Raw genomic sequence first — 72,089 nt, forward strand, 5'->3', positions numbered from 1 at the left:
GGACAAACACCGGTGGCTGATGTGTGGGATCTTGCTAAGCGTGATACGCTGTCTCAGCTATGCGTACTGAAAACCTGCAAGACTCTCGAATGGATATGTGTCAATCTTTGTGGCGGAGTGTCCAAGGATAAAGGCAGGAACAAAATAAATACGTCCAGAAAACAGATTGGCTTGGAGATACGAATAAAAGAAGATCGAATCTTGTTTTTCTTTTAGCTCTGATACCACTTGATGTGACGGCGGCCCGATCTTTCGATGAGAGTGGGGATAACTATCGATTTGGTGGATTTTGACCTTGACGACCGGTTATACCGTACCCGACGATACGCCTCGACAATCGCTAAACCAATCTTCGATGGTTATTGACCTTGCCGTAGGCACGATCAACCTGAACAATAAGGTTCGAGTTCCTACAAGCAACCGAATAACCGGCAAGAACAAAGGTGAATTGCAACTAAAATTGCGGTTAATAAACTGATCACACGAACTAGATGAAAAAGTTAGGATTTCACTGTGGATCTGACAAGGCGGTAGTACTACACGTCTCGTAGATGCGAAATATAGCGATGGCTAGACAATACAATAAAACTCAAGTCTTAACCCTAACCTAAGCTAGCTATTTATTAAAGAACGATGTGCGCCTGAGTCGGTTCCCTGTGCCACGGTCGCCGTGCCGTACCAAGACGGGACACTTCAAGAATGCATCGGTTGACTTGATGACGTGTAAGCACGTTGTGGTGTAGCGCACCAAAAAGTACACGTTACTCCTCTTGCTCCATTGAACCAAAACAAAATTGTCCTGTAGCGTTTGCCTTCTTGCATGCATGCATGATGGATGGGACGGAAGGTTCGGTGGTTGAGGGCATGCATGTCTTTGATAATGAAGCATGCACACACAATAGTAGAAAAGGAGGCTTTTGTCTCGGTTGGTAAGGGCCTTTAGTCCCGGTTTTTGAACCGGGACTAAAGGGTTGTTACTAATGCCTCCCACGAACCGGGACTAAAGGCCGAGGCCGTCCACGTGGACGCAGCCTGAAGCTCCACCTTTAGTCCCGGTTGGTGTTACCAACCGAGATTAAAGGAAATTTTATGATTTTTTGTTGAAAATTTTTTTTGCGAATTTTTTTATATTTTTTATTTTCAAATTTCTGAATTATTTTAACCTCTAATCTCTAATCACCACCCCTCATCATTGCTCAATTTATCCTCTAATCTCTAATCATCCCTCATCATTTCAAATCATCTAACTTCCCGGACGGTCACCCATCCTCTCACTACTCCAGCCTGAGCACGCTTAACTTCCGAGTTCTATTCTCCCTCGTTTCCAAGTCTGCACTTGTTGTTTTCCTGACAATAGTAAGATGTCAATTCTATTAACCCTCAGGAATTTAGCTTGAGCATGAAGTGACACATTTCATTGTTTGAGTTTGAAACTATTGTTTTAAAAAACAATAATTATTTAGTAACACTAATATTTCTGGAATAATTAGTTTGACCATTGTTTGACCACTGTTTGACCACAGTTTGACTAGATTTGACCAAAATTCAAAAAAACTGAAATAATTATTTAGTAACACTAATATTCTAGAATAATTAGTTTGACCACAGTTTGAATTTTTTTGCCTCTCCAGATCTTAAAAGCCCCGTAACTTTTTTTTTGTTAGGTTTTTTGAGGATTTTGAAAATGTTTAACGGGGTTCCCCCCGTTAAATTCGGATGTAACTTTTCGAGTAGATGATTTTTCAGATAAAAACTTTTTCATCCGAGTTCGTATGCAAAAGTTATGCCCATTTTAAGAAATTTCAGAGAGATTTTGCAAATAAAGTCGAAATTCATATTTGTTAATTTTCCCAACAACTAGACCACATATCACATGGGAAACTTATTTTATTTTATTTTTTTTGACATTTCCATCATTTTCTTTTGTTTTTTCTAAAACTGAAAAGGCGGTCAGGGGGGTAGAGTTTGATGGGCCCTTTAGTACCGGTTCATGCCATGAACCGGTACTAATGCCTCAAAGCCCATTAGTATCGGTTGGTGGCACCAACCGGGACTAAAGGACTAACCTTTAGTCCCGATTGGTGCCACCAACCGGTACTAATGGGCATCGCACCCTTTAGTCCCGGTTCGTGGCACAAACCGGGACTAAAGGGCCCAGGTGAACCGGGACTAATGCCTTAGCCGCACGAACCGGGACCAATGCTCACATTAGTCCCGGTTCGTGACTGAACCGGGACTAATGTGAATATTGCCCTGTGACGAAAGCCCTGTTTTGTACTAGTGACATAAATGCTTGGAGCATGCATGGCTGCACCAAGTCATCTATAGAATATGGATGTGTGTACACACAAGCATGTATGTGTACATATACACTAACCGTATCTTGACACGTGGTTTGAATAAATCTCCAACAATTCTGCATGAAATAAATAGAGATGTAGTAATTTTTCCTTATTAACAAAATAATATATTTTATAATTACTACTAGAATTAACCTGTAAAATATGAATGCGTGTAATACTTTTGATCATATCTAAGGTAGCGATGTCCACATCAGGAAAGCAGGAGAGTCGCCTCCTGTATCGCCGCTCTGGAGCGGTTCCAGATGCGAACAGTTGGGAGGCACCCTGGCCCGGGGCATTGGGACGTAGGCCAATGCGGACAAAAAGGTCTGAACCGAGGGTTTCCAGAAGGGCTGGGACCGCTGCTTGGGCCTATACAGGAGGCGACTCTCCTGCTTTCCTCTACATCGCTGGCGACAATGGGTCCTCGTCCGTCTCCGTCTGCCGCTCCAGCGGCAGGAGCGGGCGGGGACCCTTGCTGTTTCTGTCCGGTAGGGATATAGGATAGGCATAGTTTGTTTTCAGAGGTGCTGCATCAATGGTGTGGACGGCGCCGCGTTGAAATAATTTGCTTCTGCTCTTCCTCCATCTCGGCGGCGCTCTAATGGGCGGCGCTAGGGAGCAGGTGGTTCGGTCTTCTTGCCGGTTTTCAGATCCGGTAAGATTTGTGTCTGATGATCGGCGCTTCACACTCTCTCGGGTGGCGTCGGTGCCGGATGTTGCGGTTGTGTTTGGTGTCTTGCAGTGGGGTACGTGGATGGCGGAATGCAACGGTGTTCCTCTTCTTCGACCTAGTCGAATGAAGTAGATGACGCTGGGATCTAGCGGACACGGGGAAGAACCCCGTCCGACGTGCCACAAAGTCTCGGTCTCGTCGCTTGCGGCGGTCTGGTTCATCGGCTCGAAAAGCATCGTTGTTTGCAAAGGTGCTCCTCTAGATCTTGGTATGAAGGCAGTTCCCCTCTTTGTTCGGCGTTGCCTCAGCGGCGGAGGAGGACGATGGTGCGTGATGTTTGGGCGTGGCACAAGATTCTGCCGAAGTGAAATTCATGTTTTACTTCTTGTGAAGTCTTTGTTGCAATATTGCAAGACATCTATGTATGTCTTCTGTAACGACCACATGTGTACTCTTTATAATAAGTTTGTCTAACGAAATATATGTGGTTATTAAAAACAGAAAACAAAAAAAAAGTGGAAATAAACGGTACTGTTAACCCAGAAAATGCCAGGATGGACAAAAAGGTCTGAACCCAGCACCTTCAGGCTAAAATAACTGTACTGTGTTCCATTTAGGCTGTGTTTGATAGCAAGATATTGCAAAAACCAAAGTATTAAATACTACAGTATTTTAGCCCGCAGGTGCAAGATATCGCAGTTTTGAAATATCAAAGTATTTTGAAGTATTGGGAATACTCTGACCTGTTTGGCTGGTGCTTTATGCAACAACGTAAATTAGCTAGCTAGCCAGTTGATAGCAGCTACAAACACGCATGTTAGCTAGTTGGATTCACTCAATGGTTTAGTTGATCGGAATTGATTAGTTGGGTATGGACACTCGTGTGTTGTGGCCGGCACTGGTAGACAAAGTTCGCACCAGCAAGAAGAGCGGCAACTCAGCTTGTGCATCCACACGCCTGAGTAGCAAGCTCGAACCCCAAAAAGAGAGAGAGAGAGTAACAAGCTCGAGTCCAGCAGGATTTGCTTGCCCCGTTCCTCTTCGGCTAGCATGGCGGGGCTAGAGTGGCTTCACTGAGGCAGGGATCAGCTGCCGGCGTGGAGAGTGTACGATGAGTCGTCCACCCGACGAGCAGCCAACATACACTGCACCGCTTCAGGGCAGCAGGTTGCAGGCGGACCAACAGGGGAATGAAGGAGGGGGCAGCAGCGGCTTGAGCAAGGAAGAAGATAACGACGACCCCTTTCTTTGGTGAGCTCTGTTTAAAAAAAAGAGGTCTCGGGTTCTTTTTTTAATGCAGAGATAATACCATGGTTTTGCAAATAATACAGTATTAAAAACACAGTTTCTAGTGGCAACCAAACACTTCATGGTAAATTAAACTGTGGTAATTAAAAAACTGCAGTATTTTTAGAATACTTTAAAAATATTAAGCTACCAAACGGGGCCTTAAGTGTATAACTTTGTTCAGATTGGTAAAAAGTTCTATGGAAAAATGTCTGTGTGGTCTAGTTCAGTTAGAAAATTGAGCATGTGCTAGTTGGTGTTAACTGTTTTTACCGCCAGAACTGCACTCGTTCCCCTTGTAGAATTGTTTGCAGTGTGCACAGTATACTGAACATGTTTGGTTAAGTTCAGGTTACCGCTGGGTAGTGCACCTCCAGACCGGACACCATGCCCGTCAAGGATGAGTGCTCTGGAAAGTCGATCCGGAAGTATGCGGAGGAACCTACAGAGAGTGTTGTACGCCTGGCACTTGGGTTGACTTTCGATTCGCTTGGTGAGGTATATGACTTGTACAATTTGTACTCTTGGGAAATCGGTTTCGTTATTAGATATGGTAAGAGCAGATGAACGTCGAGAGGGTAAATGCATGCAGGAGGTAGTCTTCGGTTGCTCGGTGAGTTATGTTTTTTTGGTTACCTCCTGATGTACGTATCAAGCAAAAATGCTAGGAGTGGCCTTTTGCTGTGCAATTCGTGTGCACGGTCGCTGATTTTCTTTTTGTTGGAACGCATGCAGGGGAAACCAGAGGCAGAAAATAGTAGATCATGCAGATGCGAATTCATAATTGTCTGTACACTTAATTGAGAATTTTGTTGCACTTCATTCCTAGTATGTATGGTTAATTTTTTATAATGTTTCGACTTGTGTTTTGTGGGATGATGAATCAGCTTGTCATTGGGGTGATGCCGTCGTCTCCGTGCTGACGACTCAGCCTATATGGAGTTCGATCAATTGGGTTGATGGTTAACTTGTATCCTCCATGTGTAACTGCTGACACGTGGCCTGCATGTGTGATACCATGCAATTAATGGCTGTTCTTGGGTGGAGATTCAAATTTCGCAGCACCGGCACCCGCTCTCGAGGCAGCGTGATCGCGACCGACTTGGCTTGATGATGGACGAGCTTTTGGCCTCGGCGCGTCGACTATCTTCCTCGTAGTGCCGCTTTGCGGCCGCCACTAGGTGGCTTTTTTCCTATTTCTTTCATGCTTTCTTGGGCTTGATTGTGCTGTGGCTCCAACCGTTATTTGTCGTGTGCTGTGGAACTGACGTTGTATGAACCGTTGCTTTATTTATAAAGCAGAAAGCCTATTTCAAAAGAGAGATTCAAATTTTGAAATGGTTGAAGGAGTAAATGCAAGGACTGAAAGACAAGGGAAGTGTGGCATACTAGTAGAAATTAGAACCAGTGTAAGAATGAAAGACCGGCTGCTGCCATTCTGCCTTCACCATTGTTTGGAATTCAGTCCTTATCAGTTCCGATACGTAGACCAAATAATACAATGCAAGGAAAAGTTTTTAGATTCATGGAGATATAGAACAACATATAAGTTATCATGCTTGCATATCCATCATTTGAGTCTCCAACAATTATTTCAATAATTACATATCTGATTTGCCCTATGGACGAATATGCAAGCATACGATTTCATGCTTGTTAAGTAATAGCAAGGAGATTCTCCAAAATCATGCTAAGAATAGCTAGGATTTCCAGAAGAAGATGCCATTCGTTTGATGAAAAATAAAAAGGAATATCGAGAATTCGCGTGGCTGAAGCTGAAGCAGCTACTTTCGAAGTAACAGAAAGAAAAGCAACGACTAGAGTGGGGGTCAGAGTCGAAAAAAGGATTCCTCGCTTCTTTCTCTCATGCAAAGCCGTGCATGAGACTTTCATCTTGCACGGCTCCTAAGTGATAAAAGAAAGAAAAACTCGTCTTCTCTCTTTTTTGATTACCTTCCTCGCGTATGTATAAGACCGAATCCATTCTTTTTCGAAATCGATTTCGAAAAAGAACTACTAATCCTTAACTTTTCGAGGAATCATTTATCAGTGGTTGTGAATGACTGACTTTTTCAATCCTTTCGACCTTGGTTCCGTAGGAGCAAGTTAGAAAGGTTGAGAAATAAAACCATCTGATTTGATTCTTTCGAATCGATATAAATTATATAATCTGTAGAAGTACAAGATTTGGAAAAGAGGGCTCAGACGCGGTCGCGAGAATTCTTCTTGTTCCCGGTCAATGAAATTCCTGAATTCATGTACCTCGACTTTCCAATATTGATAGTTCGCAAAAGAACTAAGTCTTCGAGGCTATACCAACTGAGCTATCCTGGCCATTTATGGAATCTGGATTCCCCGGTTTTCTTCCTGGCTCGGACTCCTTGTCTAGAATAGGTCGCGTAAAACCCCCCAGAGGGAGACTCGAGTTATTTACTTTCTTGTTAAAATAAATTATATAGCCATGATGGTTGGTAAGTGGACAAAAGTAGCGGGCGTAGCGAACGCTCAAAGATGGCACGACACTCTCCTGAATCGGCAAGGAGGGGCACAACAGGGAGGTCTGAAGTGGGTGACACCGGCGGTGGAGTGGAGATTCAGGTACGACTGCTAACTCTAATCATCTACAGGTTTTAGTTGTTCGAGAAGGCTTTCGTTTCTTATCAGTCTCCATTTACAGTAAGCTGCCTCTGCGTCCATGGAGCCTCGGACATGGCGCAAGATTTGCAAGCTATGTAAGCAGGAAGGAGATGGTGATATTTTCTGCGTGTGGTTGGATCGGATGTGGCTGCGAGATGCATTTAACATGGGCGCAGGCTGGTTGCCGTTTGTGAGTCTGGCCCTCGTGCACGGGTCAGGCCGGCTCAGATAAAAGGTTGAGCCGTGCGACCTCTGTCTGTTCCGCGTGCCCAGTTCGACGTGCCGTTGCATTAATTGCGCGCCCGAGGTCAGACTTAATATGGGCGGCTGCTACAAATCAGCCAAAATCATCCGCCTAAATAGCCGTCCGACATGGCCTGCTGCTGCTGCATGTACGCTCGCCGAGACGCGAGCCGGAGCATCTCCCTGAACTCCGGCGAACGCCACTGACGTGCTGCGTTGCAACATCGCCAGTGCTACGTGTGGACGGAGCCGCCAGCGACTGCTGCATCTAGCACCGGGAGCCACCGGGGGCTGCTCCATGGCAACACCGAGTGTGACGCCTCCGGTGAAGCTTCCTTGCAGCTCCGACGAAAGCTTCATTGCAGCCCCGACGGAGTCCGTTCCATCCCCATGGCAGCTTCAACGACCCGGCGGCGCTCCAATGTAGCCCGAGCGATGCTGCATAGCAACACTGGCAACCCCGGTGACGCTGAATAGAAACACCGGCGGCCCCGGTGCGCGCCGCATAGAAACATCGGCCGCCCCGGCGATGCGGCATAGCAACACCGGCGAGGCGGCGACCCCCGCGATGTTGTACCGCAGCACTGGTGGCCCCGACGACTCAGCACCGACGAGCCCCTCGCTGCAGCACCAGCAGCCCGCTTGAAGAACAGGCAGCGCATCGTTGCAGATCGGCGGCACACAACTTTTCCCCGCCTGCGGCAACATCGTCCGTCGTGCTTTGGCTTGCAGCAGCAGCTGGTGCTTGCGGCGGGATGTGCACCGGCCCCCATTGTTGGAAGCAACGATGGCGAGCTATTGGATCGATGCCCTCTCGTCAAGCCTGTGAAAAATGAGAGAGAGGGGATGGGGAGCGAACGAAGAAGACGAGAACGGGAGAGGATAAGGCTGGGATGGAGAGCGATGAGCGGCCCCCGCATTCTACGTGTGTAGTAGGAGAGGTGATGCACGCGCGTGAGACAAGCGCCGCACGATCGGCTTCGATCGCACGGCTCGCGACACGGTTTACGCGAGCCAAACATCAGTTGGTTTGAAACAAAGATTTTCCTTAATATGTGCATATACGGTTGGCAAATACAATGGGGAGCACGGATCTACATGCGGGCTAGTGGTGTAGATTTTGAGAGCATATGAGCCCGAGCTCAGAAATCAATATCCGGATTCTCTGTTCTTGTTTTCGCCTCAGGCTATTTGCTTCCTTATTAACAAATCTCGATTCCTTATTAGTTAGATTTGCTTCCATGAGTCCCGTGTGACTGCTTACAATTTCGTCCAATATAATGTGGAAAACATGCTTCCGTTTACCAATGAATTTGCTTCCACGGTGAATTAAACTTGCTACGGTGAATAGAAATTAGTTTTCTAGTACCTAATTGAACAAAATTCAATAGATCAGAGGATTTCTCTTACCTGATTAGGTCTTCTTTCTATTAAAAATAAGCAATATCATGCATACACGGTACACATAACACATTCTTCAAGCATATTAGGAGATGATTCCAAAAAAATAGAAATGTGCTGAATTTGCTTCCATCATATGAAAATCATGCTTCGAACACTACAAACCATGCTTCATAATACATAGTTCATTTTTCTCTCCAAGTAGTGTCGTGGAGTATGCTTGCTTTATTTTTCAGCTCGTAGGATCCATGTGTGATGATTACAGATTTTTGGCTTACTAGCAATTCAATTTCTTTGTACATAGCTTGTACACTTCCTGCCTACTATGTCGCACCACCGCTACAGTCCCATCCCAGTCCCTCCCTACTCCATCCACTGTGTCTGACTTGGACTCGATGACCTCCATTTGTCCCTTAATAAATCTGCAGGTGTTGACATGACGAGCCATAAGAGTTTGGTGAGGAGCAGCAAGGCTGGCGCCATCGAGGGGACAATGCCCTTAACCTTCGACAACTGAGTACGTGCCTTGCTAGTTTGCTTCCGAAACTATGTGAAAACATTGGGCACTGAGATGCTCGATCTGACGTCCCAGGCGATGCCGACCATCGATGGCCATGACAGGCTCATCATCGACAAATCATGATTTCCTGCTCTTGTTAGCCCTGAAGAAATGTACGAAGCATCAGTAGTTTGATTAGGATGCAAACATGACGCCTACAAAACGGTATGAAGCATGAAAATGAAGCAAGCTGAACACAAACTAGAAGCACAATTGTGAAGGGTTCGGCTCCTCTGCAGTATAGCTATTACTGTACGCGTGCTGTAGCATCTACCATCTGCCGTCTATTTTAATCGGATGGCTCCAACGAAGAATCGCTGGGCTCATATAAAAAAATAAAGAAAACTAAAGAGACCCACACGGGCAGACCATTCCCCACTCTCTCTGTCTTATCTCTTTCCTCTCGAGAAGCTCGGCCACTGTTTTCCCCAATCCACAACACTGCTCCGGCCGAGCGAAATCCAGGTACACTGCGCTGCTCCGGCCAAATACGCTCGCCCCGATCTACTCCGGCGATGCCCTCCCTCTATAGCCCTGCCTCTCTGCGCGCTGCTTCTTATCCATCCCCTTGCGGCCGTGCCCCATGGCTTCTACCGGCTGCTGCAAGGGATGGCCGAAGAGCGCACTGCTGTGGGAGCCGACCGAATACGCCGCTGCTGCACTGTCACATCCTAGCTAGTTCATGCATTAGAGTGTTGCATCATGTTTACTTTTCCAGAAATTTGAAATGGAGATGACAGAACCCCCAGCACCCCCCCCCCCGAAAACAACTAGGGTTTACTAAAAATATTTTCAATGAACCTGAAATGCCCTTCTAAAATGTTTATCACCTCTGCCTTGGTCTTAAACCACTCCCAAAAGTGATGCACAAATTTCTAGGTCATCTTAAGGTCACTGGATCAATTCATTAGCTATTTGAGTTTGCGCATTTAAATAATATAAAATATTTCAAATGCTCAAATAATCCCAACCTAAAATGTTCCATGCTGGATATATTCCAAACAGTGGCCATGTGCAGTTTGATGATTTTTGGAGATGTCTAAGTATTTTTAGATATGCAACAAACTTACAGAAATAAAATAAAACAGAAATAAATGGGAAAGGGACTTACCTGGCCAAACCCACGCCCCAGTCCACTGGCCGGCCCAGCACTGTGCTGGCCCGTGCCAGCCAGCTGCTTCCTCTCGCCAGTAGGCAGAGGAGGGACACCGCGACGCCGCCGAGATCGCCACGCACCTCCCTGCCTGCCTGCGTCGCCCGCGCCAGCGCGACGCCTCCAAGGGCCTCCTCGGCGCCGCCCCGAGCCCCTGGACACCTCATTCGCCCCCTGCTCCTCTCTCTCGCCCTCTCCTCGCCATGGCCGACGCTGTCGCGCTCGCGCCGACGTGAACACCGCAGCCACCGTGCTCCCCTCGTCTCCCCGTGCTGTCCACAAGCTCCGTCTCCATCCCCCGCGCCTCTCCGTCAACCCGCGCGACGTCGAACGCCCTGCATCAACCTCTGCACCGCCATCTTCGCCGCCTCTGCCCCGAGATCGCTGGCGACCCCCCGACGTCGTCAGCCCCTCCCCGAGCTCATCAAGACCATCGTCGACTTCGCCGTGAGTTTCTGCCCCTTCCCCTCCCTCTCGTTCTTGCTGCCGCCCTCTGCTTCGACCGCAATGAGCAGCACCGCACACGCCGCCGCCTGAGCTCGTCGCCGACGATGCTCCGGCCACCCAACGGACATACCACCAAGTCCACTGACTTCACCGCACCGCGTAGATCACGTAGGAGCTGGCCTTGAGCCTCCAAGATTACCACAGCGACGAGTTCGTCCTCACCCGTACTCCGGCAGCCGCACAGCTCGTCGCCGGCGTCATTTTCGGTGACCCCGAGCTCCACCACCACCACCACTCGACGCGGCTCACTCCCAGCTACGCGTAGATAGTCTCCGCCGTCCTTTTGGTTGCCGGAGGGCAAATCCCGCAGGCTCCGCCGCATCTGGACGTCGCCGGCGGCTAAACGCCGGCGAGTCAGCGTGGTTTGACCACGGGTTTGACTCCCCAGAGTCACTGACATGTGGGCCCTACCGTCTAGTCAAACCTGGGTTAGTTTTAAACTAATCCTAATTAATTTAATTAACTAACAGAGACACTGACAGATGGGACCCACAGGTCAGGGTTGACCTGGACCGTCTCCATTGACCGCTGATGTCACCATGACGCACTGCTGATGCAATAAGTATTTTCTGGATTTATTTTTATACAGGAAATTCCAAAAAATACTACAAACTTCAAAAAATCATAGAACTTAATCTGTAACTCCAAATGCAAAGATTTATATATCAATTTTGATCAGAAAAATTCAATCTTTCCATCTGTACTGGTTTCATGCATGTCAGAACACTTTAACCTTGCTGTTTAGGTGAAACAAGTAAATGCACTAATATGACCTCTCACTTTGGGTAGCATTTGAATCCTTGATTCAAATGAACTCATACCATTCTGTTCTAAGTTGCATTAGCAAAAACACACTCATTTTGCCAAGTCATTGCATGCATCATATTGTTGCATATTGCCATGTGGTGATTGTGTTTCGATGTGTTCTTCATGGTAGGTTCTGCCTCCGAGGATATTCACGAGTATCCAACTGAAGGGCAGTATTCCACTACCACTCCGTCAGGCAAGCAACCCATTGATCATTTCGATACAAACCCAACTTTTCGCGTCTGCTCTCGTTTGCTGCATTAAGACAATGCGTTTCAAACTGCTGTGTATTGCGGTAGTTGAACCCACTTCCTCTGCATGACCTGTCATTGCCACAGTAACTAGATGAAACCCACTAGCATGTGTAGGAGTTGATTGAGCCATGTTTGTGTTTCCTACCATGCTATGCTTGCTATGCTTAGAGTCGTGTCAGGTCTGGCTCATCGGGGTGATGAACTAGAGTGAATGGTTGTGTCGGTAATGAGAGTGAAGTGTTGAACATGATTTGGTAAAGGTATCGATGAGAGGCCATGTAGGAGTACATGGTGGGTTGTTTCATTGAGGCCGTCCTTAAGAACTGAGATCTGTATGCATGATTTAAGATTCAGCTACTACCACACATTGGGCCCTGAAATATGACCCCGCTCGACTTACTGGCCCCTCTCGCCTCCGTCCAGGAGTTGTAAGTAGTTTCTGGTGTTTGTAGTTGCTGGAGGCCGTGCGCAGCGCTGACCTTAGGTGTGGGCTGTGATGCGGTAGGCTCGTGGCACGGTGTACCTAGTCGCCCGTTTGGTGTCTCGGGAACCATGCACACATCGTTTGGGGCCGTTGAGGACACCCCGGCCGGATTTCCTTGCGGATGGAACCCGAATAGGCGATAAACCTGGACTAGAGACTTGTGTGGTTAGTCAGGTCATGGTCTACACCCACGTCGGCTTTCGCTTGAAGTCTGCCGAGCACATGTGGTGTGCAGACGCTAAGTGGTGGAAACATGTGTGACGAAGTACACCCCTGCAGGGTATAAAACTATTCGAATAGCCACGTCCGCGGTAAAGGACTACTTGGTCGCTTATGCAGTTCATAGACAAGTTAATGGTTACTACTAAAAGACTCAAGATAAGTGTGAGTACCGCGCATGGCCCTCTCGTGGGATGACGAGGGAGGATCCACGATGGAGTATTGAGATGGTGATTAGTGGACTCGTGTGCGGAAACTATTTCACAAGTGGTGTCTCGTAGGATAGCTTAGCCAAGAGTCAAAGCTGGCTTGCTGCAATAACTCCACTACCTTCTTGAGAATGTGCATGTATAGTAGGATTTGTTGTAAGACTTGCTGGGTACCTTTGTACTCATGTTGCTTTAATTACTGTTTTCAGACGACAACACCGCCCTTTCCGATGGGTTCTATGTAGATCTCGACGTTGACGAGTGACTTGCCACCCAGGTGGTGATCTGAGCTTGTGAAGGGCCTATGTAGATAGACAGGCTTCGTCAAGCGTTCTTTCTTTCTAGTTGTCTGTACTCAGACAAGTTTACTTCTGCATGTGCTTGTATGTTTGTATGACTTGAGTGCCGGGTCATGTGACCCCTATTTGTATGAACATGTTATGTATGGCTCTCCGGAGCCTTTAAATAAAATACTTGGAGTTGTAGAGTTTTGTTGTGATGCCATGTTATATTTGCACATATCGAGCATATTGTGTGTATGATTGAAATGCTTGGTATGTGTGGGATCCGACAATCTAGTTGTTTATCCTTGGCAGCCTCTCTTATGGGGAAATGTAGTCTAGTGCTTCCATGAGCCATAGTAGTCTGCTACAGCCCGGTTCACCGGAGTCCTGCTAGCCCAGCACTACTGCTCCAGACACTTGACTGGCCGGCATGTGATTCACTTCGTTCCTGTGTCTGTCCCTTCCGGGAAATGTCGCGCGGTGACATCCGGAGTCCTGCCTAGCCTGCTACAGCCCAGGTTCCCGGAGTCCTGTTAGCCCAGTGCTACAGCCCGGATTCACACGCTGCTGACCGACATGTTCGATGTTGATTCATGTATGCCTGTCCCCGTAAGTTAGTGCCGCTTTGGGTTCACGACTAGCCATGTCGGCCCGGGTTCTCTGTCATATGGATGCTAGCGACACTATCATATACGTGAGCCAAAAGGCGCAAACGGTCCCGGGCCATGGTAAGGCGACACCCGTGGGAATACCGCGCATGAGGCCGCGAAGTGATATGAGGTGTTACCGGCTAGGTCGATGTGACTTGGAATCGGGGTCCTGACAGCGTTGGCATCAGAGCCGGACTGCCTGTAGGTGCGTCAAGCCAAAGTGGTCGATGTCGAGTCTAGAAATGCTTTAGTTATATGTAGGGGAATTGATTGTGGGAGGGAACGTAAGGCTCTTTTTACTCCTTTACCTTATGCCCTCTGATCTAAGTCATTCTCTTCTCATTCTACGTGGGTTAAGGACTAGGCTCTCTTCTCTCTATCAGGTTCACGTGTTGCTAATTCGTAGTAACTTATAGGGTTGTTGGTTACAAGCCTCAGTTCAGTTTCTACTAGTTTTAGTATGTTGTCAGTTGAACCAGAACCTTGATATGATGTTGTTGAGTGGTTTTGCAAACTGTTGTGAATGTCTCAAATCTTTTTCTGAGCATTTACAGCCGTTATGCTATCCGATTTCTCCTAGAAGATTCTAATGCCTTTGCATTATTTCGTGCTTTCAGATGGCCACCCGTTCCCAGAATCAAGTGGTTCGTCTGACTCAGTGCCTCAATGTACCTGGTCACACGGCCATGCTGGTCCGAGTGATGGTCGAGACAGGCTATCGATGGTATCCCGAGTATACCGTCGAGGAGCAGTTTCGAGACTTTAATCAAAGCCAATATCTTTGTACAGTCAGGATATACCCTTCCTATCCTGGAGCTACTGAACCCCTCCATTGCTCTTATGGACTTGGGGTTAGCATCGAGATGGCCGTGCAGGACGCAGCTTACTCGATGATGACTATCATGCGAGCCAGAACTGCCTTGCTTCAGAACACTGATTTCCGCTATATGCCAGCATCACTCCCTGGGGCACAAGGGTACTATCAGGCTATTTACTGTGACTCTACCCATGAGGATTCACTACTCCGCACCACCACCGAGATGCTTGAGGACAAGGACCGTGAGAATTGTGCCTTGCGAATGGAGCTCTTCAATGCTCGTTCTGATCACTGGGCCACTCTGACACGGTTTGCACCTGTCGTGCAGGCTGGGTATATGGACATGAGGGACTTGTACCCCGTGTGGTCTGGTCTGCCAGATTGTATGGACTGGCGTGATGTAGGAGGCATCACCCCTCCTCGTGGACCCCGTCTGCCACCGTTTGTTGGACCAAGGCCACATCCGAGTCCTTATGGACCGCAAGCTCCACAGGACCGACTGTTTCCAGATGATCATGTTCAGCTCCCAAGACATGGTGGTAATCTTTATGAAAATTACTACGGAGACGTCTGAGTTGGTAGTAGCTTCACTAGTATTGTAGCAGTTGTATTCTCTACAGTCCTGCGTGACTCGTGGGATACGACTCGGTGTGTATCACGTTCTGGAGGTGTAGAAAAATAATGTATAGGAGCTTGGAATGCCTCTGATGAGATGTATCGTCTTTCATCGTAGTTGTACTCTAGCCTGGGCTTGTACTAAGCTATGTATGGTGTGTATGACCGTTGGTATATATATGGCAGTTTCTATATTACCATGTCATACAGATGAACATCTCTGCATTCCGTGTACCCATTACATTCCGCACTTCCTTGCCAAGATTTCGCCATCCTTGTCTAAACCGTTGTCTTGTTTTTTCTAGGATGGTCAACACCCGCAACAACCCTGCTGTCCAGGCGCAGGGTGAAGCCAGTGCAGCTAGGGATGAGAATATGCCTCAACCGCCTTCTCTGGCCGAAGTTATGCTGGAGGCGGAAAGAAACAAGCGTGAGACCAACCGCTTGCTAGAGCGAATTGAGCAGAATACTGCACGTCACCAGAGGAACGACTTGGTGTCCATCAATGACTTTATCAAGTTGTACCCACCGAAGTTTAACCATTCCGTCGAGCCCCTCGATGCGGATGATTGGCTTCACAGCATCACCCATAAGCTACGTTCTGCCAACGTAGCCAAAGCTGATAAGGTTACCTACGCTGCCTATCACCTTGAAGGCCCTGCTAGCCTTTGGTGGGAAAACTTTGAGGCTATGCGCCCGGCTGGCCAAATCACTACTTGGGCTGAATTCAGTGAGGCTTTCCGTGAGCATCACATTCCGGAGGGTCTCATGGATCGTAAGCGGGAAGAATTCTGCAATTTCACCCAAGGCAGACTAACCGTGGATGCATACAGCCGTGAGTTTGGAAACCTAGCACGCTATGCTCCTGAAGAGTTATCCACCGACGCCAAGAAGCAGGCAAGGTTCCGCAAGGGACTTATCCCCGAGCTTCGCCGTGATCTTCGTCTGCACGAGTGCACCTCCTTCCAGAAGCTGGTCAATAAGGCCATCAGTGCTGAGACAGGTCAGGCTGACTATGACGCTTCATGCAAGCACTCCCGTGATTTTGGTTCCTCATCCGGCTCTGGGTCTCAGAAGCGCCGGGTCTGGATTCCAAACACAGCTCTGCCACCCAGGTTCACTCCGAGGCCATCCTTTGAGGCGCCTCGCCCCAACTAGCAGTATGCACCGCCCAAGGCCTATGGTGGCCCCGCTGCTAATGCTGCTCCACGCCCCAATGTTGTGACATGCTTCAAGTGTGGAGAGACGGGTCACTATCTGCGCGAGTGCCCCCAGAACAACCCCAATCAGCCTGGAAAGTCCGTTAGCCGTGGTAAGCCAGCGGGAAAGACTTACTACGCCAAGCCAGCCACCACTTCACGTGGTCATGTCAACTATGTCTCAGCTGAAGAAACTCATGAGGACCCCAACGTCGTCCTTGGTACGCTCCTTGTTAATTGCCATCCGGCAACTGTTCTTTTCGATACTGGAGCATCTCATTCATTTATCTCTGAGACCTATGCTCGCTTGCACAACACCACATTTTGTGACATGCCCACCTCCATGGTAATTCAAACCCCTGGTTCTAAGTGGCAAACCTCTAGGATAAGCCATGGAAATGAAATTCTTGTCGACAGATTGGTCTTCCTTGCATCAGTAATAGCTCTCAAGTCCTCGGACATAAACATCATCTTGGGTATGGACTGGATGTTAGCCCATTATGCTAAGATTGATTGCTCTACTAGAACTGTTCAACTCACCCATCCATCGGGCAAGACAGTCAATGTTTTGACCTGAGTGTCTGAGCGTCAGCTCTACTCCCTAAATGCCAACCCTCTTCCAGACCTTGAAGATATTCCGGTAGTCCGTGACTTTCCAGATGTCTTTCCAGAAGAACTGCCAGGTGTTCCACCTGACAGGGATGTCGAGTTCGTGATAGACCTTGTTCCAGGAACCGTCCCAATCTCTAGAAGACCCTATAAGATGGCACCCCTAGAGCTAGCCGAGCTTAGGAAACAACTCGATGAGTCCTTGAAAAAAGGTTTCATCCGTCCTAGTTCTTCTCCATGGGCTTGCCCTGTCCTCTTCGTCAAGAAGAAGGATGGAACGGATCAGATGGTTGTAGATTACCGACCTGTCAACTTGGTCACTATCAAGAACAAGTATCCGCTTCCCAGGATCAACGATCTGTATGATTAGCTCGCTGGATCCTCAGTCTTTTCCAAAATGGATTTGAGGTTGGGCTACCATCAAATCAAAATCAAGAACGGGGACATTCCTAAAACGGCCTTTGTCACTCGTTATGGCCAATACGAGTACACCGTTATGTCCTTCGGTTTAACCAATGCTCCAGCCACCTTCTCTCGGTTAATGAACTCGATCGTCATGGAGTATTTGGATAAATTCGTCATGGTATACCTCGATGATATACTCATCTACTCCAAGAATGAGGAAGAACATGCCGAGCATCTAAGGCTAGTGTTGATGAAACTTTGAGAGCATCGCCTTTATGCTAAATTCGCTAAGTGTGAATTATGGTTGCCAGAAGTGACCTATCTAGGCCATGTATCTCTCGTAAGGGTATGGATGTCAATCCCGAGCGAGTTCAAGCCGTCCTTGATTGGACTCCACCTGAAACGGTCAAGCAAGTTCGGAATTTCCTTGGCTTAGCGAGCTACTGTCGCCGCTTCGTCGAGAATTTCTCCAAGGTTGCTAAACCTCTAACTGAACTCCTCAAGAAAGATAAAAAGTTCGAGTGGACCCCACAGTGCGAGTTCAGCTTTCAGGAACTGAAAAGACGCCTGACATCTGCTCCCGTACTTGTGCCACCAGATTTCTCTAAGGACTTTGTTATCTATTGCGACGCCTCGCGACAAGGACTAGGTTGCATACTCATGCAAGATCGTCATGTGATTGCCTACGCTTGTCGACAGTTGCGTCCACATGAGGATAACTATCCCACACATGATCTAGAGCTTGCAGCTGTAGTCCATGCACTCAAAACATGGCGACATTACCTTCTTGGTAATCGTTGCGAGATTTACACCGATCACCAAAGTCTGAAATACATCTTCACCCAACCGGATTTGAATCTCAGGCAAAGACGTTGGGTTGAGTTGATCACAGATTACGACTTAGGAATAACTTACACCCCGGGCAAAGCCAATGTCATGGCTGATGCGCTAAGTCGTAAATCTTATTGTAACAACTTGATGTTACAACAAAGTCAACCACTTCTCCACGAGGAATTCTGTAAGCTTAACCTTCACATTGTTCCTTGAGGATTCCTATCCACCCTGGTGGCGAGACCTACCCTTACGGATCAGATCATCAAAGCTCAGAAGGTAGATCCGGGAATCTCCCGTATTAAGAGAAACATCAAGAAAGGAGTCGCGGATTGTTTCTCCGTTGATGATCAAGGCGTTGTGTTCTTTGGAGACCGTCTAGTGGTTCCCAAGGTACGCAACCTGAGGCGGTTGATCCTTAAGGAAGCTCATGAATCTCCTCTCACCATTCATCCCGGTAGTACTAAAATGTATCAAGACCTACGCCAGAGGTTTTGGTGGACTAGGATGAAGAGAGAAATTGCTCAGTACATTGCTAATTGCGACGTCTGTCGTCGTGTTAAAGCAGAGCATCAACGGCCTGCTGGCACCCTTCAACCCTTGGCTATTCCTGAATGGAAATGGGATAAAATCGGTATGGATTTCATTACCGGGTTTCCCAGGACCAAGAGAGGGAATAATGCTATCTTCATCGTTGTCGATCGTCTTTCCAAAGTAGCCCACTTCCTACCTGTTCGTGAGAGTATAACCGCTAGCCAGCTAGCTGACTTGTACATCTCCCAAATAGTGTCTCTTCATGGTGTTCCATTGGAAATTAACTCAGACTGTGGAAGTCTCTTCACCTCTCGATTTTGGGAAAGTTTCCAAAATGCTATGGGAACTCGTCTCTCCTTTAGCACCGCCTTCCACCCCCAATCAAGTGGTCAAGTAGAATGAGTCAATCAAATTCTGGAGGATATGCTTCGAGGTTCTGTCATCCCTTTCGGTATGGATTGGGAGAAATGCCTTCCATTCGCCGAGTTTGCTTATAACAATAGTTATCAAGCTAGCTTAGGCAAAGCTCCTTTCGAAGTTCTCTATGGACGAAAATGCCGAACGCCTCTTAACTGGTCAGAAACCGGGGAGAGACAACTCTTTGGCCCGGATATGATTCAAGAAGCAGAAGAGCAGGTTCGCATTATTCGTGAGAAATTGAAAACAGCCCAATCTCGTCAAAAGAGCCAATATGACCGCAAACATAAGCTCATGACTTATGAAGTTGGCGAGAAGGCTTACCTTCGGGTTACTCCTTTGAAGGGAACCCATCGATTCGGTATCAAAGGCAAATTGGCTCCTCGTTACATTGGACCCTTTCACATTCTTGCCAAACGAGGAGAAGTTGCCTACCAATTGGAACTACCTCCACATCTTTCCAGAGTTTATGATGTCTTCCACGTTTCTCAACTCAGGCGTTGCTTCGCGTATCCTATCCGTGGAGTGGACCACGAAATGCTTGATCTCCAAGATAATCTCACATATCGGGAATATCCCGTTCGTATCCTTAATCAAGCCGAGCGTACCACTCGATGCCAGAATATCAAGTTTCTCAAAGTTCAATGGTCACACCATTCCGAGAAATAAGCTACTTGGGAAAGGGAGGATCGTCTTCGACTTGAGTACCCCACCTTCTTCCCGGAAGATCCTAAATCTCGGGACGAGATTCTTTTGAGTGGGGGTGAGTTGTCACATCCTAGCTAGTTCATGCATTAGAGTGTTGCATCATGTTTACTTTTCCAGAAACTTGAAATGGGGATGACAGAACCCCCAGCACCCCCCCGAAAACAACTAGGGTTTACTAAAAATATTTTCAATGAACCTGAAATGCCCTTCTAAAATGTTCATCCCTCTGCCTTGGTCTTAAACCACTGCCAAAAGTGATGCACACATTTCTAGGTCATCTTAAGGTCACTGGATTAATTCATTAGCTATTTGAGTTTGGGCATTTAAATAATATAAAATATTTCAAATGCTCAAATAATCCCAACCTAAAATGTTCCATACTGGATATATTCCAAAAAGTGGCCATGTGCAGTTTCATGATTTTTGGAGATGTCTAAGTATTTTTAGATATGCAACAAACTTACAGAAATAAATGGGAAAGGGACTTACCTGGCCAAACCCACGCCCCAGCCCACTGGCCGGCCCAGCAATGTGCTGGCCCGTGCCAGCCAGCTGCTTCCTCTCGCCAGTAGGCAGAGGAGGGACACTGCGACGCCGCCGAGCTCGCCACGCCACCTCCCTGCCTGCCTGCGTCGCCCGCGCCAGCGCGACGCCTCCAAGGGCCTCCTCAGCGCCGCCCCGAGCCCCTGGACACCTCATTCACCCCCTGCTCCTCTCTCTCGCCCTCTCCTCGCCATGGCCGACGCTGTCGCGCTCGCGCCGACGTGAACACCGCAGCCACCGTGCTCCCCTCGTCTCCCCGTGTTGTCCACGAGCTCCGTCTCCATCCCCCGCGCCTCTCCATCAACCAGCGCGATGCCGAACGCCCTGCATCAACCTCTGCACCGCCATCTTCGCCGCCTCTGCCCCGAGATCGCTGGCGACCCCCCGACGTCGTCAGCCCCTCCCCGGGCTCGCCAAGACCACCGTCGACTTCGCCGTGAGTTTATGTCCCTTCCCCTCCCTCTCGTTCTTGTTGCCGCCCTCTGCTTCGACCGCAACGAGCAGCACCGCACAGGCCGCCGCCTGAGCTCGTCGCCGACGATGCTCCGGCCACCCAACGGGCACACCACCATGTCGACTGACTTCACCGCACCGCGTAGATCACGTAGGAGCTGGCCTTGAGCCTCCAAGATTACCACAGCGATGAGTTCGTCCTCACCCGTACTCCGGCAGTCGCACAGCTCATCGCCGGCGTCGTTTCCGGCGACCCCGAGCTCCACCACCACCACCACTCGACGCGGCTCACTCCCAGCTAGGCGTAGATAGTCTCCGCCGTCCTTTTGGTCGCTGGAGGGAAAATCCCGCAGCCTCCGCCGCGTCTAGACGTCGCCGGCGGCTAAACGCCGGCGAGTCAGTGTGGTTTGACCACGGGTTTGACTCCCCAGAGTCACTGACATGTGGGCCCTACCGTCTAGTCAAACCTGGGTTAGTTTTAAACTAATCCTAATTAATTTAATTAACTAACAGAGACACTGACAGATGGGACCCACAGGTCACGGTTGACCTGGATCGTCTCCGTTGACCGCTGATGTCACCATGACGCACTGCTGACGCAATAAGTATTTTCTGGATTTATTTTTATACATGAAATTCCAGAAAATACTACAAACTTCAAAAAATCATAGAACTTAATCTGTAACTCCAAATGCAAAGATTTATATATCAATTTTGATCAGAAAAATTCAATCTTTCCATCTGTACTGGTTTCATGCATGTCAGAACACTTTAACCTTGCTGTTTAGGTGAAACAAGTAAATGCACTAATATGACCTCTCACTTTGGGTAGCATTTGAATCCTTGATTCAAATGAACTCAAACTATTCTGTTCTAAGTTGCATTAGCCAAAACACACTCATTTTGCCAAGTCATTGCATGCATCATATTGTTGCATATTGCCATGTGGTGATTGTGTTTCGATGTGTTCTTCGTGGTAGGTTCTGCCTCCGAGGATATTCACGAGTATCCAACTGAAGGGAAGTATTCCACTACCACTCCGTCAGGCAAGCAACCCATTGATCATTTCGATACAAACCCAACTTCTCGCTTCTGCTCTCGTTTACTGCATTAAGACAACGCGTTTCAAACTGCTGTGTGTTGCGGTAGTTGAACCCACTTCCTCTGCATGACCTGTCATTGCCACAGTAACTAGATGAAACCCACTAGCATGTGTAGGAGTTGATTGAGCCATGTTTGTGTTTACTACCATGCTATGCTTGCTATGCTTAGAGTCGTGTCAGGTCTGGCTCATCGGGGTGATGAACTAGAGTGAATGGTTGTGTACGTAATGAGAGTGAAGTGTTGAACATGATTTGGTAAAGGTATCGATGAGAGGCCATGTAGGAGTACATGGTGGGTTGTTTCATTGAGGCCGTCCTTAAGAACTGAGATCTGTATGCGTGATTTAAGATTCAGCTACTACCACACATTGGGCCCTGAAATATGACCCCGCTCGACTTACAGACCCCTCTCGCCTCCGTCCAGGAGTTGCAAGTAGTTTCTGGTGTTTGTAGTTGCTGGAGGCCGTGCGCAGCGCTGACCTTAGGGGTGGGCTGTGATGCGGTAGGCTCGTGGCACGGTGTACCTAGTCGCCCGTTTGGTGTCTCGGGAACCCTGCACACATCGTTTGGGGCCGTTGAGGACACCCCGGCCGGATTTCCTTGCGGATGGAACCCGAATAGGCGATAAACCTGGACTAGAGACTTGTGTGGTTAGTCAGGTCGTGGTCTACATCCACGTCGGCTTTCGCTTGAAATCTGTCGAGCACATGTCGTGTGCAGACGCTAAGTGGTGGAAACATGTGTGACGAAGTACACCCCTGTAGGGTATAAAACTATTCGAATAGCCGCGTCCGCGGTAAAGGACTACTTGGTCGCTTATGCAGTTCATAGACAAGTTAATGGTTACTACTAAAAGACTCAAGATAAGTGTGAGTACCGCGGATGGCCCTCTCGTGGGATGACGAGGGAGGATCCATGGTGGAGTATTGAGATGGTGATTAGTGGACTCGTGTGCGAAAACTATTTCACAAGTGGTGTCTCGTAGGATAGCTTAGCCAAGAGTCAAAGCTGGCTTGCTGCAATAACTCCACTACCCTCTTGAGAATGTGCATGTATAGTAGGATCTGTTGTAAGACTTGCTGAGTACCTTTGTACTCATGTTGCTTTAATTACTGTTTTCAGACGACAACACCGCCCTTTCCGATGGGTTCTATGTAGATCTCGACGTTGACGAGTGACTTGCCACCCAGGTGGTGATCTGAGCTTGTGAAGGGCCTATGTAGATAGACAGGCTTCGTCAAGCGTTCTTTCTTTCTAGTTGTCTGTAGTCAGACAAGTTTACTTCCGCATGTGCTTGTATGTTTGTATGACTTGAGTGTCGGGTCATGTGACCCCTATCTGTATGAACATGTTATGTATGGCTCTCCGGAGCCTTTAAATAAAATACTTGGAGTTGTAGAGTTTTGTTGTGATGCCATGTTGTATTTGCACATATCGAGCATATTGTGTGTATGATTGAAATGCTTGGTATGTGTGGGATCCGACAATCTAGTTGTTTATCCTTGGCAGCCTCTCTTATGGGGAAATGTAGTCTAGTGCTTCCATGAGCCATAGTCGTCCGCTACAGCCCGGTTCACCGGAGTCCTGCTAGCCCAGCACTACTGCTCCGGACACTTGACTGGCCGGCATGTGATTCACTTCGTTCCTCTGTCTGTCCCTTCGGGGAAATGTCGCGCGGTGACATCCGGAGTCCTGCCTAGCCTGCTACAGCCCAGGTTCCCGGAGTCCTGTTAGCCCAGTGCTACAGCCCGGATTCACACGCTGCTGACCGACATGTTCGATGTTGATTCATGTATGCCTGTCCCCGTAAGTTAGTGCCGCTTTGGGTTCACGAATAGCCATGTCGGCCCGGGTTCTCTGTCATATGGATGCTAGCGACACTATCATATATGTGAGCCAAAAGGTGCAAACGGTCCCGGGCCATGGTAAGGCGACACCCATGGGAATACCGTGCGTGAGGCCGCAAAGTGATATGAGGTGTTACCGGCTAGGTCGATGTGACTTGGAATCGGGGTCCTAACATGCACCACCACACGTCTCTGGCTGCTAGTAGCAGGGAGACGACGAACTACACAAGCAGCAGAGCAACGACGAGATCGACGAGCCTGACGACAACGGCAAGCCGGAGTCTCCCCCGACGAGCTCGACGAGGAATAGGATGACGGCGTTGTCTCGGAGCAGCACGGTCGACCTCGGCGCCCTCCTGCCCGGCGAAGCCCCACTAGCAAAACCCAAGGTGAATTACTTGGTGTTACTTAGAACTAATTTATTCATTTTTTCCATCATTAGTTCGAGAGCATGTGCTTGTTTGACCATCTATTAATCTTTCATGGCAATATGGTTAGTCAATAGCCAGTAGAGAGTACGTGCATGTGTGCTGAGTTTAATTACAATTATATTGTGACAGTGGTCACTTGCGTCTCGGTCCAATTATTCAGATCACTAGCTGAAGAATTAGTGCTTGTGCTGATGATCAAATAGTGCCACTAGCAGTCCATGTTGTATCTGATTGTACACCGTACATGGAGATAAAAAACCTAGTGTGGTACATAGTTGTAACCATCTCACAGAATATTTAAAAGTGATAAGTAATCAACAGATCATTGTTGTAGTAAACCGAAATTAAACTGATTGTTCTGTCTTCAGAAACTAGGAGTGAACTGAGACTAAACTAATTGCAGTGAAATAATGAGCACTCAACAGATTGGGTCCCATGTGTGCCGATTCAGATATTCCTTCTGCATAATCTGTCGATCTAGCAAGACAAAATAACACATATTCATCAACCTATCCCATGATAGTTTTGTAAGTTCCAAAGATCATCGGCTTCACTCTGCAAATTAAGGGATATATAATTGATTATATGAAGTATCATATTGCTTAACAATGAATTTTAGACATGGTAAGTGGAAATACCGTCAGTAAACGAGCATAGTACCCATATTCTTGCAAATCATTTGCATTTGTTCCAGCCATTTGCTCTATAGGTGCTTGGTATTGTGCTACTGAAATGTCATTCTTCCCCCCCTATGCAAAAATAAAAACAAAACAAAACGAATGTTAGTTGAGTTGTTACTATATTACTCTATTAATAAGTAGTCCGGTTAGACAGGTGCAAGAGATTTACACAATGATTTTGATTTTTGGGTACCGCTTTAGTTGTCTCCTTCTTCTTTTTATTTGGGTGCTGATTGTCAAGCCATGATTTCTTTCTTCTTGAATTTTTCTTTGGAATTTCCTTTTTCTTTAGGCAAGCATCCTTTAAACAATCGTCTGGTTCTTTAGATATATCTTCAGTTCTGCACGTAGTAGTACGAGCTTTCTCTTCAACTTGCTTCCTGAGATTCTTCAAAGCATCATCTACTAGTTTGATACACTCTTCTGATGTAACTGCTTGTGAAGCTATGCCAAGGAACTCGTGCATGAAAAACTTCAGCTGTTGTCTATCATCTGATCTAGGATCTTCCAAAACAATGTTTCCATGGCTGTTTTGTATAGTGCCGCTTCGCGCTTCTCTAGTCCATCGCTTCAGAATATAGTGGCCTGGAAGGTACTTAATATTCATGACATCAAGTGCTTTCAAAGCATGACTACACAATATACCAACTCTTTCAAATTTCCCACAATCGCAGAAAACTTTTTGCTCTTCATAATCAACTACAACTTTGCACTCTTCTTCATATGTGAATTCTGGGTCAAGACTTGCAATTGCAACAATATATGCATTGTGTTCTATCGATGTCTTGATGTATGCTGAGATAGATCTTTCATATTCATTCTGAAAATCTTCAAATATGCGTGGTGTGTAAACTTTGCTCGCTTGTATTACCATAGGAGTCCTCATTCTGACTCTAGGTAATTTTTTCCTAGACTCATATTCCTCATTTACCTCGTTATCTCTTTTCCCTTGCACAACCCTCTCTACGTGCTTGAAAAACCGAAGGATGTCAAGATCAGACTTTAGATGGTCTTTCAAGTCCCTGTTCAAGCTCTCACTTAATTGTGTGCTTCTCATGCCTATAGTGTAAGCATTCCACATGTAACATCTTGCCCATTTCTCTTTTACTTTGTAGATGCTGTCCAACCAAGTTTGTGTATCCACATTGCTTCTGATAGCATTGAAAGCTTCTACAAAGGCTTCCTCTTCCTCATACTTGTACATGCAAGCACTGAAATCAGCAAGTACATTTGGTCCCTCCTCGTCTTTTTTCTTATGAGGTAAGTGTCTGATGGCATTTTGCATTATGTGAAAAGTGCATAACCCATGCCATGCTTCGGTAAATACCGCCTGAACTGCATTACCCATTGCTACATCTTGATCATTAAAGATTGTTCTAGGTTGCTTCTGTTGGAGAACATAGTAATTTCAAAAATTTCCTACGCACACACAAGATCATGGTGATGCATAGCAACAAGAGGGGAGAGTGTTGTCCACGTACCCTCGTAGACCGAAAGCGGAAGCGTTAGCACAACGCGGTTGATGTAGTCGTACGTCTTCACGATCCGACCGATCAAGTACCAAACGCACGGCACCTTCGAGTTCAGCACACGTTCAGCCCGATGACGTCCCTCGAACTCTGATCCAGCCGAGTGTCGAGGGAGAGTTTCGTCAGCACGACGGCATGGCGACGATGATGATGTTCTACCGACGTAGGGCTTCGCCTAAGCACCGCTACGATATTATCGAGGTGGATTATGGTGGAGGGGGGCACCGCACACGGCTAAGAGATCAAGAGATCAATTGTTGTGTCTTTGGGGTGCCCCCTGCCCCCGTATATAAAGGAGCAAGGGGGAAGGCTGCCGGCCTAGGAGGAGGGCACGCCAAGGGGGGAGTCCTACTTCCACCGGGAGTAGGACTCCTCCTTTCCTTGTTGGAGTAGGAAAAGGGAAGGGAGAAGGAGAAGGAAGGAAGGGGGCGCCCCCCCTCCCTAGTCCAATTCGGACTAGTCCATGGGGAGGGGTGCGGCCACCCTTTGGGGCCTTTCTCTCCTTTCCCGTATGGCCCATTAAGGCCCAATACGAATTCCCGTAACTCTCCGGTACTCCGAAAATACCCGAATCACTCGGAACCTTTCCGATGTCCGAATATAGTCATCCAATATATCGATCTTTACGTCTCGACCATTTCGAGACTCCTCGTCATGTTCCTGATCTCATCCGGGACTCCGAACTCCTTCGGTACATCAAAACACATAAACTCATAATATAACCGTCATGTAACTTTAAGCGTGCGGACCCTACGGGTTCGAGAACTATGTAGACATGATCGAGACACATCTCCGGTCAATAACCAATAGCAGAACCTGGATGCTCATATTGGCTCCCACATATTCTACGAAGATCTTTATTGGTCAGACCGCATAACAACATACGTTGTTCCCTTTGTCATCGGCATGTTACTTGCCCGAGATTCGATCATCGGTATCTCAATACCTAGTTCAATCTCGTTACCGGCAAGTCTCTTTACTCGTTCTGTAATACATCATCCCGCAACTAACTCATTAGTTACAATGCTTGCAAGGCTTATAGTGATGTGCATTACCGAGTGGGCCCAGAGATACCTCTCCGACAATCAGAGTGACAAATCCTAATCTCGAAATAGGCCAACCCAACAAGTACCTTCGGAGACACCTGTAGAGCACCTTTATAATCACCCATTTACATTGTGACGTTTGGTAGCACACAAAGCGTTCCTCCGATAAACGGGAGTTGCATAATCTCATAGTCATAGGAACATGTATAAGTCATGAAGAAAGCAATAGCAACATACTAAACGATCGTGTGCTAAGCTAACGGAATGGTTCAAGTCAATCACATCATTCTCCTAATGATGTGATCCCGTTAATCAAATGACAACTCATGTCTATGGCTAGGAAACATAACCATCTTTGATCAACGAGCTAGTCAAGTAGAGGCATACTAGTGACACTATATTTGTCTATGTATTCACACATGTATTATGTTTCCGGTTAATACAACTCTAGCATGAATAATAAACATTTATCATGATATAAGGAAATAAATAATAACTTTATTATTGCCTCTAGGGCATATTTCCTTCAGTCTCCCACTTGCACTAGAGTCAATAATCTAGTTCACATCTCCATGTGATTTAACATCAATAGTTCACATCACCATGTGATTAACACCCATAGTTCTTATCGTCATGTGACCAACACCCAAAGGGTTTACTAGAGTCAATAATCTAGTTCACATCGCTATGTGATTAACACCCAAAGAGTACTAAGGTGTGATCATGTTTTGCTTGTGAGATAATTTTAGTCAACGGGTCTGTCACATTCAGATCCGTAAGTATTTTGCAAATTTCTATGTCTACAATGCTCTGCACGGAGCTACTCTAGCTAATTGCTCCCACTTTCAATATGTATCCAGATTGAGACTTAGAGTCATCTGGATTAGTGTCAAAACTTGCATCGACGTAACCCTTTACGACGAACCTTTTGTCACTTCCATAATCGAGAAACATATCCTTATTCCACTAAGGATAATTTTGACCGCTGTCCAGTGATCTACTCCTAGATCACTATTGTACTCCCTTGCCAAAATCAGTGTAGGGTATACAATAGATGTGGTACACAGCATGTCATACTTTATAGAGCCTATGGCCGAGGCATAGGGAATGACTTTCATTCTCTTTCTATCTTCTGCCGTGGGCGGGCTTTGAGTCTTACTCAATTCCACACCTTGTAACACACGCAAGAAACTCTTTCTTTGACTGTTCCATTTTGAACTACTTCAAAATCTTGTCAAGGTATGTACTCATTGAAAAAACTTATCAAGCGTCTTAATCTATCTCTATAGATCTTGATGCTCAATATGTAAGCAGCTTCACCGAGGTCTTTCTTTGAAAAACTCCTTTAAAACACTCCTTTATGCTTTGCAGAATAATTCTACATTATTTCCGATCAACAATATGTCATTCACATATACTTATCAGAAATGTTGTAGTGCTTCCACTCACTTTCTTGTAAATACAGGCTTCACCGCAAGTCTGTATAAAACTATATCCTTTGATCAACTTATCAAAGCGTATATTCCAACTCCGAGATGCTTGCACCAGTCCATAGATGGATCGCTGGAGCTTGCATATTTTGTTAGCACCTTTAGGATTGACAAAACCTTCTGGTTGCATCATATACAACTCTTCTTTAATAAATCCATTAAGGAATGCAGTTTTGTTTATCCATTTGCCAGATTTCATAAAATGCGACAATTGCTAACATGATTCGGACAGACTTAAGCATAGATACGAGTGAGAAACTCTCATTATATTCAACACCTTGAACTTTGTCAAAAACATTTTTCGACAATTCTAGCTTTGTAGATAGTAACACTACTATCAACGTCCGTCTTCCTCTTGAAGATCCATTTAATCTCAATGGCTCGCCGATCATTGGGCAAGTCAATCAAAGTCCACACTTTGTTCTCATACATGGATCCCATCTCAGATTTCATGGCTTCAAGCCATTTCGTGGAATCTGGGCTCATCATCGCTTCCTCATAGTTTGTAGGTTCGTCATGACCTCCAGAACAGGATTACCGTACCACTCTGGTGCTGATCTCACTCTGGTTGACCTACGAGGTTCGGTAGTAACTTGATCTGAAGTTACATGATCATCATCATTAGCTTTCTCATTAATTGGTGTAGGAGTCACAGGAACAGATTTCTGTGATGAACTACTTTCCAATAAGGGAGCAGGTACAGTTACCTCATCAAGTTCTACTTTCCTCCTACTCACTTCTTTCGAGAGAAACTCCTTCTCTAGAAAGGATCCATTCTCAGCAACGAATATCTTGCCTTCGGATCTGTGATAGAAGGTGTACCCAACAGTAACTTTTGGGTATCCTATGAAGACGCACTTTTCCGATTTGGGTTTGAGCTTATCAGGATGAAACTTTTTCACATAAACATCGCAACCCCAAACTTTAAGAAACGATAGCTTAGGTTTCCTGCCAAACCATAATTCATACGGTGTCGTCTCAACGGATTAGACGGTGCCCTATTTAATGTGAATGCAGCTGTCTCTAATGCATAACCCCAGAACGATAGTGGTAAATCGGTAAGAGACATCATAGATTGCACTATATCCAATAAAGTACGGTTATGACATTCGGACACACCATTATGATGTGGTATTCCAGGTGGCATGAGTTTGTGAAACTATTCCACATTGTTTTAATTTGAAGACCAAACTCGTAACTCAAATATTTGTCTCCGCGATCAGATCGTAGAAACCTTATTTTCTTGTCACGATGATTTTCCACTTCACTCTGAAATTCTTTGAACTTTTCAAATGTTTCAGACTTATGTTTCATCAAGTAGATATATCCATATCTGCTCAAATCATCTGTGAAGGTGAGAAAATAACGATATCCGCCACGAGCCTCAATATTCATCGGACCACATACATCTGTATGTATGATTTCCAACAAATCTGTTGCTCTCTCCATAGTTCCGAAGAACGACGTTTTAGTCATCTTGCCCATGAGGCACGGTTCGTAAGTACCAAGTGATTCATAATCAAGTGGTTCCAAAAGTCCATCAGCATGGAGTTTCTTCATGCGCTTTACACCAATATGACCTAAACGGCAGTGCCACAAATAAGTTGCACTATCATTATTAACTTAGCATCTTTTGGCTTCAATATTATGAAAATGTGTATCACCACGATCGAGATTCAATAAACCATTGAGTGTATGACCATAGAAGGTTTTATTCATGTAAACAGAACAACAATTATTCTTCGGTTTAAACGAATAACCGTATTGCGATAAACATGATCCAATCATATTCATGCTCAACGCACACACCAATAACCGTATTGCAATAAACATGATCCAATCATATTTATGCTCAACGCAAACACCAAATAACATTTATTTAGGTTCAACACTAATCCCGAAGGTAAAGGGAGTATGCGATGGTGATCTTATCGACCTTGGAACCACTTCCAACACACATCGTTACCTTGCCCTTAACTAGTCTCTGTTCATTTTGCAACTCCCGTTTCGAGTTACTACTCTTAAGCAACTGAACCAGTATCAAATACCAAGGGGTTGCTACGAACACTAGTAAAATACACATCAATAATCTGTATATCAAATATACCGTTGTTCACTTTGCCATCCTTCTTATCCGCCAAATACTTGGGGCAGTTCCGCTTCCAGTGACCAGTCCCTTGCAGTAGAAGCACTTAGTCTCAGGCTTAGGTACAGACTTGGGCTTCTTCACTTGAGGACCAACTTGCTTGCCGTTCTTCTTGAAGTTCCCCTTCTATCCCTTTGCCCTTTTCTTGAAACTAGTGGTCTTGTTAACCATCAACACTTGATGCTCTTTCTTGATTTCTACCTTCGTCGATTTCAGCATCGCGAAGAGCTCGGGAATTACTTTCGTCATCCCTTACATACTATAGTTCATCACAAAGTTCTACTAACTTGGTGATGGTGACTAGAGAATTTTGTCAATCACTATTTTATCTCGAAGATTACCTCCCACTTGATTCAAGCGATTGTAGTACCCAGACAATCTGAGCACATGCTCACTGCTTGAGCTATTCTCCTCCATCTTTTAGCTATAGAACTTGTTGGAGACTTCATATCTCTCAACTCGGGTATTTGCTTGAAATATTAACTTCAACTCCTGGAACATCTCATATGGTCCATGACGTTCAAAACGTCTTTGAAGTCCCGATTCTAAGCCGTTAAGCATGGTGCACTAAACTATCAAGTAGTCATCATATTGAGCTAGCCAAACGTTCATAACGTCTGCATATGCTCCTGCAATAGGTCTGTCACCTAGCGGTGCATCAAGGACATAATTTTTCTGTGCAACATTGAGGATAATCCTCAGATCACTGATCCAATCAGCATCATTGCTACAAACATCTTTCAACATAATTTTTCTCTAGGAACATATCAAAATAAACATAGGGAAGCAACAACGCGAGCTATTGATCTACAACATAATTTGCAAAATACTATCAGGACTAAGTTCATGATAAATTTAAGTTCAATTAATCATATTACTTAAGAACTCCCACTTAGATAGACATCCCTCTAATCCTCTAAGTGATCACGTGATCCATATCAACTAAACCATGTCCGATCATCACGTGAGATGGAGTAGTTTCAACGGTGAACATCACTATGTTGATCATATCTACTATATGATTCACGCTCGACCTTTCAGTCTCCGTGTTGCGAGGCCATATCTGTTATATGCTAGGCTCGTCAAGCTTAACCTGAGTATTCCGCGTGTGCAACTGTTTTGCACCCATTGTATTTGAACGTAGAGCCTATCACACCCGATCATCACGTGGTGTCTCAGCACGAAGAACTTTCGCAATGGTGCATACTCAGGGAGAACACTTATACTTTGATAATTTAGTGAGGGATCATCTTATAATGCTACCGTCAATCAAAGCAAGATAAGATGCATAAAAGATAAACATCACATGCAATCAATATAAGTGATATGATATGGCCATCATCATCTTGTGCTTGTGATCTCCATCTCTGAAGCACCATCATGATCACCATTGTCACCGGCGCGACACCTTGATCTCCATCGTAGCATCGTTGTCGTCTCGCCAATCTTATGCTTCTACGACTATCGCTACCGCTTAGTGATAAAGTAAAGCATTACAGGGCGATTGCATTGCATACAATAAAGCGACAACCATATGGCTCCTGCCAGTTGCCAATAACTCGGTTACAAAACATGATCATCTCATACAATAAAATTTAGCATCATGTCTTGACCATATCACATCACAACATGCCCTGCAAAAACAAGTTAGACGTCCTCTACTTTGTTGTTGCAATTTTTACGTGGCTGCTACGGGCTTAGCAAGAACCGTTCTTACCTACGCATCAAAACCACAACGATAGTTTGTTAAGTTGGTGCTGTTTTAACCTTCGCAAGGACCGGGCGTAGCCACACTCGGTTCAATTAAATTTGGAGAAATTGACACCCGCCAGCCACCTGTGTGCAAAGCACGTCGGTAGAACCAGTCTCGCGTAAGCGTACGCGTAATGTCGGTCCGGGCCGCTTCATCCAACAATATCGCCGAACCAAAGTATGACATGCTGGTAAGCAGTATGACTTATGTCGCCCACAACTCACTTGTGTTCTACTCGTGCATATAACATCAACGCATAAAACCAGGCTCGGATGCCACTGTTGGAGAACGTAGTAATTTCAAAATTTTCCTACGCACACACAAGATCATGGTGATGCATAGCAACGAGAGGGGAGAGTGTTGTCCACGTACCCTCGTAGACCGAAAGCGGAAGAGTTAGCACAACGCGGTTGATGTAGTCGTACGTCTTCACGATCCGACCGATCAAGTACCGAACGCAAGGCACCTCCGAGTTCAGCACACGTTCAGCCCGATGACGTCCCTCGAACTCCGATCCAGCCGAGTGTTGAGGTAGAGTTTCGTCAGCACGACGGCATGGCGACGATGATGATGTTCTACCGACGCAGGGCTTCGCCTAAGCACCGCTACGATATTATCGAGGTGGATTATGGTGGAGGGGGGCACCGCACACGGCTAAGAGATCAAGAGATCAATTGTTGTGTCTTTGGGGTGCCCCCTGCCCCCGTATATAAAGGAGCAAGGGGGAAGGCGGCCGGCCTAGGAGGAGGGCGCGCCAAGGGGGGAGTCCTACTTCCACCGGGAGTAGGACTCCTCCTTTCCTTGTTGGAGTAGGAAAAGGGAAGGGAGAAGGAGAAGGAAGGAAGGGGGCGCCCCCCTCCCTAGTCCAATTCGGACTAGTCCGTGGGGAGGGGTGCGGCCACCCTTTGGGGCCTTTCTCTCCTTTCCCGTATGGCTCATTAAGGCCCAATACGAATTCCCGTAACTCTCCGGTACTCCAAAAATACTCGAATCACTCGGAACCTTTCCGATGTCCGAATATAGTTGTCCAATATATCGATCTTTACGTCTCGACCATTTCGAGACTCCTCATCATGTTCCTGATCTCATCCGGGACTCCGAACTCCTTCGGTACATAAAAACACATAAACTCATAATATAGCCTTCATCTAACTTTAAGCGTGCGGACCCTACGGGTTCGAGAGCTATGTAGACATGACCGAGACACGTCTTCGGTCAATAACCAATAGCGGAACCTGGATGCTCATATTGGCTCCCACATATTCTACAAAGATCTTTATCGGTCAGACCGCATAACAACATACGTTGTTCCCTTTGTCATCGGTATGTTACTTGCCCGAGATTCAATCGTCGGTATCTCAATACCTAGTTCAATCTCATTACCGGCAAGTCTCTTTACTCGTTCTGTAATACATCATCCCGCAACTAACTCATTAGTTACAATGCTTGCAAGGCTTATAGTGATGTGCATTACCGAGTGGGCCCAGAGATACCTCTCTGACAATCGGAGTGACAAATCCTAATCTCGAAATACGCCAACCCAACAAGTACCTTCGGAGACACCTGTAGAGCACCTTTATAATCACCCATTTACGTTGTGACGTTTGGTAGCACACAAAGTGTTCCTCCGGTAAACGGGAGTTGCATAATCTCATAGTCATAGGAACATGTATAAGTCATGAAGAAAGCAATAGCAACATACTAAACGATCGTGTGCTAAGCTAACGGAATGGGTCAAGTCAATCACATCATTCTCCTAATGATGTGATCCCGTTAATCAAATGACAACTCATGTCTATGGCTAGGAAACATAACCATCTTTGATCAACGAGCTAGTCAAGTAGAGGCATACTAGTGACACTATGTTTGTCTATGTATTCCCAGATGTATTATGTTTTCGGTTAATACAATTCTAGCATGAATAATAAACATTCATCATGATATAAGGAAATAAATAATAACTTTATTATTGCCTCTAGGGCATATTTCCTTCAGCTTCTTGTTATGCAATGATAGGAACGTGTTGAACAACCATTTGAATGATTCAAATGTCTCATCATATAAAAGTGCAGCACCAAAAATGACCATTTCTCTAAAATGGTTGAATCCAACAAACACATCGAAGGGTCTGTACTCTTTGTTTGTCCCAAATGTTGTATCGAAAGTAACAACATCACCGAAATGAGCATAGTCAATGATCATCTTTGCATCAGCCCAAAAGATATTCGCTATTTGTTCATTGCAATCTAGTTGCATATCATATTCAAATGCAGGATTCTCATTCTTTTTATCTCTAAAGTACTTAAGCATACTTGCGGCTTCACCATACACCAAGTCCCTTTGACGCCTGGTTCGCAAGTGATTCTTGCGATCACGACATGTGTAGCCAAGGTTCAGTGGACCACCAACTTGTCGACTTGCTAACTCATGGGCTCTTTTAGGTACAATTCCAGAATCATCCGCTGTTTCAATTTCAAATGCTTGCAAGGCCGAAATCTTCCGTTGTGATGGCATCATGTGGCTTGTCCCAGGTAACTGCAAGACATGGTTGTGTTCAACAACTAACTCGTGCACCTCATAATTTTTTGCTTGTCGGTCTATAGTGATTCCCATTCGAACATTGCAGCCGGTCCTTGTTTCTGCGCGAGGACACTTTGTATTATTATCCCTTTTGTCTTTTCTTCTGTAGCCTTCATTGGAACAAACATATCTTGCAGAAGTGATTACTCCATCAAGTTAGCTCTTGTTTTCATAATTTACCATTACATCAAAACCAGTATGACCTCCATAACATGTCCAAAAGTTTCAAGCCTCTTTTGTGGAATTAAACTTCATACCAATTTGAGGCATCCAACTAGGAATCACATTTGTCCTGCACAAATTAGGCATAAATTATTTGTTTCTCTTCTTACACTACAATCATAAGATGACATGGCCTAATAATGATTTAACAGAATTATTGGTACCTGTTAGAATCTTTGTTGTTGGAGTTAATAATATTCTCCATTACACTTTCTGTTCTTTCTTTTGTAATCTATGATAGCAAATTCAGTCCATGAGATCTTTGTTGCTGCCAACATGAATACAATCAAAACATATGTCATATACCTTCAGATTGACGTCTTTATTTTGTTGCTACCATCTACATCACAGGTACCCATATATCATCTACAACTCAATATATCTTGGTCTTGTCCTTGCTACAAGGAGGACGATCAGGACAAAAGTAAGGTAAAAGGGGAAATCATCTACACCAGGCACACACCAACGTACCTTGGTCTTGTTCTCGCTAGGGAGGACAATCAGGAGGAACAAGGAAGACGAGTGGGAGGAAGAAGGAAGACTAGCAGGAGGAGGCACCAAGGAGATTATCAACATGTTCTGATTGGCGCCATCGTTAGTTCAGCAGAAGGGAGATCATCCACAAAACGTTCAGATTAGCATACCTTGGTCTCATTTTTTCTCCAAGGAGGACCATCAGGAGGAAGAGGACGAGTGGGGGGAGTTCGGAGCCAAGAAAATTATCAGCTCGCTCTGTTTGGCGGCAAATTGTACAACCGTGGGAGATTTTCCTCCGGACTATTAGGGATTTTTGTTTCTAGTTATTGATCTAATTAAGGGGGAGAAAGAGAGCCATCAGATTAAAATAGACGGCAGATGCTAGCAGCTACAGCACGCGTACAGTAATAGTTGTACTGCAGAGGAGCCGAACCCAATTGTGAAGCCCATGAAGCAAACTGTAGACAGTGAAGATGCATAACTACGGTGCCTATGAGCAAACCTTGCACCGTGAAGAAGAACATGTATGATACAAATGACTCATGACAAATTGGATGCATCATATTCATGCAATCTCAACATAATTTCTACATAGTGGAACCAAATTATTTTAATGGGGATACAAAAGATTTATGCATAGTCGCTGAAGTTAAGACAATGAAGGGGGCAACACGCATCTTGTCCATAGTAGTACATGTGAAATTTAGGGAAGTATGATTTAGTTTTTGATTAAAAAGAAACGTGACGGCCACAGGCAATAGGCATGGAGACGAAGGCGGTAGAACGGCGTGGCTTGGGGAGAGCTGGAGCGGCGAGCACGACGCCTAGATGGGGTCGGTTTGGTTCGTTGCAATTAATTCGGGATAAGCAGATACCACGGGAGCATAGGCGTGAAGATTGGAAAGTTTAGAAAAACATTGGCTTACGATTTTGATGGGTTCCCTTGGCCGTCAGATCAAAGATGAATCAACGGCGGAGGATCGGGCTGAAGAACGCTACACATCAGACATCTGTATCTATATGTAAGTGTTTCCCATTGTTTTTCTATTTCCTTAATTACAAAACAAAGATAACTCTCAATCGTCGGATCTCAATTGTACATCGACAACGTAGGACTGGTCTGGCGCTGGTAGTTTTATCAGACTACATATACAAAGCGTTTCCCAAAGTGGTGTTTCCTTTTTTTTTGGACTCGTGAAACGGGCCCTCCTACAAGTCGTAAACCTGTTCGGTTGTCTCTACCTGTTCAGCTTCGAAGTCGGAAGATAAAATACTATATATGCGCCACGCCGCCAACAGGTAATCTAAACCTAACTCACAGATCCGCCTTAAAAAAAAAACCCCACAGATCCACTGAAAAAAAAAAACTAACCCGATGGATCTTCCCGACGAGTTGGTGGTGGACATCCTCGGCCGCCTGCGGCCGAGGGACGTCGCCGTGTGCCGTTGCGTACGCAAGGACTGGCGCACAGCCGTCGACTTACACGGGTTACTGCTTCTGCCAGTGGGTCCCGTGCGCGGTCTCTTCGTCAACTACATTTATAAATGGAGGAACGGCTTCTTCTCCCGAGTTGCGCCGGCGCAGGGGAGCCCATCCATCGACGGCGGGCTCCGTTTCCTGCCTGGCCGGCCGACAAATTACCGGGGTGTCCTGGATCACAGCAACGGCCTCCTCCTCTACGAGAACGCGCTGGAGATGCATGTGTGCAACCCCGCGACACGACGTTGGGCGGCGCTGCCCCCGCCGCGTGTGCCGCCCATCTGCCTCCGCCAGCCTCTCTACCGCCGTCGTATGTACCTCTTGTTCGATCCAACCAGGACGCTGCACTATGACGTCTTGTTCCTCCCCGATGCGCCAAAGAAACCTAATTACGTTGGTACCACTCTCGCCGAGGACCAGCCGGGGTCGTCGTCTTCAGAAACACATTACGAGCATGAATATAACACCACCAGCTCGATGGAGTGGCCACCATACTTGTACCCCGTGCAAGTCTACTCGTCAAGTACCGGGCAGTGGGTTGACAGGATTTTTGTCCGAGAAGGCAATGTGACGGGTACCATGGTGGACGTCTGGTCAGATCCAACGCCACCAACTAGCGGGTTCGACGCGATTCGACGCCATGGCGTGCACTGGCGAGGAGCGCTCTACGTCCACTGTCGTGGTGATTTTGTTATGAGGCATGGACAATTCATGCTATGTTGATCTATTTTCATTTTGTCTCGTCCTTGATGCGGCGTTCAATCTAACCAACATGTTTAATAAAAATTTTCATGTCATACACTAGGTTGTCATTAGTGGAGGAGATTTATCAAGTGATCAAAACCCCAAGACTACATGTAGCCGAGTACAGCGAGGAAGACGACGATGCTAAAACCTTTGGATATCTCGGAAAATCCAACAATGGGGTATACTACACCGCCATTCGTGGGTACCAATTTCAGGTATGGATATTGCGTGAAGCATCAGGACTACATCAAGCACCGGAGTGGGAGGTGAAGCATCAAGCTAACCTCAAGCTTGCATTTGTGCGGCACTACAACAAACACAAGATAGGAGAAAATAGTGCCACTTGGGTTTTGAACCCTCGCGACAAAGTATCAGAGGACAGAGAAGAACATGAATGGGACTCTAGTGATGATAGTGAAGATAGTGTTGCTGATATGGAAGAAGAGGAGATTAACAACCTCGAGGGCTACAAAAAGCACTATCACTACTACGGCCTAGACCTGTTAGGTTACCATCCTCACAAGGAGATTGCACTTTTAGGCAACAGTTTCAAAGGTTTTGCCTACTACCTAGACAACTCAAAGTTAGAGTATTTGGGATCACTTTTCCCAAGATTTAGTCTAGATATCCGTCCCCGTGCACCCATGTTCGAGTCATTCATCTACACTCCTTGTATGGATGATTTGCTTCCGGCTCACAATGATATTTAGGGTTTATTTGGTTCAAAGGAAATTCATCTGCACTCCATGCATGGGGGATTTGCTTCCGGCTTACAATGATATCTAGTTTGTACTCAAAACTTATGTATTTGTGTTCCTAGTGATTCAGTTAGATCTTCAACTACTGATGTTTGGGACCATTTCTTAGGCTCTGAATTTCTCAAGGCTCATCAACGTTGTTCTATACTTTTGACATACAGGAGTCCCTGGATTAATTAGCAGATATCTTGCCAATGAGGTGAATTTGGTCATATAAATGCTAATGGCCAAAGAAGAAGGTAACAAGTCCTGGCAGTTTCTCTATTGGCTTCCAATTCAGTATATATCCATGTGTTCCATGTGCTTTTTGCTGGACATCTGACGGTGATGCTAGCGTCCTGCTCCGGTGTTACATATAGAAGGGTTGCTCGTGTTGTTGGGTTTCTTAAAAAAAACCACTCCATTTCAAAATATAAGGTGTATTACTTTTTTTTAAATTAAACCTTTTAAGTTTGATCAAATTTGCAGAGAAATATATCAAAATCCATAATATCAAATCGGTATTTTTAGATTCATAACGAAATGAATTTTCATACCTTTTTGTTTAATACTATGGATATCGATATTTTTGCTCTGAACTTGGTCAAAGTTAAAGAATTTTGACTTTCTAAAAAACTAATACCCCTTATATTTTATAACTGATGGAATATTTAGTTTGGCGGGTGGGAAGACGATAGATTGTGTTTTGTTTTTATTTATAACGCAGTGATTTGGTGGGCATTTCGTGGTGTCATTCCATGTTATCTGTTAACCAACCTATATTTATGTGGGAAAATTTCTGTGTCTGTGGTTGCATGTACTACATTGATGCTACAATATCACATGGTGGTGCTTCATTTTGTTTAGGTGGTGGAAGGGTGCGTGAGATTGATATGTTTTTATAGGTCGGTTGCTGCTGATTGATTTGAAAAATCATTGGCCCAATCAAAATCATAAACCAAATCAAAATTAAATATTTCAATTGACTGAAAGAGTTTCAAAATTTAGAAACATAGTGGATTAAAAGAATTGAATGGGAGAGCTTGACAAGTGGTTGGCCCCATCCAAATCAGATGACCCAATTCTAAATTGAATATTTTAATTAATTGTGAGGACTTAAAAATTAGGAAGCATAGTGTATCTCTACTACTATTAAAAAATAAAACATTAATTCCCCTAAACGCACCCCGCCTGACGTACACGGAAAGGAACACATGAATTAAAGGGTCATGATCAGCCTACTCATATAGATCTAACCGTCTACATAATAACTACCCTCATGAAAAGTACCTCAAGCAATTTTTGGAGACAGACGAAACTCTGCCATCCCCGTACAAAAGGTTCGCACCCACATCCCGACTCCGGCAAGGTCTCCTGCTCTCCACCACGGGGAGGGCTTGTTGACTGCGGCAAGAACATAGAGCACACTACCAGTGATTGGTAGGGATTCCTCAGGATCTGTTTTGTCGGGCTATTGGTGAGATTTGGCTTCCCGCGCCGCCCTGTGCCGCCGCCTCCATGACCGCAAGAACCATGGACGGATTTCCATGTCTATCTGATTGATGGGTAAGTAATCTTATCAGCATCTTGTTTGATCTTTGTAGCCACCCAATGTAGTTTTGAATACCCGAGCCTGTTCATGGGTTCAAGCAGCCAATCTTCGTGGATGAGGACACGCGGGATTCATCTGGACCAAACCGCCATCGCCATGAGAGCCAAAACGAATTTCCGCTGACCAGGTTTCTATGTGCTACTCCTTGTCATGTATTGACTCACAAATAGATCCAGGTGAATGTATATGCTACTGTTTCTCTTCGAAGAAAAAATAAACAATTTATCCTGACGAATGGATGTATATCTATGGTGGATGATCTCTGTCATTCTTTTGCAGGTCATAATATGCATCCACACAATTCAAATTCATGCTCTGGAAGGATATTGACCAACTAACCATGTATTAATTATGTTGGTGCAATAATTTGCCTCCTTATGTTTTGGAGTTTGTTGACATAAACAATATGAGACTTATGTGTTTCCTAGTGCACACAGAGTAACAGGTCCCTGGAATCAGGAGGAGTTTGATTCAAATGCCGAAGTTAATCCCTTGCGTGGCAGTGAAGGTTAACACCGAATATTATGATAACAAGAGTGACCACTCAAAAATTGCTGACGAGAAGCAATTGGTTCGATGCTCATCTGAAGTAAGTGACAGCAACCGAGAAGATTGAAGACAAAGTGAAGAAGTAGCATTTATTTCGTTGTTTCTCTTCTCTTTATCGAGTCACAGGACCACCATACTATTAAGAGGGGTGTCGCGTTCGAAGCTTTGATTCTCTGATGCTAAACCCAAATCCTATGAAAGTTGCGAGAGAAATCTCTTTGTGTTCCGAGCAAATACTTGCCAGCAAGAGACTATGATCTTCTTCGCTGCGAGAGATTTGTCTCTGACCGAGGAGTTAGCATTACTTGTTCCTCAAGTAATGTTACCGTTGCTCTTGAAATCCGATCGTTGTAAACATGTTGGTTGGCCATTGGCTGGACCGCGTGTCCAAAATGGTCATTTCCCACCAGGAATGTTGCGGCTATAAATAGCCATCCCGCACCGGCGTTTTCTGGTGGCTGCTCCATTTGATTGTGAGAAGATTGTTGACAAACCCCCTATCCGGAGTGATTTGAGTTTAAAATCCGCCAAGAGAAAACCCCTAGAGTCGAAAAATTAGATAGTGGTTCAACATCACTCGAATCTAAGTCCAGTACGCTCCGCCTATTACTCTTGAGAGCTGCAAACTCTCTAAATGGTTAGGTGTCAATCTCTTCAGAGACCAAGAGTAATTGTGGTTCTCGAAGAAGAAGTCTTTAAAGGTTTGGAGATCGCCTCAAGCATATACCACGAGTGATCGGCATTGGTTGATGAACCAATTATCGAGGAGAAGAGGGCGAAGAGAGTTTACCTTGTGTGTTAAATCACAACCCCTCCAACCAGACGTAGTCCTTGTGTAGAAGGACGAACTGGTCTACCAAATTCCTTGTCGCCATCGAGCATCACTGGTTACCTCTACTCTCCTCTTTACATACGAACGGTTTCAATCATGTGATTTGTCTCGATGCACGCCTTTAGTTTCCATTTGGTAGTTCGTATTCGCTCACTGTAAATTGTTTTTCATTCGCTCCGCTGCTGGGTTACGAGAGTTTTGATATTGCCGAAGAAATTTTAAAATTCCCATTCACCCCCTCTGGTAGACATACTTCGTTCCTATAATTGGTATCAGAGCAAGGTACTCCTTGTCTCTTCTCATTTTGGTCTAACCACCTTGGAGTTTAAGTATGTCTCCAGTGAAGATCTGTCTCCGAGCTATTGATGATGATATGTGGAACGTGGGGAAATTTGGATTTATAGCTGAAATACCCCAGGCCCCCACTGACCACGAGAAGAAGCTCATTCAGATGGACGCTCAAGCTAAAGATGAAATTGGTGGCCATCTCTCTTGGGCTCAATTTCTTCGTTATCGTCATTGTGAAACTGCAAAGGATTTGTGGGATATTCTCAAAAAGATAAATGAGGGTGTTTCAACTCAGAAATAAGCCCGCATTCACTACAAAAAAACCACTTCCGCGATGATACATGTTTGTCATAGTAGGCCACATTTTTTTTCATGCATGTACATCCATGGCGATTTTGTGAAAGAATCAAGATAGTCATACGTATGCTGTTGTAGAAGTGTTCCATGACAATACTAAAATTATCATCACATATGTGTCCACTTCCCTGACGATTAATGACACGTCATGGAAGTGCTTTCGTCAAGGGTAACCGACACGTGGCCTCCACCGTAACGGGTCATCATTAAGCTATCGAGTCCGGTTTTGGATCCGATAACCCGCTAACAGCACACACCAATGGCGGTTTTCCACATGTAAAATTCACATTGGCCGACTGAACCACGTGTCAGCTCCGCGCCGCGACAGATGTTAGCCGTCCAATGGACAACATGTGCCTATGATACGTCGTGGAAAGACCCAACAGTGGTCTGTTTAGGTTAAAAGGTTGGGCCTGTCAAAATAAGTGGGCCGGCCTATTAGCGGCCTACTTGCGTCAGGCCCATACACAACTGATGACCCACAAGTATAGGGGATCAATCGTAGCTCTTTTCGATAAGTAAGAATGTTGAACCCAACGAGGAGCAGAAGGAAATGACAAGTAGTTTTCAGTAAGGTAATGTCTACAAGTGCTGAAATTGTAAGTAGCGTAGTAGTTTGATAGCAAGATAATTTGTAACCAGCAAGTAACGATAGTAGTAACAAAAGTGCAGAAAGGTAGCCCAATCCTTTTGAGGCAAAGGACAGGCCAAAACGGTCTCTTATGATAAGCAAAGCATTCTTGAGGGTACACGGGAATTTCATCTTGTCACTTTCATCATGTTGGTTTAATTTGTGTTCGCTACTTTGATAATTTGATATGTGGGTGGACCGGTGCTTAGGTGCTGTTCTTACTTGAACAAACCTCCTACTTATGATTAACCCTCACGTAAGCATCCGCAACTACGAGAAAAGTATTAAGAATAAATTCTAACAATAGCATTAAACTTTTGGATCCAATTGGTCCCTTACGGAATAGTGCATAAACTGGGGTTTAAGTTTCTGTCACTCTCACAACCCATCATCTAATTGCTACTCCACAATGCATTCCCTTAGGCCCAAATACGGTGAAGTGTCATGTAGTCGACATTCACATGACACCACTAAGGGAATCACAACATACATACTATCAAAATATCGAACACATGTCAAATTCACATGATTACTTGCAACATGATTTCTCCCGTGACCTCAAGAACAAAAGTAACTACTCACAAATGATAAACATGCTCATGATCAGAGGAGTATTAAATAGCATAATGGATCTGAACATATAACCTTCCACCAAATAAACCATATAGTAATCAACTACAAGATGTAATCAACACTACTAGTCACCCACAAGCACCAATCTATAGTTCCGGTAACAGGATTGAACACAAGAGATGAACTAGGGGTTTGAGATGAGATGGTGCTGTTGAAGATGTTGATGGAGATTGCTCTCCCCAAGATGGGAGAGTTGTTGGTGATGATGAGGACGATGATTTCCCCCTCTGGGAGGGAAGTTCCCCCGGCGGAATCGCTTCGTCGGAGGGCAAAAGTGCTCCTACCCAAGTTCCGCCTCGAGGTGGCGGCGCTCCGTCCCGAAAGTCCTCTCTTTATTTTTTCTAGGTCAAAATGACTTATATACCAGAAGATGGGCACCGGAGGTGGGCCTGGGTGAGCACAACCCACCAGGGCACACCTGGGCTCCCTGGCGCGCGCAGGTGGTAGTTATTTGCTCCAATATTCCTCAAATATTCCATAAAAAATCTTCGTGAAGTTTCAGCTTGTTTGGAGTTGTGTAGAATAGGTAGCCTGACGTAGCTTTTCCAGGTCCAAATTTCCAGCTGCCAGAATTCTCCCTCTTGGTGTGTACCTTGCAAATTATGAGAGAAAATGCATTAAATTACTCCAAAAAAGCATTATTATGGATAAAAATATCATAAATAATAGTAAGAAAACATGATGCAAAATGGACGTATCAACTCCCCCAAGCTTAGACCTCGCTTGTCCTCAAGCGAAAACCGAAATCGAAAAACACATCCACATGCTTTGAGAGAGAGAGGTGTCAATAAAAACAAAATACAGACATAGAAGCATCATGTTGATTATTATAACAACAACAAAATAAAACATAAGACTTTTATCATAGACTTCTCATGTATAAGTAACAGTTCATCACACAATCGAAGTATAAAGCAGAAACTCTATTAGAAACCAACAAACTATGTTCTCAGTCAACTTTGCAACTACAATTCATCATCTTTTCAGGAAGGGTCACGTGTCGGAGCCTTTAGGAAAGTCCACATACTCAACCATCATATAGTCTTCTATGATTGCTAACACTCACTGCGTATACACATGAGCAAAACGTTTCAACCGGACACATAGAAAGATCGGGGCTTATAATTTCGCCTCCCAACATATTCACCTCAAGGGTGATGTCAACAATAATAACTCATGCTATCAATATTCAACTGGACATATGCCTAGATCTTTCCTCACCACATGATGCTTGCCAAAGGAGAAAAATAAAAGGGATAGAAGGAAAACTTTGACTCTTTGCATAAAAGTAAATACATAAAAGTAAAAGATATGCCCTTCCTAGAGGGAAATAGAGGTTGCCATGCGCTTATTTGTTTGTATGCTCAACCCCTTAGTGCAAAAGAACGTCACGTTGCATTGTCCCTTGTGATAGCGACCTTTATTATGCAGTATGTCACTTTTATTCTTCACCATCACAAATTCGTGCAACGCTCAATTTTCTCTTACACTAAATGATCTCACACATTTAGAGGCAATTTTTATTGCCCTTTTTGCACCGATGACAACTTACTTGAGGGATCTTGCTCAATCCCTAGGTAGGTATGGTGGACACTTGAAAATAAGATTTGGGTTTAAGGTTTTTTTGATGCACAAGTAGTATCTCTACTTAGTGCGGAAATTTTGGCTAGCAAAGATAGGGGCAAGCACCACATGTTAAAGGATCTATGACAATATGACTTCTGTGTGAATATAAACAAACATGAATCATTAAGTTGTCTTCCTTGTCCAACGTTAACAATTTTGGCATATAATATTTTGATGCGGGCTCACAATCACAAAAGATTTCTAGGATAGTATATTTATATGTGAATCTTCTCTTCCCTTATTAATTCTTTCATGAGTTGCATCATTGACTAATGCTATGTTTGTCAATCTGTAATAAAATTTTCCACTTATACTTTTCCTTATGTGGTGCCATCACCTACCATAGGATTAGTATATGATCTTATTAATTTATTTCCTTTCTCTTTTATTTTTTCCTTTCTTTTTATTGCAACATGAAAGTAAAGAAAGCAAAAACTCAAACTAAACTTTATTATATAACTTCCACACGATTACAAGGATAGATCACTAAGCAAAACTCTCGAAAAGAAAGGATCGAACTAAACTTTTATTCATCTAAAGCAAAAGATCGAACTAAGATAAGTAAAAGCAAAAAGATAGTGGGGTGATACGATACCGGGGCACCTCCCCCAAGCTTGCACTACAAAAAAAAGACACATCCGTGACATTTTGGGTCGAACGAATTTTTTCTGTCATGCTTATGACACTTCTATGGCGATAGTTGTGACAAAACCTGGTATCATCATAGATGTGGTGGGCTCCTACTTCTATGACAAAAAATCATGACAGAAAATGGGCTTTTCGTCCTGGGCGGGCCGGAGACGCAGCTGCATGACATTCTTTGGGTCGTCCATGACGGAAAAACCATGGTAGAAGCGAGGGCGAGGAAAATATCGCGGTGTTCCTGGTTATGGTGGGTGGTCGGCGCCGAGTGATGCACAGAGGTTTGCGCGTTTCTCTCGTACACGTACGCGCGTGTGTGCGAGGCGTTGCGCTCTTACTGAACCCGAGCGAGGCATTGGCCTCTAACTGAACCCGAGCGATTGCACTAGCTACGTTACTGAACCCGAGCGATCAATCCCTTGCTGTTAACTGAACCTGAGTGATTCCTTCGCTACTGCTGCTAACTGAAGCCGATCGATGCTGCCTTTGGATGAACAGTGAGTGTTGTTGGGGGTGGTTGGATGAACAGTTCCCGGTGGGGGGTTGGATGAACAGGACCCCGTGGTAGGACAGGCCGTTGCCGCTGGATGAACAGGACCCCGATCGAGCAGGTTGGGGGTGGATGAACAGGATCCCGTGGAGTGCTGGATGAACAGGACCCCGTGAAGGGCTGGTTGAACAGTAGTCGGTGGAGGGCTGGATGAACAGTAGCCCGTGGAGGGGTGGTTGAACAGGACCCCATGGAGAGGGCTGGTTGAACAGTAGCCGATGGAGGAGCGGTGGAGGCTGGATGAACAGGAGCCCGTGGATGAACAGTTGCAGGTGGAGGCTGGAGGAGGTCGACGGTGGATGAACAGTAGCCCGTGGAGGCAGTCGACGGTGGAGATGAACAGTATCCCGTGGACCCGTTTTGCGGTACACCACACCCCTCCCGATGAACAGGACCCCCGTTTCGACCGTAGCGCTCCAACACAAGTCCGTTTCCCCCGATTTGCGGTACGCCACACCCCTCCCGATCATCAGGACCCCGTTTCGACCGTAGGAGGTCCAAGAGAAGTTCGTTTCCTCCGTTTTGCGGTACGCCAGACCCCTCCCGATGAACATGATCCCGTTTCGACTGTGGCCGGCCGAACACAAGGCCGTTTCCTCCGTTCTGCGGTACGCCAGGCCTCGTTTCGATCGCCTGTTCCGTCCAAGCCGGTTGGCTCCCGATGAACATGACGTATTCCGTTGCCTCCCGATGAACACGACGCATTCCGTTGCCTCCCGATGAACACGACGACGACGCAGTTTCTCCATTCCGACCCAGCCATGTACACGAGCCCTGGCCGTACGTATGCGCGAGTAGGCATTCGAGACCCCGCCCGTATGTACGTAAGTGGCCGTATTTACTTTCTTGCACCTTGGCCGTTGTATGTACGTGTACACGATATTAACGGGAATGCGTGACATGCTACGTGCGCGCCTGTACCACGGCACGTGCACGCCTCTACTACGACACGTGCCCTTCCTTACACGGCCACAGTTCATCGCTGCAGCCTGTAGACAAACCGATCAACCAGTATGTACGTACACGTTTGCGACCAGAATGACAACGCTATGTACACTTCTACCAGGTGGTCCCGACTATCAGGCACTTCCTTGCGTGCGAAGATGTAGCTAGTGGGTCCCAGCAGTCAGGGGGCGAATCATTTTTTTTGCCTGTAATATTGACGCATTTCCTTGCATGCGAAGATGTAGCTGGTGGGTCCCAGCAGTCAGGGGGAAACATTTTTTTGCGAAATACGGTGGCCCATCTGGTGGGTTCCCTGCTGTCAGGTGGAGGAATAATTATTTTGCGCGTAATAAGGAGGCACTTCCTTGCTGCTGCCGTGGACCCAGCTGTCAGCCTCTCCACGTATAGTACTCTTCCGATGGAAGTCGTTCCTTAACCACGTTGACCATGCCGCGCCGAGAGCATCAGGGCGGTGGACGACGGCGAGGCCTAGGAAGGGGACAACGCGGAGCCGGGGAAGACGCGGCAGTGGAAGCCCACGCGGAGAGGATTACGAGGGTTCACTGGTTCGGCTGCGGTGTGAGGCTGTCGTCGCCGCAGAATAACAGGGGGTGTGGGTGAGTGGATGCCATGGCGTGCGGTGGGAGTAGTAGGGGAAGGTGAGGCCTCCGCGGCATCACAGCCGGCCACGGGAGGCAGGAGCACGCGACACGACAGACGCTGGTTTGGGCGGCTGGAGCAAGAAGACCAGAGGTTGAAGAAGCACTACGGCCGTGGATGGACATCGTACAGTCACTGGAGTTAGAATCATTCATATTGACTAAGTTGACAGAGCCCTCCGTCCCCGTCAACTTAGAAGGCCCACAAGTCAGCCTCCCACTATGGTGGGTCCCAGCTGGCAGGGGGTATTCAATTTTTTGTGCGCAATAAGAAGGCACTTCCTTGCGTGCGAAGATATAGGTGGTGGGTCTGACCTGTCAGCGGAGGGAACTTTTTTTCGCGAAATACAGAGGCCCTTCCGGCGGGTCACAGATGTCAGGTGGAGGAATCATTATTTTGCGCGTAATAAGGAGGCATTTCCTTGTGTGCGGCCATGGACCCAGCTGTCAGCCTCTCCACGTACAGTCCACTTCCGATGGATGTCGTTCATTGACCACGTTGACCATGCTGCACCGAGATCACCGGGGCGGTGGATGACGACGAGGCCTAGGAAGGGAACGACACGGAGCCAGGGAAGACTCGGTAGTTGTTTCCCACGCGGAGGGAAGTACGAGGGTTTACTGGTTCGTCTGCCGTTGCCGAAGAATAACAGCAGGTGTGGGTGAGTATAGGGATGGCTAGGCCAGCGATGGGAGTACGATGGGGCGGTGAGGCCTGCGCGGCAGCATAGCCGGCCGCGGGAGGAGGGAGCAGGCAGTCCTGCCGGCGCTTGTTTGAGCGGCTGAAGAAGAGATTGAAGAAGCACGACGGTTGTTGGATGGACATCCAACAGTCACTGCTCTCGTGTGTTGACTAAGTTGACACGGCGTTGGGTGTGCGTCAACCTTTTATTTAGGAAAGCATACACGTCAACCTGTAGTAGGCGCACAAGTCAGCCTCAAATGTGTGGAAAACAACATACAACATATCTGCCATTATTTCTAATAATTTACAGCTCATTTGCTAATTCTTAAGAATTTTTTGGAGCCCATCTTAGCATTACACCCCATATTGTGGCCACGGTTAAAAATTATACGAAATTTTGCATATTTCGGTGCAGTCAACTGTTTTTAGTCCCGAAATATCGAGTCACATTCAAACTATTTTGAAAAAATAATTTATATAGATATAAAATCCAAATAATTGTCCACGCATAAAAATCAATGGAATTTAAAATCTTGTAATGAAAAAAATTGAAACTAATTCCTGGTTTGATGTGTTTTAAAAATGTACATCCCATTTCTGGGCAAACCAAATGAAACTCTCCCCGCCTTGAAAGATTTGCAGCCCAGCAGGGCTGATAAGGCAAGTTGGCCTCGTTTGGGTATTTGTTAAAAAAAATAGAACTGCGCTAGCCATTTTCAGCAAGAAAAAACACAACTGGGCTCATGATGTGGTAAACATAAATAAAACCTTGGTTAGACGGGCCACAACCCTCGCACAAACCCGTTGTTACCCTGATCCATCGCTAAAACTAGTATAAATAACAACTGCTTGTTCCTAAAAAAAGTTAATAACAACTGTGCGACCTGCTGGGTCCCTGGTGTCAGCCACTCGTAGTGTAATTCTCTCGTTTATTGACTACGTTGACAATGGTGTGAGCCCCAGATGTCCAACCATTAGGAGGAACCATTGTTTGGGCTTGTAATAATGAGGAACTTGCTTGTGTACTGCCATGATGCTGGTGGGTCCCTACTGTCATCCTCTCCATGTACAGTCATCTCCTTGTTCCTCTCGGTTGTTGACGATGTTGACAACGCAAGAGGGTGGCGCACCGCGCACGGCGAGCGGACCAAGGCGGAGGACGACGGTGAGGCCTCGGATGGAACAAACAGGAGGGGAGTACGAGGGTTGACTGGTTCGGGTGCGGGTGCGTGTTGGGGCTGACATCGCCGGAGAATACCATGACGTGTAGGGGAATAGAGGGAGGGACTAGCCAACATTGGAGGGTACGGTAGGGCGGCAGAGGCGCAGCTAGCCATGGGAGGCGGGAGCAGGCGGAGCCGACGGGTGGTTTGGTTTGGGTGGCTGGAGGAAGAAGACAAGAGATAGAAGATACACGACAGATGTTGGATGTCAATCAATGGCTGGTAGACAGAATCGTTTGTTGACTGGCTAGTAAGTCGACACCACCTTGGATAGGCTATTTCCTTGTGGGTCCCAAATGTCAGAATCCAAATCTGTCACGGTCATGCAGCCTTTCCTATGAAAATTTACAGCCCATTTGGTGTGCTAGTTTGAAATAAATTTGTGGGTGTTGGTGGGGGCTAATCACTTGGCTTTTGTAATGCATAGTGAGCTCAAGCAGCTGGCGAGAGTGATGTTATTTCCCTTGGTTGGGATTTGTTACAATATTTCACTCTAAGTTAAACGAATGGCAAGCCATTTGCCTTGTTTCAAAGAAAATATGACAGTCACAACCGAGTTGAAAAGGGCAAGAACATCTAACTCCATCTTACAAACTGTACAAAAGCACGAGGGTTAATTGTTCATCAGGTTTAGACAAAACCCAGATTGAAAAGGGCAACAACATCTAACTCCAGCACTGTTTTCGGCAGTCACAGTCAAATGGTCGGTCAGGTCCATAGAATGAACATCCTGGGTCGTAAAATTTACTGGATTATGACCACAAAATGTTGTAAATAGAAGCCCAGCACGTTCAGAAGCTCTTTTGCCCACCTGAAGCTCCTTTTTTGGTCTTCGACATACCCATCCATCAAAACCATGCTGCTGATAAACTTAAGCCTGATGGACAATAGTAACCTCACATTCAGCAGGAAGAATGTGACAAATCTAGTATTTGCATGGTTGGCTACATATCGTTCTAGCGTTATTGTCTTCAATCGAATGTCATGAGAAGTGAGAAAATCCCGGTGCTTATGAATCCACTGATTGGTTATAACTTTCTTACCCCATCCTGTTGCCTAAATAGACATGAAGATTGAAAATAGTTAAGGTCTAAAAAAGAGTGTCGAAAGAGCAATAGCTGAACGGTTAATTCTAGTACACTATATGCGGGCTTCCAATGTGCATGAAATTATCACCTTTATATACAACTTTTCCAGACATGGAAAGCATTGTAGCAAGCCAATAATCTTGTTTAGATCAAAACTATTCATTTGGATATATAAGATCTTGACAGAATCCAGCACCATTGATAGGCCATCCATCGAGAAACTCTTCATTGAGCATAAAACATAATATTTACAAAATGTGTACTCCAAGATGATATATAACTTATGCGCAGAAATATAAAATGCAGCTTATGGTTACAAGTGTAGATGATAATATAAAGTACCTGAAGAACTGTGGAGCCAAACACCATCTTGAAATGAGTACAGAGATCATGTATTGCACCCAAGGTCTACAATTTAGGCGCAGAGAGGACGGTTATTTGCGATGGTGAATAACTAGAATCAAGGATAAACCTTTGAAGTGAAGGGGCATCTTGGATGATGAGCTGCCTTCCGTCAAAAGAAATTCCAATTCTTACAAGGTTAGGCGACTTTATTTGGAGACAACCGATTCTAACTGTGAAAACAAGCACCAAGCACTCCAGGGCAGGGCAACTGGAGTGGATGATGCTGTGCAATGAGGCCTCCGATATACGAACCTGCACTAGTGAAAGTTTCTTGAGAAATGGGAGTCGAAGGTTTAGTACCAGATTGTTTGGTAGGTAGCACAGTGCAAAGGTGGTGGTGTGGAGAGAGGAGGAAAACCACGAGATGGACATCAGTGCTGAGGGCACAAGTACATGGCGTTCGGTACCTGGTAGGTGATTTCCAGGGGAGTAGTAGAACTCAAGCGGCTGTAGTTTTGTGAATTCAGGGGATTTCAGCCAAGCGTCCACCGTGCAGGGCATGTTATGCTTGCTCAAGTAGCATGAAGGGATGCAGAGGCTTTGAACGGAGCCCTGGTGGGAGGAGATGATGGCTCTGGGGATTTCAAAATCATTGAAGAGAGATAGCTGATGACAGTCGAGATTAAGGGGCACGGCGCGCCATAGAGGGCGCCACCGAATTGAGAGGGCTTGGGTGCGGCAGCAATCCTTGGTGGGGAGAAGCGAGATGATCTTCCCAAGGACGGTGTCCGGGAGATCGCTGATGCGGTCCACCCAAGATTCTACGGGTTCCTGGGATCCAGTGGGGGCGGGGTTGCCGCTTCTCCCCGCGCTGCCGGGTGCGGGATCTACAACAGGCATCACCGCTGGCGGGAGCCTCATCTTCTTGGCGCTGGGGTCAGCCAACTCCATTTTCCTCGAGGGCGTCGCGTATGTAGGCGGAGAGTCACCCCGGTCGTAGCGCGGCAGTAACGAGCCATCGTATCACAAAACCCCACCTTCCCGCAGTCTAAGTTTGACAGACGAAGCAACCATCATTTCACTCTTCGCTGAATCCCCTTCTCCCTCACCGTCTTCAAGAAAGCCAACACTCGCATCTGCCACTATTCTTCTCTCCCAACAAAGGGAAGGTAAGCGGATCCGTGATGTTGGTATATTTTCGTTCAGAGAAAAAAAAGAACTTTTGCAAAGCAGTAGCCGATCCTCACTCTTTTTTTGTTTCATTGTCATTGCGATTGTGTTTTCCTTTTAGTGGTCTCCTAGTATTCGTCAGTTTCATGATGGACCAAGGAGAACAGGGCAAAGATCTGCCGATATTGGAGCACACGCGGGAGGCTGATCCCCACGAGACAAAGAGCTCCAAGAAGATGGAGGCAGCCACCGAGCCGACCACAGATACGCTCACGGCCACTACTGAGATGGTCAACGCGCTGTTTGAGGTTACAGTCCCCGTGGCACTGCAGGAGCAGTTTTCCCACTTCGAGGATGTGTTCCCCCCGCTGAGCTGCCCAAGGTGATTTTTTTCTTTGCCGATCTCGATTGTGGTTTTTCAACTAAGTATGTGGTGATGAATAATGCAAAATTTTATTAGCTTCGATGACATGCTATACATAGTGGTTTAAATAACTTGTGTTTCTTATACTGGAAAGTAATTCAGAGTTTGTTTATGCTTCAATTAGAGCCCTGATGCAGACAAGGATTTTGTGGTTGTACATGTCACTCGCTATGAGGCGGATGACCTGAATATACACACTGGGAAAACAGAGTTCTTAAGTTGTTGGATCCTGGAAGCCATTTGCGCTTATAACGATGTTGAGTTGTATTCCAGCCTCACCGTTGTCAGGCGTGTTGTCCAGGGTGTACTGAAGCACAAGAAGTTCAAAGCTACTCCTTCGTTTGTGAGGCATACTGTTCTTGTCAAGCTTACGCAAGAAGATGACGTGGCATGCCTCCACAAACAAGTTTATGAGTGGCAAGGCCACAAGGTTATCTTCGTGAAGGTTCACATGATTGAGCTGCTGCCGAACGTCCTCGATGATGTTCATGGCAAGGTCCGTCTTGTGTCCAGCCCAAATTAGATCGAGGCATGAAATAGTTGCCCCAGCTAGTGTTTATGATTGTGTCTAATTATCCAAACCTTGCCTATTATCGAGCCCTCTGGGGCTAGTACTCTGTTTGAATCCGTCTATGGGAACTGCTACTACTTTTGTGTGCCCGTGAATCATGTGAGAACCATCATAATTGTTGCCGAAACAATTGCGTCCTTACTAGTTTTTTCATGAATATGGCATGGTAAGACATAAGTTGTCATGGTTTATCATACGAGCAGTGTGTGTTTGATGAAATAGAGTACTCGTTCGAGAACTGTGCGCCGACGTATACATAAGTACTTGTAAACACTGTTGTCGCTACCCCACTTGTAAGCAGTTGTGCAAAACATGACACATTGGCTCAGCTCGCTTCAACACTAGGCTATCGACCAACTAACAATCAATAATCTGCTGTCTGACATATAAGCAACTATGTATCTTGTTACAGTGGTTCATGCAGTTAACTGAGGCCACAATGTAAATTCCAAACGGTCACACGCTAGTCCAGCGTTCATGTGGAACACTCACATTATACTCAGCTTCATAAAAAACTTGAAAAACATAATTTAAGCAATTTTATACATCTCAATGATTCATAGAACATAACAAACATATACTAGTTCACAGCAAAAGACAAAGTTGTGAGAAGGTTTACAAATCAGGAAAAAACAAGCAATGCTTCTCTGAGCAAAGGGCCTCCCGGCAGGCTTAAATTTCCTGGAGTTCACTCTGGTTTTTTCTTGTTGCCACCATCCAGGGTTAGGTTCTCTCATTGCAGAATAACCAATTATAATTGTGTTCTCCTCTGGAATGCTGAACTGAACCATGTAGTGTACTGACCAGCTGAAATTCTTGTGCATTCCACTAAATTTAAGCACCGCTATTTGCAGAAATAAGCAGACCACAATGCCTCTTGTCCGCGCACCTGTCACAAAAACCTAGCCGTGCCAGCTAGTCCTCGGTCCATGGATGAACTGGTAGAAAGTGCATTCCGGACTAGGATGCAGTTGTTTTCGCTTGTCCCTGCACTGCAATCAGGAAGTAAAACGTACGAATCAGCTTCTTTTAGATTGCGTTGGTCATTCTACCTAGTTACTACCAATGTAGGAATACCTGGAACATTGGTGGTTAGAGGACGACAGCTAGGAATAGCCACCTAATTTTTGTGCAGTTGTACTAAAACTGAGGTGTGTACTTTTGATTGCGCAGATAGAAATGATATGGAGACATGTATCCCCGTTTGCGCAAATATGAAATACGGTTATTTAAACAGTGACAGATATTTGCAGTGGCGTATGATTAACAACAGCATCTATTGTGTTATAATTGGCACTAGATCGACAGTATGACAGTGCCCGTAAGTAAGTAGCATCACATCACATCAACACTGCCACTAGATTAACATGCAGAACAATAGCATTAGTATTACCATCATGAGAGTAGCACATGGTCAGTAAATGTGCAATCAAATTTGTGCTATTCCACTGGGATGAAGCAATGTCAGCGGTGTGAGATTTAAGTGTAATTGCAAAAACACAATTCATGGGAAATAAAGCAAGACGGAAGCACTTCATAAAATGGTGGTGGCATTGATTGAATTTAGCGACCGCACTAGACCATTACTTATAGTGACATTAGGTGGCATTGCTTAATGCTTCATGTGATTTTACATTAACGATAGTGATATGGGCGTAGGGACAGCAAGGGCATAAAGTGGTGAGGCAGAGGTGGTTGCCGCGAGCGGCAAACACTCAGGCAGCATGTTTGCATTTCTCTTATTTTTCATCTCCTCGGCGACATTTTCCTATGTGAGCACAGGAAATCTAGACCCGCTCATTCTCATTTGCTTTGTCCCCAACACCCCTCACTTTCTTTCCTTTTTCAACCTAGAGACAGGTCCACTTCCCCCCACCCATCACCATCCACCATGCTTTCTTCGCCTTTTCAACCAAGAGACCGGTTGGGTAGCCAGTATCTACTACTTTCCCCCGTTTCCTCTTAGAACCAAGTCCTAGATTCATGCTACAGCTTTCCCACTTTCTTCCATGTTTGAACCAACTCTTAGATTCGACTTTATGAACTAGCTTTACCTCTAATAATAGTAAAAGTCTAGGTGGCTTTGGAATAGCCGACAGAAGTAGAAAAAGATCCACACGCAGCCACGTGGGGAGCTAGGGCAGTAGAGCAAGGTAGGTTTCGAAGGAATATATACCTGAGGGTCATTGGCATCTGGCAAAGATGGCGTCGGGAGGCCGCATCTTGGCCACAATACCGCAGGGAGGAAGAAGGGGTCGGAGGCCCTCCCGAGTCGGCGATCTCTCAGAGAGAACGGCACGGCCGCCGATTAGGACGCGCGGGCAGCCGTTGGTCTCCTCCCTCGCCGCCGACGACAGCGTGAACGATGCGTCTACACCCCTGCCCTGGTGGAGGTGGTCCGGCCGGATTTGTGACCAGCCGTGAGCAGAGAGAGTGTGACCACCTATGTCTTGCTTAGATCTGGAGAGCATCAGAGAGGGAAAGAGAGGAACCCTAGTAAAGCAAGCGCTAAGGCTCCTGCTTATATATATAGTGGAGTGATTTCGTTGTACCATCTTCAAAAAATGCGCTCCTACGTGAACCCGTGATTGGGTGTGAGAGAACTAGTGCGTTCGTGCACCGGTTCTCTTCATGAGAGTACAATATACTATGCCCAAAGAACGTTCACCACAAGAGTAATAGTATAAATGTGTGACATGTGAGCTAAAATAAAAGGTGCGCGACGTCTTTTGTTTTTTAGAAGTTCTGAGGATAGGGTGTGAAGAGCACATATGTGTGTGATGTCTACCTGCAGATAGACGGTGGGTGCGAGAGGACTCGGGAGAGTCGTGACTCGTGAGGGTGCGTGTGTGCGTGAGAGAGAGGGGCACGTATCAACGGAATGCATGTGTCCGTAAATCATTATCCAACAAACGTTCGCCACAAGCCGTTTCTTGACGAACGCCGTAAGAACCGTTAGATCGGCATCCGACAGTGTCAGTTTTGCCATGTCATTTAACAGAACAGCCACTCCTCCTACACACAAATCTTCCACGCGAGTGTTAGCAACTGCCGTATGCTCCTCCCTCCGTTCCAAAATGCAGTGCATATAGCTTTATTGAAAATTCGAACCTCGCAAACTTTTACCAAGTTTTCGTGTACCAATATGCACATATAGAATACCCAATATATATCATTTCATTCATCTTCGAGAGGTAACTATAAAGATGGGGGAGGAGCCTACAAAGAAAGACCGTCGTATCACCTGCAGCAGTTTCAACCATCCTGCAGCAGCAATTAATGGTCCTCACCCCTCTCTTCATTCAAATTTGAGGTGGCTTGCAGATTTAAAATTAAAGACGAATATAAACTGGTGCAATAGGTTGTAACAGAGCGAGGAGGGACTATTAAATAAATAAACGAACCATTTCTCTTGCACTCATGATGACTTAGCTCAGTGGAATGACTCCTACGCTTCTGCAAGGCAGGTCGGGAGTTCGATTCGCTCATTGGCCATTTTTATTTTTCATTGCCAGGGCCGCCACTGCAGTCGGGCTGTGGCAGGCTAAGGCCCAGGTGCACGACGTAGCACCAAAAAATTTGTTTCGTTAAATTTGTTGGACGGATAAAAAAATAGTACCACTTCGGAAAGAAGAAAAATCTCCAAAAATACTATGGGTGAACGGATGAAAAAAATCAACGAAACGCACCTTGCTTTAATAGTAGGTATAGACAATGCACAATCCCATGAATCTTAACCTTTTTATAAAACTAATTGTACTGAACTATAATAACTAAACGAACATCTACATCATGCATATATGACTCAAAACTTTACATGCTATAGTGTGTATTTATTCATAATTTGGTTTCCAAATCTCATGCGTTCAATGCATGTGTACCTTACTAGTTTTGAGTAGAGTAGCAAATTTCACGTGGCCGCGGGTATATCAAAATTCAGGGCCCATGCATCATTTCCTTTATGTCGAACCTACGTCCACATTTTTTTGTACGTATATCTCCACTGGTCCCCGAACCCAAAATGTCGCCTCGTTTACGTAAAACCAAGAGGCCCACACATATTAAGGCGTCGACTCGAACTCAATCCCTCTCCCGTTTACTACGACGTGGCCCCGCAAGCCGTAGTACTCCTACAAACCCTACCGCCGCACGCATCATCGGTTTTCCTCAAGAGGACGGGGGAGAAGCGTATTTGTAGTGGAGGCGCTTTAAAAAAAGGATTTGTAGTGGAGGCCCCTACCCTAGGGTGCCCTAGGTAGCTACCGCAGGCATCATTGGTTTTCTCTTTTCTTTATGCTCTTGCGCCCTAGAGTGAAATGATGGTTGTTTCGTCCGTCCAGCTTAATGCGGGAAAGGTGAGGCTTTATGATTTGACCCCTCATCGCTCATCTACTACTACTACGGCGCTACGACCGGGGTGCCTCCAAGTCCAACCGTTGCTCCGAACTATAATTTGGTGCATCACCGTGGAACAAGATGGTGGATGAGCCACATGTCGGTAAAAGGGGTCCTGTTAGGTGTGTCGCCATTTCGTGTGCGGACTGACCCTGCTTGAGTTGCTACGCCAACACGATAGGAGCAGCCTACCACTTGGTTTTGCTCCTTGGTGAATCCCGAGTATATTGATCTAAAAAGATACGTACTGTACTACCCTCTCCGTCTCGGTTTATAGGGCGTGCACGTAGTTCTAGGTAATCCATTTGACTAACTAAATATGAGTTACTATGTCACAAAAAGTATATCATAGGATTCTTAAGTGGATGTAGTTTCTAAACATATATTGTTCATCACATATATAGTCAGTTAAATTCTCAACCTAGAACGACGTGCATGCCCTGTAAACCGATACGAAGGAAGTGATAAAAATGAGGTGATTTTACGGAGCGATGGGCGGGGGAGCATGGCCTGTCATGCGGTCCCACGTGTCATGATGTACCAAGGCGATGCACGTGTCCCTCTTGAGGCAGAAGAATGGCAGAAGCAATACTACGTGGTTTTCTTGAAGGAGATGATGGCAAAGCGAAGTGTGAAATAATGGTTGCTTTATCCGTCTGGGAAGGTGCGGCATTGTGATTTGACGTCTCATTGCTCTTTACTACTACTGGGGCGGTACGACTGGGGTGCGTCCCCCCTACTGTTCTGCACTGTTATTTGTGCACGACATGTCGACCCGGTTGCTATATGTCCCACATGTCGGCGAGAGGAAGTACAGAATTCATGAAAGCGAGCATCGACGAAGGAGTACAAGACACATCTTGGTTTTTGCTGCTTCGCCCGATCCATCGATACAAACCCAGACTAAAAAAAGGCGAGGGTGGGTCTTTTCCCGCGCGGCAGGCAGGGGAGTTTGGCACAGTCTGTTCGAGGCAAGGAGGCAGGAAGGGAAACAAGCAAATAAAGGTTGAGCGACTTAGTTTTGGGAAAATCTGATTTTACAGAGTACGTACCCACTATGGAGGTAGTACTACTTACTACTCCCTCCTTTCTAGTTTATAGGGCTCATCTAAAAAAATCATTTTTCCATTTTATAAGTCTCAATTCTACTAGTAGTTCCATCACATGTTGGATTTCGAGGTGCGTTAAATCACCCGATGCAAGTAGTGTCAAGAGAAAACTCACCAATGCATGTAGAAGTTCATGGAAATTTAGTGGTCATGCATGCATTCGTTCTAATTAATGCCTCGGTAAACATAACTTCTTGAGAAAAACGAGCATACTAATTACTTGTGCAAACTAAGAAATTAATTTCACCACTCACCGTCTACCTTGGTTGGAGAGATTTTGAAATTGAGCCATAAACTGGAAAAGAGGGAGTAGTAACATAGCCTAGGGTAGCTTGCTGCACCACGGACTCCAAGGAAATTGCTGTAGTAGTAATACTCCTATATACCACTGTACTAGTCCTACTACTCCCTTCATTTTTATATACAAGGCCACAAACTCATATCACCGGTACCAAGGTAAAATTGAATGTCTTGCCTTGTAAACCCGCTTTTCTTTTTTGTTTACTGAGACCATTAATACACCGCATGCATGCAAGGAAGGGATAAGAAGCTGATTGGAGTGTCATTATGATTGCATGCATGCAAGTATTAAACAGGTTGCTAGTTCGAGGAAATATCGTTAAATTTTGTCTCCATTACTATTTGTGGCCTTGTATAGATGCAAAATATATTTTTATTGTGGCCTTGTGTAAGTAAATGGAGGGAGTACTAAAAGACATATATTCCAAACAATATGATAATCTCTCTAACCAAGGTAGGGACGAGGAGTAAACGGAGGGACTAGTAAAATTTTCTCCTCGTCCTGCGAGCCACCGCGCACGTGGGCGAGGTTGCGGGCGTACGACGTACTAGTAAGCAAGCTTCACCTCGTCCTGCGAGCCACCGCGCCCGTGGGCGGGGGAGACGGCGTACTAAGCAAGCTTCTTCTCGTTCTGCGAGTTGACGGGACACATCAAAAGTAATACGTACAGATCGTCTCAAGTGTATAGTGCCTTGCCTCTAAGGTAGGCCCCACATGGTTTGCCTCTTTTTTAACATAACGCGTCAAGTCGCAATTTGTTTGTTCACCCGTGGTAGACGATCCTCCATCAAGTGGACAACCAGTACACGTGTCAAATTACCACGTGGGCTGCCTTTTCGTACAGAAATGAGCTCCACCGTGTACCCGCGCGGGTGTGGTTGATAAAGAGATGGGAGTACGTGCGCCATGCGTGCACCTCTTCTCTTTGTGCACGTCCCCCACCTACGTGGGTGTGTGTGAGAGAGATACAAACCTAGACATAATGCGCCGTCCATCCCCATGCCTCCGCCCAGTCCGACCACCAGTCACCACCACGCCCCATTCCTCCTCACCTTATCTCTCATCTTTCTCGAGATATCATTTTTTTGATGAAATTCTCGAGATACCATTTTTCCGATAAAATTCTCAAGATATCATTAGTTTTTACACATGGGATTACTCCTGCATGGGTCAATCACAACAGGGGTTTTGTAAAAATATGCATCTTGATGTTCTGTGCAATGCACGGGCATCTTGCTAGTCCATGAAAACAACACATGGCAAAATTTCATGGCGAACGAGGGATTTGAATCTGCTGGGAGGGGTTGTTTGGATCTTGCCTGGGGTAGCCAAAATATGCGTCCTCCAGCGCGCACGTTGGAGATGAGCTCGCACGACCTATGCTTTTTTTGTCCCACCATGCCGCCCGAGCTGGCCGCAGACCGACCAGCGACCCGCAAATTACGCCATCCAACCGTAGTCGCACACTTTCTGACAGCAACTCAACCAACCGAACGAAATTCATGCAAACACAGCGATATTTCATATAAACAATGACGGAATTCATATAAAATACCGGATTTTCATACAAACATGATGGATTTCATTACATTCAAATCAACTACGCGGTGCTAGTTCTGGACAGCACAGGTATATAATACCTGGCCTAAATGGTCGCCCGCCGATCCATTTGTGTTCCTCATGTCCGGCAGCACGATCACCGGACTGCCGGGAGCCCTGGAGGTATATGCTTCAGCACAAAGGATGGCTCGCTTCCCCACTGCCCAACTGATATCGTTGGCTGATGCCCAAGATGATGGTGGAAGGGGGCTTCTCCGCTTCCGTGGAGCCCATGCGGGGTCGACGAAAGTCCTCCAAACAAAAGGACCCGGCAAGACAGTTGCTATGTACATCGGCGTCGCCTCCGCGGTGGCCTTCATGGGACCAAAGCGGTGGCGGCCTCCCAGGTTCTACTTCTCCTCGATGATGGCGACGGAGGCGGAGGCGCCGGCCACCGACTCGTTGATACGTCTCCAACGTATATATAATTTTTTATTGTTCCATGCGATTATATTATTTGTTTTGAATGTTTAATGGGCTTTACTATACTCTTTTATATTATTTTTTGGGACTAACCTATTAACCGGAGGCCCAGCCCAAATTGCTGTTTTTTTTGCCTATTTCAGTGTTTCGCAGAAAAGGAATATCAAACGGAGTCCAAACGGAATGAAACCTTCGGGAGAGTTATTTTTGGAACAAACGCAATCTAGGAGACTTGGAGCGGACATCAAGAAAGAAACGAGGCAGCCACAAGGCAGGAGGGCGCGCCCAGGGGGTAGGCGCGCCCCCACCCTCGTGGGCCGCTCGTGGCTCCCCTGACCGACTTCCTTCGCCTATATATACTCATATACCCTGAAAACTTCCGAGAGCACCACGAAACCCTATTTGCACCGCCGCAACCTTCTATACCCGTGAGATCCCATCTTGGGGCCTTTTCCGGCGCTCCGCCAGAGGGGGAATCAATCACGGAGGGCTTCTACATCAACACCATAGCCTCTCCGATGAAGTGTGAGTAGTTTACCACAGACCTTCGGGTCCATAGTTATTAGCTAGATGGCTTCTTCTCTCTCTTTGGATCTCAATACAAAGTTCTCCTCGATCTTCTTGCAGATCTATTCGATGTAATTCTTTTTGCGGTGTGTTTGTCAAGATCCGATGAATCGTGGGTTTATGATAGAGATTATCTATGAACAATATTTGAATCTCCTCTGAATTCTTTTATGTACGATTCATTATCTTTGCAAGTCTCTTCGAATTATCAGTTTGGTTTGGCCTACTAGATTGATCTTTCTTTCAATGGGAGAAGTGCTTAGCTTTGGGTTCAATCTTGCGGTGTCCTTTCCCAGTGACAGCAGGGGCAGCAAGGCACGTATTGTATTGTTGCCATCGAGGATAAAAAGATGGGGTTTATATCATATTGCTTGAGTTTATCCCTCTTCATCATGTCATCCTGCCTAATGCGTTACTCTGTTCTTATATGAACTTAATACTCTAGATGCATGCTGGATAGCGGTCGATGTGTGGAGTAATAGTAGTAGATGCAGAATCGTTTCGATCTACTTGTCGCGGACGTGATGCCTATATACATGATCATGCCTAGATATTCTCATAACTATGCACTTTTCTATCAATTGCTCGACAGTAATTTGTTCACCCACCATAATACTTATGCTATCTTGAGAGAAGCCACTAGTGAAACCTATGGCCCCCGGGTCTATTTTCCATCATATAAGTTTCCGATCTATTTTATTTTGCAATCTTTACTTTCCAATCTATATCATAAAAATACCAAAAATATTTATCTTATTATCTCTATCAGATCTCACTTTTGCAAGTGGCCGTGAAGGGATTGACAACCCCTTTATCGCGTTGGTTGCAAGGTTCTTATTTGTTTGTGTAGGTACGAGGGATTTGCGTGTAGCCTCCTACTGGATTGATACCTTGGTTCTCAAAAACTAAGGGAAATACTTATGCTACTTTGCTGCATCACCCTTTCCTCTTCAAGGGAAACCAACGCATGCTCAAGAGGTAGCAAGAAGGATTTCTGGCGCCATTGCCGGGGAGGTCTACGCACAAGTCAAGACATACCAAGTAGCCATCACAAACTCTTATCCCTCGCATTATATTATTTGCCATTTGCCTCTCGTTTTCCTCTCCCCCACTTCACCCTTGCCGTTTTATTCACCCTTCTTCTGTTCGTCTTTTCGTTTGCTTTGATGTCTTACTTGGCTCGTTTGCTCGTTTGGTTGGAATAGTTGTTTATTTATTGCTAAACAGAGAACCTAAGATCTATGGATCCTCATCCGCTTGCCAATCTTTTTAAGAGATCCAATTATGATGAACCAAATTCTATTGATTTGAGTGCACTAGATTATCTTTATGAGGTTTTGCTTGAAATTCGTGAATCTGAAAATTGCGATGAAGAAATTTATGAATAGATTCACGATAGTTCCTTGAATAAAAAGCATGATTGCAATGATTTTATTATAAATTCTATTAATGTCAATTGTGTTAATGATATGCTAAACCCTTAGCTTGGGGATGCTAGTTTTTCTATGTCCACTACTTGTTGCAATGATCATGATTGGGGTGATTCTTCTTATAATCTTGAAATTTAATTTAAGCCCCATGATGAATATGAGATTGATAATAATGTTTGCAATAATACTGAAAGTGGGTTCGGAAGAGTGTCAACTTCACATGCATGTGGATTGTGTTGAGAATATGTTATGTGATAGCTATTTTGTTGAATTTGCCTATGATCCTACATGTAATTATTATGAGAGAGGAAAATATGGTCGTACAAATTTTGATCTTACTAAATTACCTCTCGTCATGTTGAGATTGATATCGTCTCTTTCTTCTTCCTTGCATATGCTAGCTTTTGTTTGCCTTGCAAATTTGTTCGCTTATAGAAAACCTATGCATAGGAAGTATGTTAGACTTAAGTGTGTTTGTCACATGTTTTATGATGCTCTCTTTATGCTTCAATTCTTGTCTTTCATGTGAGCATCATTGAAATATCAATGCCTAGCTAAAAGGCTTTCAAGAAAAGCGCTTGTTGGGAGACAACCCAATTTTTTTCTTTCTGTTATTCAATAAATAATTCATCAAGATTCTGGTTAGATGTGGTTTTATGTTTTAATTAGTGTTTGTGCCAAGTAGAACCTATAGGATCATCTTGGGTGATAGTTAATTTGATCTTGCTGAAAAACAGAAACTTTTACGCGCACGAGAATAATTTTAATAAATCACAGAAACGTGATTTTCAGTTGATTATTTCTGAATAAGATTAATAAACAAATTTATTAAGACTTCCTATTTTGGTAGAATTTTTGGTGTTCCAGAAGTATTCGAAAGTTATAGATTACTACAGACTGTTCTATTTTTGACAGATTCTGTTTTTCGTGTGTTGTTTGCTTATTTTGATGAATCTATGGCTAGTATCGGGGGGTATGAACCATAGAGAAGTTGGCATACAGTAGATCTAACACAAATATAAGTAAATAATTAGTTCATTACAGTACCTTAAAGTGGTGGTTTGTTTTATTTCGCTAACAGAGCTCATGAGATTTTCTGTTGAGTTTTGTGTTGTGAAGTTTTCAAGTTTTGGGTAAAGATTTGATGGATTATGGAATAAGGAGTGGCAAGAGCCTAAGATTTGGGATGCCCAAGGCACCCCAAGGTAAAATTCAAGGACAACCAAAAGCCTAAGCTTGGGGATGCCCCGGAAGGCATCCCCTCTTTCGTCTTCGTCCATCAGTAACTTTACTTGATGCTATATTTTTATTCGCCACATGATATGTGTTTTGCTTGGAGCGTCTTGTATGATTTGAGTCTTTGCCTTTTAGTTTACCACAATAATCCTTCATGTACACACCTTTTGGGAGAGACACACATGAATTGGAATTTATTAGAATACTCTATGTGCTTCACTTATATCTTTTGAGCTAGATAATTTTGCGCTGGTGCTTCACTTATATCTTTTTAGAGCACGGCGGTGGTTTTATTTTTTAGAAATTATTGATCTCTCATGCTTCACTTATATTATTTTGAGAGTCTTTTAGAACAGCATGGTATTTGCTTTGGTTATAAAATTAGTCCTAATATGATGGGCATCCAAGATAGGTATAATAAAAACTATCATATAAGGTGCATTGAATACTATGATCAATTTGATACTTGATAATTGTTTTGAGATATAAAAGTGGTAATGTTAGAGTCATGCTAGTTGGGTATTTATGAAATTGAGAAATACTTGTGTTAAAGTTGGCAAGTCCCGTAGCATGCACGTATGGTGAACGTTGTGTGACAAATTTGAAGCATGGGGTGTTCTTTGATTGCCTTCCTTATGAGTGGAGGTCGGGACCACGCGATGGTTAACTCCTACCAACCCTTCCCCTAGGAGCATGCGTAGTAGTACTTTTCTTCGAGGGCTAATAAACTTTTGCAATAAGTATATGAGTTCTTTATGACTAATGTGAGTCCATGGATTATACGCACTCTTACCCTTCCGCAATTTGCTAGCCTCTACGGTACCGTGCATTGCCCTTCCTCACCTTGAGAGTTGGTGCAAACTTCGCCGGTGCATCCAAACCCCGTGATACGATACGCTCTATCACACATAAACCTCCTTATATCTTCCTCAAAACAGCCACCGTACCTACCTATTATGGCATTTCCATAGCCATTCCGAGATATATTGCCATGCAACTTTCCACCGTTCGTTTATTATGACAGGTTCCATCATTGTCATATTGCTTTTGCATGATCATGTAGTTGACATCGTATTTGTGGCAAAGCCACCTTTATAATTCTTTCATACATGTCTCTCTTGATTCATTGCATATCCCGGTACACCGCCGAAGGCATTCACATAGAGTCATATTTTGTTCTAAGTATTGAGTTGTAATTCTTGAGTTGTAAATAAATAAAAGTGTGATGATCTTCATTATTAGAGCATTGTTCCATGTGAGGAAAGGATGATGGAGACTATGATTCCCCCACAAGTCGGGATGAGACTCCGGACTTTATGAAAAATAAAAGAGTCCAAAGAAGCCCAAATAAAAAAGAGAGGCCAAAGAAGCCCAAACAAAAAAAGAGAAAAAAATGAGAGAAAAAGAGAGAAGGGACAATGTTACTATCCTTTTTCCACACTTGTGCTTCAAAGTAGCACCATGATCTTCATGATAGAGAGTTTCCTATGTTGTCACTTTCATATACTAGTGGGTATTTTTCATTATAGAACTTGGCTTGTATATTACAATGATGGGCTTCCTCAAAATGCCCTAGGTCATCGTGAGCAAGCAAGTTGGATGCACACCCACTTAGTTTCCTTTGATGAGCTTTCATACATTTATATCTCTAGTGCATCCGTTGCATGGCAATCCCTACTCCTCATATTGACATCAATTGATGGGCATCTCCATAGCCCGCTGATTAGCCGCGTCAATATGAGACTTTCTCCCTTTTTGTTTTCTCACATAATCCCTATCATCATACTCTACTACACCCATAGTGCTATATCCATGGCTTACGCTCATGTATTGCGTGAGGGTTAAAAAGGCTGAAGCGCGTTAAAAAGTATGAACCAATTGCTTGGCTAAAATCGGGGTTGTGCATGATGGGAGCATTTTGTGTAACGAAAATGAAGCATGGCCAAACTATATGATTTTGTAGGGATAAGCTTTCTTTGGCTATGTTATTTTGATAAGACATGATTACTTTGTTAGTATGCTTGAAGTATGATTACTCTTATGTCAATATTGAACTTTTATCTTGAATCTTTTGGATCTAAACATTCATGCCACAATAAAGAAAATTACACTAAGAATTATGTTAGGTAGCATTCCACATCAAAAATTCTGTTTTTATCATTTACCTACTCGAGGACGAGCAGGAATTAAGCTTGGGGATGCTTGATACGTCTCCAACGTATCTATAATTTTTTATTGTTCCATGCTATTATATTATCTGTTTTGAATGTTTAATGGGCTTTACTATACATTTTTATATTATTTTTTGGGACTAACCTATTTACCGGAGGCCCAGCCCAAATAGGTGTTTCTTTGCCTATTTCAGTGTTTCGCAGAAAAGGAATATCAAACGGAGTCCAAACGAAACGAAACCTTCAGGCGAGTTATTTTTGGAACAAACGCAATCCATGAGACTTGGAGTGGACGTCAAGAAAGAAACGAGGCAGCCACGAGGCAGGTGGGCGCGCCCAGGGGGGTAGGCGCGCACCCACCCTCGTGGGCCCCTCGTGGCTCCCCTGACCGACTTCCTTCGCCTATATATACTCATATACCCGGAAAACATCCGAGAGCACTACGAAACCCTATTTCCACCGCCGCAACCTTCTGTACCCGTGAGATCCCATCTTGGGGCCTTTTCCGGCGCTCCGCCGGAGGGGGAATCGATCACGGAGGGCTTCTACATCAACACCATAGCCTCTCCGATGAAGTGTGAGTAGTTTACCACAGACCTTCGGGTCCATAGTTATTAGCTAGATGGCTTCTTCTCTCTCTTTGGATCTCAACACAAAGTTCTCCCCGATCTTCTTGGAGATCTATTCGATGTAATTCTTTTTGCGGTGTGTTTGTCAAGATCTGATGAATTGTGGGTTTATAATAAATATTATCTATGAACAATATTTGAATCTCCTCTGATTCTTTTATGTATGATTGGTTACCTTTGCAAGTCTCTTTGAATTATCAGTTTGGTTTGGCCTACTAGATTGATCTTTCTTGCAATGGGAGAAGTGCTTAGCTTTGGGTTCAATCTTGCGGTGTCCTTTCCCAGTGACAGCAGGGGCAGCAAGGCACGTATTGTATTGTTGCCATCGAGGATAAAAAGATGGGGTTCATATCATATTGCTTGAGTTTATCCCTCTACATCATGTCATCTTGCCTAATGTGTTACTCTGGTCTTATGAACTTAATACTCTAGATGCATGCTGGATAGCGGTCGATGTGTGGAGTAATAGTAGTAGATGCAGAATCGTTTCGATCTACTTGTCGCGGACGTGATGGCTATATACATGGTCATGCCTAGATATTCTCATAACTATGCACTTTTCTATCAGTTGGTCGACAGTAATTTGTTCACCCACTGTAGTACTTATGCTATCTTGAGAGAAGCCACTAGTGAAACCTATGGCCCCCGGGTCTATTTTTCCATCATATAAGTTTCTGATCTATTTTATTTTGCAATCTTTACTTTCCAATCTATATCATAAAAATACCAAAAATATTTATCTTATTATCTCTATCAGATCTCACTTTTGCAAGTGGCCGTGAAGGGATTGACAACCCCTTTATCGAGTTGGTTGCAAGGTTCTTATTTGTTTGTGTAGGTACGAGGGATTTGCGTGTAGCCTCCTACTGGATTGATACCTTGGTTCTCAAAAACTGAGGGAAATACTTACGCTACTTTGCTGCATCACCCTTTCCTCTTCAAGGGAAAACCAATGCATGCTCAAGAGGTAGCACTCGTCGCTCTCCGCGCACCCGGATTCTGTCTCTGCTTGCATGGTGCGGCCGCCGGCATGGGAGTCTCGGCCACAGAAATGGGAGACGCGGTCGCAGACACGGGAGGCGCGGTACGAGGCGGTGGCATGGATGGCAGCGACGACGCCCGTGTGTCGCTCCTTGTCGAGCTAGCCTAGAGCGGTGAGTTGCTGAACCACGCGCCGGCTGGGGGCGGCAACTGGCTCCATCGGGCGGGGGGAGGGAGGTGGATCAGCGAGTTGCATAGCTCGTATCCGGCGCGCTCGCTGGGCCACCCAGCCGGCTTGGATGCGGGATAACTACTGTTCGTAAGCCATTGCAAGAGTGGACAAAATGGTGAAGGAGGAGATAGGGGAGCAGCGGAGGTGTGCGATTCTTGGCGTGCGTTTGGCCTCGTTTAAATAGGAGATTAAATAGACAGTGGACGGAGGAGCTCGGCCGGCGTTGCGTTTAATACCGGCCTGGTAATGAACGGGCGTGTGTCCAAAGTGAGTTTCTCGGCTTCCACACGGGTTTCATGGAGGCATTTGAATGCGGCAAGGAGGCGTGTTCAGCCGGGTGTGCAGTGAGTGGCACCCTCGACTCTGACGTACGACACCGCGCAGTTCTTCCACTGACGTGTGGGCTCTTTGGGTACATGGCCTGCATGTCAGTGACCCAATGCAGGCAGCGCACGGCAGAGGAACTTTTGGTGGGACAGGGCGGTCAGAAGCGGGCATTTCATAAACCGATGATTGTTCATTGAGTGTGACGTCATCTATTTCATGTAGATAAGCCTACTATATAATGTAAGAGAATTTTAAAATTTTCATATATATGTTGATAGCCCGTTCGATACATTGTCATTCATAAAGACCGCTGCAAACATCTATGTTCTGCTTATCATAGATAAGATTGATTAATACCCGTAACAATCCATGTCCTTAACAAAGGGTGCATGCACGTATAGGTTGAGCGTGTGTCTTGCGTCGTGTGTTGTGTGCATGCAGGCGTGCGAGTGTTGCGTGCGTGCATGTGTACGTTTCAGTGTTGCATGCATGTGTGCGTATGTGCGTGTGTTTGTGAGTGCATGTGTACGTGTCAGTGTTGCACGCCTGCATGCGTGCGTGTGTTCGTTATGTGTACGTGTCAGTGTTGCACGCCTGCATGCATGCGTGTGTTTGTGCGAGTGTTGCGTGCATGCGTGTGTACGTGCGGGGTGAGGCTACACGTCAGTCGACTGACTTTTCATCTCTGGTCAGTAGATTTTCCAGCCATTGGATACGAAATCAAGGGCCTGTGGTTTATCTCCAACCTCCACCCCCCTGAGCCGCCAGCCACCACTGGCCGAACCGCCGGCCCGCCCCTAAACCACTCCCTACCGCCGGTCCGCCGCCGCCCCGGCCATCCCTCTAGGACCCCCCGCACCGAGATTTTTCTCCGGCGATCCCCACGCCACCGCCCAATCACCGCGCCCCCACCGCCGGCGACTGCCAACCAGAGGTCTCACGACTTCGAATCCCCACCGACCACTAATTTATTACCATTTCTGTCCTTCATATACGCTGACGGGTGGGCCCTATGGTAATGTGCGCTGCTGAATGTGGACCGTTTGACTGCTCAATTGATCGTGTCATCAACAAATTACGGAGCTGTATGGTGAGCCAGCGACCGTATGATCACCCTAAAATGTATTTTATTAACACAATACAGACTGAAACTACCATTTCTTTCTTTCATATACGCGTTGACAGGTGGGCCCCAGGGTTACGCGCCCTGATGGTGCAACACTAGTTGCGCCACGTGGAACGTTTGACTGGTCAATTGATTGTGTCATCAACAAAATACGGAGTTGTATGGGTGAGCCAGTGACCGTATAATCATGACATGTATTTTTTTAACACAGTACAGACGCAAGCGCTCATATATACGCTCAAGCACTCACCGCTATAAGCGCACACACGCAGACCCTACCCCTATGAGCACCTTTGAGAGAGTGAGCCAGCATATGATCTTGAGATTTTACGAAGTCACCATAGGTGCCCCGTAGTCGAGTGGAACGTCTCCTCCCACTGAACGCACATCGCCGGAAAATACTGAAATTAACCCAGGATAAATGCGAGCACCAGGACTTTAACCCTGGTGGGATCGATAAACCACTGTCCTCCTAACCATCCAACCACAAGTTGGTTAGCACCACAAGATGTATGTGGTGACCGTGATGAGCTTATTCTGAAGTCCAGTGACCATATTGTGCTTTTGCTTCAAATACAATGACCGTAAGTGTCGTCAACAAAATACGGAGCACGCATCAAATACAATGTCCGTCAGTGTCATCAACGAAATATGGAGACGTATCATGAGCTAGATACCGTATGATCACCACGAGAATGTATACGGTGACCGTAATGAGCATATTCTGAAGTCCAGTGACCGTATAGTGCTTTCGCTTGAAATACAGTGACCGTCACGTGTGAATGTGTCATGGGCATGCATACTTTTAGAGGGACGAGAGATAGTTTGTGTGCGTACGTGAAAGTGGTGTAGAAAGAGGGGGTGTCCGGTGGAGACAAGGAGAGATATGCCCTTCGTTTCTCTTTCCCGTGACTAATATTTTAGGAGAAAATGTAAACATTCACACTGCAAAACAAATATTTTTGGATGCACCATGCCATTAACTTTCATGTATAACATTGTACTATTGTATATGCTTATTTTCTTAGTGGCCGATTGGTGTGTGGTGTGGTGGGCACATCATTTCTAGTTGGGGTGGGTCAACATGAGGACTTATGGGTCGGTTCCATCCTACGCCACATAGGTTGGACTGAGACGCATTATACGAAGACCCATGTGGAGGACTCGGCGTACAACACGAAGCTACCAGAGTCGTGCGGGACTCTATCCCCACTGGTGATAAGCCGACTATATATGATTTGTAACCCTAGGCCCCGAGTATGTTATAGAAGCCTGGGGGCTAGTTCGTCGATAGTATACACACACGCACAATGCCTGGTATTCACGTGTACTTTGTACACACCCCTATCACTAATATACAGTACCAAGACTGGGATTTGTCCTCAAATGCAAGGGTCCGAACTTGGGTAAAACTTTGCCTCGTATTACCATCCAGCCTAACTGCCAGGGATATCCTACCGAATGAGCTGATGGAATCATATCTGCCAACTACTAAGAGAGAGGTGTGTCTGTGGGGGGGGGCAATGTGTGCGAGAGAGGCCTAAAGATAATGTGTGTGCAGGAGACACGTAGGCACATATATGTGCGTATAGAGGGCTAGTAGAGACTGTGCGTGTGTATAT

At 45.5% G+C, this 72,089-nt stretch overlaps 1 pseudogene; it reads right to left on the reverse strand.

Moving 5' to 3' along the window:
* Positions 1–24,372: 24,372 nt before the first annotated feature.
* On the reverse strand, positions 24,373–35,727 carry LOC141022400 (protein FAR1-RELATED SEQUENCE 5-like; annotated as a pseudogene).
* Between the last annotated feature and the right edge of the window lie 36,362 nt (positions 35,728–72,089).

Source organism: Aegilops tauschii, chromosome 5 (assembly GCF_002575655.3).
Source record: "Aegilops tauschii subsp. strangulata cultivar AL8/78 chromosome 5, Aet v6.0, whole genome shotgun sequence".
NCBI lineage: Eukaryota > Viridiplantae > Streptophyta > Magnoliopsida > Poales > Poaceae > Aegilops > Aegilops tauschii.